Source organism: Neolamprologus brichardi, chromosome 20 (genome assembly GCF_056152115.1).
Source record: "Neolamprologus brichardi isolate AB-2024 chromosome 20, ASM5615211v1, whole genome shotgun sequence".
Taxonomy (NCBI): domain Eukaryota; kingdom Metazoa; phylum Chordata; class Actinopteri; order Cichliformes; family Cichlidae; genus Neolamprologus; species Neolamprologus brichardi.
Window position 1 is genome coordinate 30,802,209 of NC_142123.1, and position 72,089 is coordinate 30,874,297.

Sequence of the window (72,089 nt, forward strand, 5' to 3'; positions counted from 1 at the left end):
GCTAATAGTTTTTAAATAGAATACCACAAACAACATGTATCCCTTTAGAAATAAACTGTGATACTTCTAAAAGCACATATTCACACCTAGCCACACTAGCACTGTATCAACCCCCAATGTTCCTTTAATGCAACAAGCCCTATAATTATCTACTAGTCACAAACACACTGCAACAGTAAGACTTGTTGATTACACATAGATGATTTAACTACTTTAGGGGCATTTTACTTTTTTCTGTAGCGCTCCGAAAAGACACAGAGGCTAATCGTTTTAAATAGAGTACCACAAACAACAACAAGTATTCCTTTAGAAATAAACTTTTCTTGTGATACTTCTAAAACCACATATTCACACCTAGTCACACTCTGTAACAGTTAGACAGAGTGGGTTACAGTTAGACCCCCAACAGTCAGCAAAACAAGTCATAAAACAATAAAAGAGGCTCCCTTATCAAGAGCATCCTAGCACACACATCCCAACTGTAGTTTCCACCATGTTTCTTTACAAACAGTTTCATTATCTAATCTTATCATGTCAGAGGTCAACTGAAACCATGTCCAACTGAACTTCCAAAGGTTTTTCACATTTTCTTACACCCCACACCTTTATCTCTACAGGCAGACAATTACACCTCCTACTGACTAACCGAACCACCATAGTTTTTCCACCTTTCTCTTTACAACCTGCTCTTTATATCTGCATCTCAGAGCCCAACTGAAACCAAGTCCACCTATATAAAAACACCCCATCAGACACACAGTATTTTCCTCAGCACTTCACAACTGCCGCAAGGTATATTGTTTTAACCTTTTATTTTTTCACCTGAATGTGCGTTGGAGCCGACTTTGCTACCCGCACAGAGCGTTTCTGACAGTCGGGCACTGCTTATACAATAGAGAAAAGCAACAATACAGAGTGTTTCTCTGCTCCAAGAAATCCGAGGGCCTTTTACAAGGTAAGCATCTCTGTTATACCCAGGGCATAAATGTCTGTATGTCAGTGCTGATTATTCAAACCCTGTTTAAAATGTGACACATATGTTGTCCGAAAACAATTCCTCTAAATTTGCAAAGTTATTGATTTAAAAAATATATATTTTCGAATTTTTAGTTGCATGACAAACATATGATAGCTAAATTCACAATGGTATAACCGTGCTAAATAAAAGTGAAAAAATAAAAAGTTAAAACATAATAAAATACCTGTAATTATTTGGCTGTTTCATGAGTTCTTGTGTAGTGTTTGTTCAAAAGTAAATTTTATTGTCATTTGTTGTTGAATTTTGGATTTGTGTTTTAATTTTGCCATTCAGTCTTGCATTTTTGGGTGCACAGTGGTGAGGTGTTTACCTCCATGGGTTCTCTCTGGCTTTCTTTAGTTACAAAGATGTTCATATCAGGTTACCTGGAGATTCTAAATTGGCTTTGTTTTAAAGTCTGTGACCACCAGAAAAGAATAGAGGGCTCGAATGCTCACACAAAATAGGCAGAAAATGTCGTTTTTAAAGACTTTAACTCAAAGAGGAAAATACACAGGATTGATTCACTGGAGTTAGGAGTGAGAGCTGCCAGGGTGCAACTCTAAGACCGATTGTCTGCATGATCAACTCGGTCACCTATAACATCTCTAAGTTTCTGGCTTTGATCCTCAACCCGCTGGTAGGCAGCTCTGAACACCACATCCAGAACACCTTGGATTTGTTGAGAAGGTGAGAGATGTCATTATGGAGGCAGATGAAACCATGGTCTCGTACGACGTTACATCTCTCTTCACTTGCATCCCAGTCACCGAAGCTTTGGAGGTAGTTCGTAAGAGATTACAGGATGACCCCAACCTCAGCAACAGGACCACTCTCAGCATCGACCAAGTGTGTTTGCTTTTGGAACTGTGTCTTCATTCCACCTACTTCACATACAGGGGTCAGTTCTACAGGCAGAAACGTGGGTGTGCCATGGGCTCCCCAGTTTCACCCCTCATGGACAATTTGTAAATGGAAGAAGTGGAAAAGAGGGCTTTGCTGTCCTACCCTGGAACACCACCAAGTCATTGGTTCAGGTATGTGGATGACACCTGGGTGAAAATCAAATCTCAGGACATACATTTTATAGATCACATTTAAGGTGGACCAGCATATCAAATTCACCAGGGAAGATACGAAAAGTGGCAGGTTAGCCTTCTTAGACTGTGAGATTTCCATCAGTAATGTGGCACATCTAAAAGTTGATGTGTACCATAAACCTACGCATATGGATCAGTATTTAAGGTTTGACTCTCATCATCCACTGGAGCATAAACTGGGTGTCATCAGGACGCTACAAACCAGAGTGAACACCATCCCCACAGACACAGCGGCCAGGGAGGCAGAAGAACAGCACATGAAGAAGGCCCTGAGTAAATGTTGTTATCCCAGCTGGACTTTTGTCGAGGCCATTTACGTGAAAAGGGAAAGACCATCTCTGAATCGAGGAGGGGGCCTAAGGGTATATCTTTCACCATCTTACAATGCTGTGATTGCAGCCATTCCCCAACTCTCTGTGAATGGTACGCATGGCCATTGATCAGTGGTTGTTGATCAATGGTCATGAGAATTTGCATGAAGAAGGAACTGACCTTTTCAGTCATTATGCAAATGTACTGTTTATAAGATTGGGGGAACCTGCAGTCAGCTGAGACTGAAGAAGTCACTTGGATGAGTGACGAAACGTTTCTCCCACTGAAAACACTACGTCCAGATGAACAGAATCAACTTTTGGAGAAAATTCTAAGAGCAACTCTAAGAGCAAGGAAGGGAATAAAACTTTTGTCAGTGAGGAGGCGTGGCAGCCTCTATTGTTAGTAGTGGTGCAACAATACTCGTATCGATATTGAACCGTTCGATACAGTGCTTTCGGTTATGCATATGTGTCGAACAATACAAATTTTTTTATTTATTTTATCAACTTTTCTTCTGAGGATGCTGTCTGTGTTGAGAGCTCAGTGGTCCGCCTAGGCTTCACTGTCGAGCGCAGATCCACTGAGCGCAGCGCAAGCTAGCAAGACAGAAGCTAAGCTTGTTGTAACATGGCAACTGCCTCAACACTACCCGAAATTGAACCTCCCCCACCCTCATTCAGATCTGGCATTTGGAACTATCTTGGTTTTCATGTGAGCATGACCCTGATGGTAAGCGTGTCATGAACAAAAGTAAAGCAGTATGTCGGATGTGCCACGCAATGCTCAATTGATGGGAACTAGTGCGTTAGCGCAGTTAGCTTGTTAACGTGTTGACGCCGTCCAGCCCCACGCACGGGGCGAGCCGTGGTAGCTCGTTAACGGAGATTTGCCGTGTTGTGGCGTGAACGTCATTTCAGATTAACGCTGACAGCACTAGTGGGAACAAAATGAATATGACTGCACATTTACACCGACATCATCCTGGTGCAAAGACAAGTGGAAGCAGACAAAAACAACAAGCACGCATGCTACAAACTTTACCCGAGTCATTTAGACAGCCGTTAGCACATGATTCTCCTTATGGGGACCTGATATGTTTAATATGCTGCTGAGAATATAGCCCAGAAGAAGCGTATAGTATAGCTTTTATTTTGGAAAGAGTCATTTCTCTGTAATAAACTCTCTTTTCCAAAGATGAGTGATTTCTCGATCAGATAGATTTTTTTTTATTATTACTTTGTTGTTTCAGCAACATTAAATTTAAAAACTACTTTTGAGTTAAAATATATATTTAGAATTTTAATAAATGACAAATTAAAAAGGCATGAACATTTTTTGGTATCGAAAAAATATCGAACCGTGACACCAAAGTATCGAACCGAACCGAACCGAACCGTGAATTTTGTGTATCGTTGCACCCCTAATTGTTAGGTATAACACATTTATTCATCTTGGTTTATCAAAAACACAAACAAAATGACTTGCCTTCATAAAAAAAATAAATTTCTTGAAAGTGAAATTGACAGCCATAATAGAATTTAGTATATTTGGACATGATGTAATATATAATCTCTGAAAACAGAGTTGCATATGCACCTGTCCATTAACACATTGATACTTGTTATAATTTTATTTTTAATTGCTCCTATACTTAGTAATTATCACATACAAGGTTTTAAATAATCAGGCTTCATCGTTTAATGACCTTATAGTACCCTCATACCCCATTAGAGTGCTTTGCTCTCGCACTGCAGGCTTACTTGTTGTCCCTAGATTAGTTTGCATTTGAGTTAATGCAAATTAAATTAATTCACTGAATTTCACCTTTATACCAATTGTCTATACCTATTTATGGTCTTTCTCATAGCAATGTAGGAGAAGACGTCATTACACAGATGGCTCTAGATTTCTGGAACAAAGGACGAAAGCGAGAAGAGATCACAGTCAAGGATTTGGAAACGTCACTTTCTCAGTTCAGCAATGACCAGAGTGAGTATAAAATGCATGAATACTCAGTGTTGATGAAAATCCTTTTTTATTCCTGAAAATCTCTTTACTGATGGAATTATCCACTCAGGTTTGATTGATAACAACATGGTCGACTTTTTTATCCCGTTCCTGCCTCTGGAGTACGGGCACGTTATCCAATGTGTGATGGCTGAGATGAAAGCCATAGGTTTTCAGCCGGACAAAGATGTGGCAGACAGAGTAGTCAGAGATATATCCTATGTTCACCTCTCTGAGAATGTGTTTGTCAAGAGTGGCTGTATGACTGTAGCAAGCAGGTTGTACTTGTACATGTAATGTCAGCATCTAAGGAGGTAAAGTTCACTTGTGATGACTGCTCGCTCTCTCCCTTTGTCTGTTATCCTGGTTTGAGGTTGTTAGAGGTGGGTCCAAAGAGGAGTCATTCCTTAACTAACTTCTCAGATTGCTGTACAAGGGGTCTAGTTGTGCCAACACTGAATTTTCCCCAGTAATCAGGAATATGTTTGGTTTATGGTTTAGATCCATGAAACAAAAATCCATCGTAATCCATACACTTTCTGCACTGTTGAAAGCTGCTCTATTTTCCTTCACAATTAAATATATTTCGGTTATTTCAGATATTTCACTGTTGTCTGTGTGGAGGTCTGTCTCTGTGTCTGAGCTTTATATCAGGAAGCCTTCACCTGTCTCATTTATACTGAATAAAGAGCCTGAGGAGTTTTCTGTTTTTTGAGGTAACAAATGGGTACCTCAAGATTAACGCTGTCATATGTGAATGAGTGTTGGTTTCCTTTTAAACTGTCACTGTTGTGCTTTTTTTTTTTTAATCTGTGTATTGGCTCCTGATTTTACTTTTTTGCATTGGTCTGAAATGGCCCAGCTTTGTTTAGTTAATCTGAGTAGATAAACAATAAAAACTGTCTTTATGTGATTTTTTATGCATATGTTTAACGTACACAGGTCATCATAGCAAATGTGTTACAGAAATGGGCATTTGCACAGATATGAATCAAAAAACTGTACTGCTAATAAATCATATTGAAAGCAACTTTTGCAAGATGTGTTTTAATACAGGTTATAAGGATTTCTTATACATTTGAAAACAAAACAAATCACAAAGAAAACCCCAAAACATTTCACCTCCCATTGGTTTTTCAGTTGGGCTCTAATTTGAAGAAATAGATTTTTGGTTTTTCAAATGGACAAACAACAGGAAAATCTAAAATCTCATGAACTGCCATAAACCAGCGCAAAGGTTTTACTACTTGCAAAGGCACACAGGCTCATTATTAACAAAAGCAGAGGCATGGCAAATCAATTTACATAATTTTATTAAACAAAATAACTGAAAATATGGACCTGTGGCAAAGAAAACAGCAAATTAAGTGGCAGCACTTTCAACCCCCCCCAAAAAAGAGAAATTAATTAAAAAAAAAAGCCACTTTATCACCAGACATTGGTTTAAAAAAAAAAAAAAAAAAATTCACCGCCACCAACAAATAGGAAAACACAGACAGTAGTAAACTTGATGAGAGAAAGACAATAAAGCAAAGACGGTAAAACAAAAGGAACTAATAAACTCCATGAAATTCAACTAATTCCAGTTCAACCAACTCAAAATATTAAGGAAATACAAGATGAAAATGTAAATGATAATAAGATAACAACTTAATTGTGAATATTTAATAATATTTAATAACAAAATCAATAAATTAAGGGACAAATAAAACACCCAAGCTGATATGTCAAAATCACAAACAATGCCCAAGTCTTAATAAAATGACACATAGTCACGCATGTGAATAAAGAACTTAACAAAACATAATTTTATATTTACCAAGAACATTGCAGTTCACACACGTTACAAAGACAATGGCCAACTATGGCCACACGATGGCGCTACATTACAGGGTTAATGAAAACAGGGACTATTCGATACTATAAGTGACACAACACTGTTTGAGAGGACAGACTGCTTTCCTTTTGTATGTTTGAACTGACGTCTATTTTTAGATTTCACGATGAAACGCCCTGAAGTTACATGATGTTACCTCTTAGTCAGTTTGTTCTTTGGGCTGGTATAAGGTGCAATACTTGCAAAATGAAACCAAGTAAGCAACATGTCCTGCTGCTGTGGATTCTACTTTGCTCCACTGTGATCAAGGCAACTGAGCCCTTCAGAAGTTTCAAATTCCCTGATTTCGAAGAGACATGGAATTCTATGTGGGGCGAGAGCTGTAATTCATACTGGATTTCCTTCAACCAGAAAGGTAACACACCCAGCAAACAGCTTGTGAAATCTAAACAGTAAAGGTCTAATTATTAATTTTTAACTTTACTTGAGAAGGTAACCGATTTTCATGATTTAAATTGAGTTTAGAAAAAAGACTGATGACAAGAATATAGTTTATAAATGACACAGATACAGCACCTTTACAGGTTGGGTCTTATTAGTGGGCTGAAGTCCACCCCCTAAATCAACTGTGTCTGCCTTGAAAACAAAAGTCCATATAACAAAATAATACAACACAAATATTTATTGTATTTCCAAATTAGTCCTTGTAGTTTGTGAAAACTACTGTATATTAAATAATCTACATAAAAAAATACAAAATAATATAAAAGATTAATACAGAAGCAAACGTGTATTATTATTATTATTATTAGTAATACATTTGCCATGTAGAAAAGGGAGAACGGTGTAATGTTGAGTCTTTGTGTTTCTACACAGTCTAGATATCAAAGTGTTTGTTCTCTCTTCAAACAAAACCTAAGAAGCAGCCGTGCTGGTTTAACCTGCTTTATTAGGGTGGGACAAAAAAATCCTAGCTTACTTGACTGGTTCTGAAATGCTTGTGATCTGTGCTTTACTAGAACTAGCATTCTAGTATGATTAAAAAAATAGCTCCATAGATATACAGTACAGATACTGATATTATTTCAATTGAGAATTATTATGTTATGTTTTTTAAATGTAAATCTACTGGGCAAAGAGCTTAATGTAAAGCGTCCAGAATCTTCTACAAAGTCATGCTGTTGTAATTCACTAGCTGGGCCCACGTCCTCATTTAGGATTGACAGCGTTTTAGTAGGTAAAGGTGATGCTTGGACATAAATTGAGCTGCGGTGTGGGGAAGGCCTCGAAGGGGACTGGCGACGGCTCCCGGCCCTGGCAGATCCCCATGTATTAAATAGAAGTGAAGAAGTTAAAGAAATGAGAACAAGGAGGGAGGGAGGGGCACGTAAACGAGAATGAACTGTTTGCGGAACTGGGGGGAACCTATATAGATGCAACCGGAAGGAGCGTGTTTGGAGGCTCCTGAAATTCAGATACATAATCTGGTGTGTGTGTGATTTAACACAGTCTTCCTGAAGTATGCAAAGCTTTCCCTGCAGAAAGAGAAATGATAGCATATGTTACTCTAAAAGTCTTTCCAGCTGTCCAAGCTGCCAGTTCCACAGGTACTAATGCACGAACACCCTATCAGCAAATGCAGGCTTTGAACTGAGTGCTGGTAAAAACAACCCCAAAAAAACAAAACCAAACAAAAAAAACCAACAGATTTGATCTAATCTGACCACAGAACAGTTTTGCACTTTGCTTCAGTTTATTTTAAATTAGCTTTGCCCCAGATAAGATTGCTTCTGGATCATCCTTGATGTTTCTATGTTAGTTTAAATGAATCAACACCCCCGAGTCATACTAACTATCAGAATCCTTGAAGCGCAGGCTGAGGAGGGTGTGTGGCAGCAGTCTTCCACTCTCAATTAACCAAAGACCCAGACAGAGTTTTGATTCATTTGAAAGTCTGATGCTTAACCTTGTCCACTCTAACTGGAAAACTCAAAAACCTGTTTTATTTGTTATTATCTATCGTCCACCTGGGCCTTACACAAAGTTTTTGTCTGATTTCTCAGGGATTTTATTTAATCTGATTTAGTGGTCAGACTTTAATATATGTTTAGATGCTAACAATGACAGCCTCAGCATAGCATTTAATCTGTTATTAGACTAAAAAGCAGTATTGATTAGTAGCAGGCTTCTGTTTTGAGTCCATATTGAGATCCTGGCATTTTTGAGATGACAGTTTTGTATATGATACTTAACAAAAGTTAGCACTGTAAACAACTCCACTAAACTACACATGTACACAAGTTTTATGATGGTTTCTCATAGCAACAGTCATTGCTGTAGGAGTGAAGATCTACACATTTTTGTCGGCCTGCAGCCTGCCCACCCCTTTGGAAAGTAGACAGGGCTCTTGTGCAGTCTATGCAATTTCTCCATTCGCTGAACAAACAATTTATTTTGTCTCAATTTTTCCACCGTTGCTCAAATAGCTTTTCTTTTAAACCTCCTCTCACTTCAGTCACATTTTCAGTCACTAATCCTGCTGACTTTCTGCTATGTATTCTCAAGGTCTGAAGGCTGACTTGACATGTCAGGTTACCACAGGAAGTAGAATTTTACTGGATTAGTGTAATTTCAGTCACTTTTTAGCAACTGATCTTGGTGACTTTCTGTACTCTTCCACTCTATAGGTCTGAAGGCTGACCTGAGAAACAAACTCTTTGGACAACACATTGCTTCAGACATCATCTTTAAAGCTGTGAGTGGATTTATGAAAGATAATAACCCGAAGAAGCCTCTGGTGCTCTCTCTGCACGGAACAGCTGGCACAGGGAAGAACTTTGTTAGCCAGCTGATTGCAGACAATGTTTACAAGAAGGGATATCACAGCAAGTTTGTTCACGTGCTCTCAGCTATACTTCACTTCCCCCATCAAAGTGAAATTGTTACCTATAAAGTACGGAGTATCATGTGTTTCATTTTCAAGTGAAACTCAGTTTATTTGTTCTAATTGGTTTGTCTGTTCTGTCTGTATTAATTCTATTTGCTGCTCTCTCCTCAGTCTCAGTTACAGGAGTGGATCAAAAACAGGGTTAAAAACTGTGAACGCTCAATATTCATATTTGATGAGATGGACAGAATTCCTCCTGGTTTGATTGACAGCATAAAGCCATATCTGGACTATGGAAAAGTGGAAGGAGTTTTTTTTCAAAAATCGATCATCATCTTTCTCAGGTAAAAATCTGGAAGCCTTTCCAGAGGGTAAGTTTAATGCTTCCACTTTGTTAGGGACTGGTAAAATAACTTAATTTGTTACAATATATGTCAGGTCGGGTATCAGACACCACCTCTCTAGGGACATCTCAGGCCATCCAAGGTATGGAGGCCTATCTCCCCCCACCACTCCCCCTGCCAGTGGCAGACGCCCTCAGACATCGGTGCATTGGTGGTTCTTTGTGTTCGGGGATGGGCGTCCAGGTACGCACCAGCTCACTCCTGGTGGCTGCTTGTTGGGGCCTGGAGCCTGGGGCTCGCTCGGGCCACTTCGGGGGTGGGGTGCCCTGGGGCTCGGTCACTCTGGCACAGCTGGCTGCTGGCGGAGCTCACGGGCACGTCACTGCAACCCCCCCTGGCTTCTGCTCCGCGGCTGCTGAGTGACCCCTCATCTGGGACTCTCCTCAGCTCTTTCCGGGATAGTGACACGGTTGCCCCTCTGTTGGTCTTCCTTGGTCTCTTGAGCTCTGACGGCCTCTGGATGTCTGGAATCTTGATCTCCTCCATACCTGCTTCATGCCCTGGAGGACGGGGCTGTGGCCCCCCCACACCCTCTAGCAGATCATTACATGAAGCAACCTTTTAAATACAAGCGCGCTCATGCTCACAGGTGTACACACGGGTGCTCACACACACAAACTACACCCTTTTTGGCTGCTACCTCAAAGCACACTGTGCGCTGTCGGTCCTGCATGCTGCACAACAACATTCAGTATTTAGTATTTACTGTTATATTCGCATAGATCATCGCAATGATGTTGTTTATTATATTGCTCTTTTTTTGCTTGTTTTCTCTCCTGTGTTTAGCAAGTGAAAATAAAATAAAATAATCAATTTAAGCAAAGGTGAATCAAATAGACCAATACGGCAAGGCTGGGATGGTCTATTTGGTGAGAAAGAAAAAAAGAAAAAGAAAAGGCGAGAGGGGATAATGTCAGAGTGACACATAGAGGGTTTAAGATGGGAGACTATTTCAGGCAGAGTGCTCACTGAAAAAGGCTCAAAGTGATCAAACACAACTGAGGAAAACAGGGGAACAGAGGGATCATAACCTGGAGGAGAGATATGAGACCTGATAGTATCAACCTTATCGACAGAAAAGCATCTTTCCGCTTTTCTGCACGTCCTTCTGACGGCCTGAGTGACATAGTTTAACCAGGGATCATTTTAGGCCTATTAAACTTGTTTTATTTAAAAGGAGCAACAATATCAAGAACATTTGAACAAGTGATATTGAACAAAGTGAGCAAATGATCAGCATGCGGCTTAAGGGAACAATTGTCCAAGGAAGGGACACCAATATTCTGATAAACAGCAGAGAAATGTCCTTCAGTAGCAGGAGTGATGATGCAGAATTCATGCGCAGCTAAAAGAGGTTTAACTGGAAGACATGGCACCAAAATTTGGATGATAACAGGCATGTGATCAGAAAAGTGATAACTAACAAACTAACTAAGATCTAAAATTGTCAGACAAGACAATAAAACTGAGTTAATCACAGCATCTACTATCTATAAAATATATATAGTTATATATAGTTATATTTGTTATCACCTCACATTATGACACTTCTTATGTTTTTACTATTTCTTTTTTCTTTCTCACAGCAATACAGGAGCAGATCAAATTACAAAAACAGCTGTAGATTTCTGGAAAAATGGAAAAGATCGAGAAGAGATGATGCTCAAAGATTTTGAAAGTATCAATTTTCCTATAGTTTGCAGCTGTTATCAAAGTGAGTGTATCTTTATGTCTTTATCATTCACCACTTACGATGATCATCTTTCTTACTGAAAATCTCTCTTTTTAGGCAGTTTTTCAAAGTCAACTTTTATATACAGTTGTCTGGTTGATGTTTTCATCCCATTCCTGCCTCTGGAGTACAAACATGTTGTACAGTGTGCGATGGCTACGATGAGAGACGAAGGTCTTCGGCCAGATGAGAATGTGGCAGACCGGGTGGCCAGAAGTTTAGTCTATTACCCCAAACTGGAGAAAGTATTTGCCGTGATTGGCTGCAAGACAGTAGTAAATAAGGTGCACTTATACAGATGAAGACTGATTCTACGCTGATTTCTACTGTATGTATGATTTTATTAACTCTAAACTAGATTTTCAAATAAAAATATGATGCAATTTTCTGTCTCATATTACATATATAAAGTTTTCCAAAATGTGTTGCAGGAATTTTTTATGCATACAAGAATGTTTTGATTCCACTTGACAGGATTTTTGGTGTACACGCAAAAGAAAATCATCATGATTATAAGAAACATAGTACATCTTATATTTTTTAAATTGGGCTTTAATTTACTCAAACACAAAACACATATTTGCTTATATAAAAAGAGAAAAAAACAACAGGAATCTAAAATCATTGATTAGAAAGAAGTGAACAGAGTAAAGGCGCTTCAGCCTTTTATAAACGCAGGAGCACACAATCAGCCACTCATTGCCTCTTGGATTACCATGGGATTATTATTATTATTATTATTTTACTTTCTCAAATCTCATTATCTGATCTTGTTCAGCTGTGTGTAATTCTCAATGTCACGGTCCTGGGTGTGACCCAGTGTTTTGTGTTTAATTAATATTTCTTCATTATTTGTTATTCATGGTTTTAGTTGTTTTGATGTAATATTTTGTTGCTCTGTCTCTGTGCTTTTTTCCCATCCCACGGTTCATGCCTCTTTCTCAGTGTTGAGTCCGCTTCTCTGTTTTATACTTCCTCTTTTATTTTGACAGTCTGTTTTTAGTCATTGGAGTCTGCTTTGATTTTTTTTGTCTTATTAAGTCTGATTACTCCCAGCTGTTTTCTCCTCCTGTGTCTCATTCCCTTGTTATCCCACTGTTTATATAAGCCCTGGGTTTTCCCTTATTCTTTGTTGTGTTGTACCCTCATTATGCTTTGTGTTTTCCTCCATGTTTCCAGCCATAGCCAAGTTGACAGATTCTGGTTTGTTTTCTTGTTGAAGTTTCTTGTTTCCTGTTTCTAGTTTAGTTTTGCATTTGATCTTAGTTTTTTCCAGCAATAAAAGCTGCCGTTTTGATTTTAATCCTCTGTCGTGAGTCCTGCTCCTTCGTCCTGCCTGCCACACAGCCTGACCTTAACACTTTAGGTATTGTCAGTCTTTCCTTATTGCCTACTGTGTGTATATAAATGAATTGTCTCCCCTTTCTCCTTAGTCAGATCATCTGTGTCTTTGGCCTGAGTTTCAACCCTGTGTACTGTTCTCCTTATTCTGTAGTTCGCTTATTTTGCCTATTCCTGTGTGCTTCTGGAGCTCAGGAAGATTTTGGAATCTTTTCTGAGTTTTCTTTGTGGATTTTTATGGACTTCAGTTTTTCACCTAAATAAAGACTGGTTTGTTTATTAGGTTATACACCTTGCGAGTTGTGTGTTTAGGTCCTTTTTGGCACAATTATAACATTTATAAGCAAACTGAACAAACACTATATCACATATAAACAGTCTTTTGGAGATTCAAGATGTTTTTCTGATCTTAATGTTCTTTTTCTTTTAGCTGCTCCCTTTAAGAGCATCACTCGAGTCATAAGAGCGTCTCGTTGGCAGAAGAACCACCATTTTTGAAACCCAGAAATGGAGGAAATGGCTACAAAAACCCGCCATGTTTGCTGTGATGAAATGCCACAGCTGGAGCAGCAGGTCCACCTTTGTTGTAGCGTTTGTGTCACATATTAATTATGTGGTGGGACGCGCAGATGCGTTTGACGACAAGCGCACACATACAAGTAGAGTTGTGGCGAGTTAATAGGTACTAATGGAAAAGTGGCTTTAGTGCCAACTGTGCATTGTTTAAGTGCCACAGCCTTCATGAGTATTGTTGCTAAACATGTACAACACTTTATGGCCACACGGCAGGTGCTTCCAGCATGGGACAAGTGGCCCCAACCTGGTAAAAGCAAGCTGTTCCTAATAAATTGTTTGGTGAGTGATTAGATCGTTTTAGTTGCATTAGTTCTGATGGTGAGAAGGTGAAACAAAGGTTCAGAGGTTACAGTAGATTTTATTATGACTGCTGCAGGTTTCATCCACTGAGGGGGTGAAGTCTGCACATCTAGAGACTGGAGAGCACTTCCTGCATGTGGAAAACTGACAATACAGTATAAAGTATTAGTTCTACATTCATATACTCGGTGATCCAGCCTCTGAATTTAGACATAAACAGAGACGATTCACCTCCAGGTTTCTGCTTGTGGTGTTCTTTGTGTCTGACTGCCTCCTGGTGGTCAAACCTGTGGAGCACAAATACAAAAGCTTTTCTTTTCTTTTTCTGTTTAGTTAAAAGATTGTTAATATTGAGCTAGAGGGACACTCACCATCAGCCTCCCTTATTCTGATCCATTTGTAGAAGAGCAACACAACAGCAGCAAACAGCACAGTGACACATGTGACCAGAGGCAGGACATGAGCTGAGCGGGTAAGAAGAGACAGAGGAGTAAAAGAAGACATCAGAAAAATTAAATGAATAATAATTAAATCATTATTTAAGTGAATACTTTACCCACTTAAATACCTTTTGATGTAGACTATATAGACAGTATATAAAGTTTTTTTTATGCTACTTCCAACCACGACTGCCTTCAAAAATGTACTTTTAACAGCTTAAAAGTGAAAAGTTTTCATTTTGTGAATATAGTCATGAATCTGTATATACAAGAGCAGTCAGATAAAAAATATTTTCAAGGACAAGGAAAATACAGGGAGTTCTTTTTGTGGTTTGTTCTCAACATGCTTATTTGTGCTTTCTCGGCTCCCAAGTCCAAGGCATCAACTTTAATTTCACTCAGTACCAGATAATAAAAACACTCCAGAGAGTCACAAGTCAAGCTTTCTGACTGACTCCTAAAATAAGGTTTTAAAAACTTGAAGTAGTCTTTACATTTTGTTATAAATAACAAAATATTCTGTAGATATGAGAGAGGTAGCTGTGCACACTCGTACCTTTGAAACTAAGAGTCTGAGCTGTTTCGTCAGTCTGCTGCTGTTCAAGCTGCCTCAGTGTCTCAGGGAAAGTCTTCAAGGCTGCGAATAACAAAATAAACCAGTTAATTAATGTAGATGCATGATGCATGCAATACTTTATGACCAACAACTAAGTTTATTGATTTAAATGTAATATGACATTTAAAAGATCAGCAGCTGTCTGTAATCTATAAAAATAAAATGAAGGCAAGGCGAGTTTATTTGTATAGCACAATTCAACAACAAGGTGATTCAAAGTGCTTTACAGATATATTAGAAACAAAAACAATGATTTAAAATGGATTAAAACAAGCAAACTAACTAACTAACTAACTAACTAACTAACAAACAAGTATATAAAATCCAAAATCAAAACAGATAAAATCAGTAGTTAAAATGTAAGTTTTGAAATTTAAGCTTAAGTGCGGATTTGGTGCTTTATTTAAATGCAGCTGAGAACAGGTGAGTCTTCAACCTGGATTTAAATAAACTGAGTGTTTCAGCTGATCTGAGGCTTTGTTCCAGATATAAGGAGCATAAAAGCTGAATGCAGCTTCTCCGTGTCTGGTTCTGACTCTGGGGACTGATAAAAGACCGGATCCAGATGACCTGAGGGATCTGGGAGGTTCATACTGGGTCAGGAGGTCACAAGGGTTTTGGCATCATCGACCGACGCCACCAATTATTGTATTTTTGGACCAGAGTATTTTTTATACATGTTACCCGGGAACACAATAAGCTAACATTTGCAGAAATCTTGGTAATAAAAAGTAGAACCATTGATTTCATAACATTCCCATTACTTGGTTTAAGGCATGACTTAAGAATTAAGTGGGACTGTTCAATGTCCATGTGAGGTCATTTTTCTTATTTCTGACCTTCATGTCTGAAACAAAGGCTCACATCAGACTTTAACAGTAAAACATTTTTTTGTTTAGTTTTTTTTAACCTCATGTTAAAATTGTAAAGTTTTAATATTATCAATACTGGCTCAATATCAGTACTAAGTCAGTGCCGGATTGTAAAGTAAAACATGTCTTGACTGTACTTGCAGGTAAATCTGCAGGTGCGGCACTTGTATTACACAAAACAGATGAAACGATATGGTGAAAACTTTATGGCTGATCCATAAAAATGCAATGCATTGTGAGGATTGTGACTGAGGATTTTGATTTGTCCTTGTTTATAAATGACGAAGAAACTCACCATCTATGACTCTGACTTCAAACTCCTGATACGAGTCTGGTAAGAGAGGCCGTTCCAAACCACACGAGTATCGTCCAGAGTCGGACTTTGTGAGCTCTGTGAAGCTCACATACAGAACTGTAGATGATACTGGAAAGGATCCCTCTTCATATTGGATGCTATATCGGCCCCTTTGAGCTGCGTCGCCTTCTGTTTCAATGAGAACGTCTCCTTCTTCGCATTTGTCCTTACAGAGAAACTTTTTTCTTCCAGATAAGGAGAAGGAGCACTCCACTGTGATACTGCCTCCTTCTGTGTGGATGATTGTTTTTGCACTGATGAGCCCACGGCTACACAATTCTGTGGAAAACATACATAATGATAGCGATTACTGTTTTCTGTTAAACGTTAATTGTTGAACAGAATTCAGCATCAGGCTGAGAACGTTCAGCATATCTCTGATTCTGTTTAATTCACCTAGTTTATTACCGACAATCAAGATTTACGTCTGCATTCGTCTCTCTTTCATATAATTAACTCTATATTTGTTAAATCTTACAGTGTGGAAATTTTACTCTGGGTTAAAAGGTCCAGTCAGTTACCTGTTAAGCTAAAATTTTAAAACTTTTTTTCTTTTTAAGCTTATGTCATGCTCATTAAGGGGGCGACCGTGGCTCAGGGGGGCCTCTCTGTCCCGGTCATTGTGTCCTTGGGCAAGACACTTCACCTGCCGCCTACTGGTGTTGGCCAGAAGGGCCGATGGCGCGATATGGCAGCCTCGCTTTTGTCAGTCTGCCCCAGGGCAGCTGTGGCTACAACTGTAGCTGCCTCCACCAGTGTGCGAATGTGAAAATGAATGAATAGTGGCATTGTAAAGCGCTTTGGGTGCCTTGAAAAGCGCTATATAAATGCAATCCATTATTATTATTATTATTATTAAAAATGTTTCCCTTCTTTCTTTGCACAAGGTTTTACTACTTCGTCAAATTTTAATTTTTGGCTGGAAAATTGTCAAAATAATGTTTATAAATAAAAACATAAATTAAATAGCACTATGACAGAAAATAAAAGGAAATAAGTATTAATCATTATTAAGTATTATTAAGTATTTGCGTGGTTTCCTTTCTTTTAGCATGGGGCCAGTTAGGTTTAGATAGGGTTTTTTTTTTTTTACACTCCTTTTAGTTCTTGCTAAATTAGATTACAAAAATATAGTAAAACAGATGCATGTGATTAATACTGGAACACTGAAATGCACAATAAAGTAAAGCGCCTGAGTGAACCTATAGCTGCTTTAAACTGCTTGAATCAATATGATGAGAAGGACAATGAGTTCTCACCTGAGAAGAAGAAGAAGCAGTCGAAGAGGAGACAGTAGATGTTCATTCTGAAGTTAATTCAGTAGGAGAAAAAACTGCAGGAGACCACTTCACTGCTTCTAGTCTCTAAATATCTGAACAGTCGGGAAGCTGAAGCTACACACTTCAGTGTCTCGCTTCCTCATTTTGCTTTGAACTTTTCATCCACACCCACCATTTAATTGTGTTAGGAATCAGTCAGTCCTATCGACCTGCAGCTGGTTCAGAATTCACCAGTAATACTTGCCCAGTAAAGGCCTATCTTCACTGGTTACCAGAGATTAAAAATAGACACCAGGTGCCTCTCTGACAAGTAGTCGCTTCCTTATTGTGGTGGAGACAGATGTAAGAAAAAATAGATCATCTACATCTCCTGTCAGAAGTGATCAGTGTTCTGTGGAGTCAGATTGAGGCTGGGTAGCATATTGTGTTTGTATATATATATTGAGATATAACCTGAGATAACCTGAGTTCCTCCTCAGGGCCGTAAAAATTACAGCAATGCAGATTTCTTATAATAATAGTAATGAAAGTGGAAGTCATCATGAAAAGGAATAGAAATAAACGGAAGTTCTTGACATGTTTATTTGTTTATTTGTTTATTTATAAGGAACCCCATTAGCTTCCACAACAGTGGTTGCTAGTCTTCCTGGGGCCCAAACCATCGAATACCACCAAATAAAATGTTACACAATGAGTTGGATGCAAAATGTCCACATAATTTGGCTCTTACATCCACAATCAGGTTTTACAATTCTGAAAATGTAAACATGTAAATATTAAAAATTATAAAAAAAACAACAACATTCAAACAAAATACACAATTTCCATTACAAGTGACATTACCCTCTTACAATTTTTACAAATAAATTAAAAACTGCTTAAATAGGCTTATAGGTGATTTTTAAAATTATGAATAGAATCCAATTCTCTAATTGCATAAGGCAACTTATTCCACTGAAAAGATGCTCTAAATATAACAGAGTCTTTCAAAAAGTTACTTTTAACTCGAGGAGTTACTAAATTGTGGTTAGTTGAGAATCGTGTAGCATGATTATGTATTTCATCTGGATATTGCAACTGAGCATAAAAAAAGTGTGGTGTGTTTACCAGTATTGCTTTCTTTAAAAATACAAGTAAGCCATAGTATAATTTAGCTTGTACAGAAAGCCAAGAAAGTTTATCGTGCAGGACATGTATCTAGCAGACAAAAGAATAATTATGATTTATGTAACATTATCAATAAATGACATTCACAGGGCCGCATTTAAGGGGATCAGATATCATTTAAACATTGAAATTTAACTTCACGCTCATTGACTTGAGACATTCCTTGCCTAGCAATAAACCAGTGAAGGCTAATGTTGATGTTTTTTCTCTTTATTTCATTATGTAGACACGAAAGAAATTAAAACTCTCCTAATTGTTCGTACTGTTAAGCTTTATTGTCACATGCAGCAAAAATACCACAAGAAACTACTACATCTTTACTGAATACTCCATAACTAACCAGGTAACACTTACTTTTAACTGAATAAAAGATTTACCAAAGTAAATCCACACCTTTTGCCTTTCTTCTTCTTTTCTAACTAAATTTACAAACAATGTGAGGAAAAGGAAAAGACACATTCCACTCGAAAGAAACCCCCCGAACATAATCTGTTGATTATCAGTGCAGATTTGCATTGCATGGAGGCTCAAATAAAGAGTACAGAGGCTCTTCCCTGCTGCTGAGCTCCTGGTATGTTCCATCAGTGGCACTTTGGTAGACTTCAGCAACATCATCATAGACAGCAACCTAAAACAAACAAACAATCGATCAAGCAAACAGACAGACCTACAAACAAATTATTGGGGTGACAAGGAGTGATAGCTGAAATAACTGATTTCAGAGAGAAATACCTCCATATTTCTTCCATTACCTCTCGTGTTCACATCTGTAAAATATAGCAGAAACTTGTTTTTTTCTTTCCTTTTAATAGAAACTTAATAAACAATAAAAGTAACTTACACTGAACACGCTTACGCTTTATCTTCAGTTTGTAGAAGAGCAGAACAAAAACAGCGAGTAGCACCACAACCACAGTCACGCATACAGCCAGCAGCAGGATGTTACCTGATTGAGAGGTGGGGGAGAGTGGGAACAATTGAACAAATCAAACCATTTGCACATGAGAATTGCAGATGATCTCGGGCAAATTAGCTTGTAATTTTCTCTCATATAGTACACCTTAAAGATCTGTACGATGAAGCAGGATTGGATTCTGCTTAATAAGATCCAAAGTAGTAGTTGTATAAACACTAACTCTTACAAACTTCATTCCTGCTGTTTTTAATTCTTGTTTTTATACTTGTTCATTGCATGATCTCAGTTTTAACACTCCTGGGACTGCAGCTGAAAGAAGAGGACTAAACGACTGAGGATAAAACATTTTTTTGCACATTAAAATAATTTAACAAACTGCCTGAAACCCTGGATCGACTTATTGAGGTGGTAACCATCTTTGTGTGATATTGAAGTAAACTTAATCAGATAAGGAAAGGATTTTCTGGGTATACTGAACTTTATTTGTGATAAGGGGCGATCGTGGCTCAAGAGTTGGGAGTTCGCCTTGTAATCGGAAGGTTGCCGGTTCGAGCTCCAGCTTGGACAGTCTCGGTTGTTGTGTCCTTGGGTGAGACACTTCACCCGTTGCCTACTGGTGGTGGTCAGAGGGCCCGGTGGCGCCAGTGTCCGGAAGCCTTGCCTCTGTCAGTGCGCCCCAGGGTGGCTGTGGCTACGATGTAGCTTACCATTACCAGTGTGTGAATGGGTGGAAGACTGGTTGTGTAAAGCGCTTTGGGGTCCTTAGGGACTAGAAAAGCGCTACACAAATACAGGCCATTTAAGGGCTCTAAAAGATGGCTCACATATTCTCCCATTTTAAAATGAGATATAAACTTGATTATAACCTGCTACTCTTTGATTAAGGGATGGAAGTTGACACAGGGTTTCTGCAGACTGCATCAAGTTGGACTGGAAAAGTTCATTCTTCATCTTGAAAACACAATGAAAGCAAATGGAAGGACTACTATGGACCATTACATGTATCAGTAAAGTCGTTCATCAGACCCGGAGACATGCAGGTAGATTTTCCAGTAGAAACTCACCATCTGTTACTGAGATCTCAAATTCCAGGCATGTATTTTTCGCATCTTTTTTTCGCACGCCACACTTGTACCGCCCAGAGTCCGACTTGATTAGGTTTGTGATGGTCACATTAAAGGCCGTGTTACTCCAATACTCAATTTCATATCTGCCATTCATAATTGTGAGATTATTTGTGTTGATGATCGTTGTTTTACATTCGTCTTTACAGAGGAACTTTATGTTTAGTGAATGTAAAGGCAAGAGGCATCTGATTGTAACCTCCCCTCCCACAGTAGCACTGTAGACTTTGGGTTTACCATTGGTGATATCTTCTTCACAGAGTTCTGTTGAGATATAAAAATATAGATTGACATAGAGAACTACCTGAAGCATCAATATAAAATCCTTGACTTTGGAAGAAACTCACCTCTAACTTTGAGCTCTACTTCCTGAAATAAATTCTGGGACGAAGAATTGCTCACGCCAATTTTGTACCGTCCAGAGTCAGACTGGGTCAGCTCTTTGATGACTGCGTGCACTTTCTTGTCACTTATGTTGTATCGTATTATGTATCTGCCACTCTCAGCTCTGTTTTCAGTAGTTTCAATGAGGATGTCTTCCTTTTCAGTGTCATTCCTGCAGATATATTTTCTGCTTCCTGCAGGCACTTCATGGTCAAGTTTAATTCTGAAGTCTTCGCCTTCCACCTTTGTATAAAGGTTTGTTTGTGCGTTGATGAGATGAGTATTTTTGTCAAATAATCCTGCTGTGATATAAAGAACAATACCCTCAATATAAAACTCTTGTTTGTGACTCAACTCAAGCGTTGTGAGTATTTAGCGAATTTAATACCTTCTTGTATTTTGATTATTTTCTCTAATGTCTCTAATTTATGAAATTTTTTTTTCGTTTTGCTTTTGTCATCCAAATTTGACATTTCTGGGTTTTGGATTTAAACCCTGGACAGTAAGAAATATTTTGGACAATTTTATTGACGAACAATTATATCAATATCAATAAAAAAACATTCAAAATTTGCAAATTCATAGTCTCAGAGATAAATTAGTATGTATTTAACTTTTTTTGCCCAGAAACTGGTAATAATGATAATGAAAACTTCACAAAATGTGAGCTGCTGTATTTAAGAGTCATTCTGGTGACGGATACTCACCTGATAAGACGCAGAAGAACAGAACATGGTGGATTTTCATTCTGAATCTCGAGCTTGTTGGTTTGACAGTCAGACAATCAACAAATGGCTGGAGGACTGCCTCTGTCTGGTGTTTAAAGAAATCCTTGCAACTTCTCAGTTTAACCTTTACCAACTTCCTGAGTTAAGTTACTCCACTAAACTGTTATTTCACCCCCCTGCCGCCTTCTCCAAAACTGAGCTCTTACTCAATTTCCCGCTCAGTCTTCCTTATTTTTGTTTTGACTGTGACCTCATTTGGAAATAATAACCTGAGATAAATGTTGAACATTTTTAGATGATGCCTGTCACCCCTTCCCTCCAGTTAAACCACTTCACTCTTCCTCACTGGTATCTATTTGGCATTTACGTCTCAGGTGTTGTCAGATGTTTCTCCCGGTTGAATACAACTGACAAGGATGATTCTCTACAAACGGACTAAACAAACACCTTAGATATTTAAACATATTCTTTTCTTGAAAAGGTCAAACTGGCAGATGTGTCAAAAAAAAAACCTGCAGCATCATTTTTAAGTGCTGAGACTGACAAAAATCACACCTAACAGGGTTCAGGTCACGGGGGTAACAGTCTGAGCAGAGAAACACAGTCTTCCCTCACCCCAGCATCCTCTTCCAGCTCATCCAGGGGGACACTGAGACAGCCAGCCGGGAGACATAATCTCCAAGGCAACTCCTGGGTCTGCTCCGGGGCAACTCCCAATACAACATGCCTGGACTTCCTCACCGTGAAGGCGCCCGGGAAGAAACCTTGTCAGGTGCCCAAACCACCTCAGCTGGCTTCTTTCGATGTGGAGGAGCAGTGGCTTTATTTTGAGTCCCTCTTGAATGACCCAGCTCCTTGCCCTATCTCCAAGAGACAGCCCAGCCACTCTTCCTTAGAGGAAACTAATTTCTGCTGCTTGTATCCACGACTTCATTCTTTCGGGTACTACTCAGAGCTTGTGACCATAGGTGAGGGTAGGAAGATAGACTGACTGATAAATCGTCAGCTTCACTTTTATGCTCAGCTCTCTCTCTCTAACACAACATATTAGTAAAGCTTCCACATCACTGCGGACATCACCTCAATCTGTCTGTCAATATGAAATCCTGAGGCCACCAAAGTGGACACACTCCACCACCTGGTTACGCCTAGATCTTACGTCCACAGAAACACTCCAGGTTTTATAAATTAAGGATTTATATTAATAACCATGATGATGATTGTGTGGATGATGATGAAGAGCATGTTCAGGAAGACTATGGTGATAATAATTAGAGTTGTCAGAACTTTCCATACGAGCACAACTAAAGAACAAATGTTACACAAAGAAAAGCATTTAAGATAAATTAAGGTGACAAGTCCCCACCCAGCATTCAGCACATGAGACAGATTGGACATTTCTTTTAAGTATAATGGAAAAAAAACACTTACTGTGTGACACATACTTTCTTTTTCTAGTTCCCTTTTCTTAAAGGTTTTCATTACAACATATTTTCCTGCACCCACTCACTCTTGCATCCTCAGTATTTTTGCACACTTGTTTTTATGATTATCGTTCTTTTACCAAAGTCTATTTTAAACTTCCACCTCCAGAACTTAATTCAAACTGAAGTCTGTTTATTAAATAATTTTGAAATAATTTGTATATTGGTGGTTTAAACTGAGCTATATAAATTTGACTTGTTTAGTCAATGCAATGATAAAGTTATGAGTCTCTAAAGCCCCTGGTCCCTCTAAATTGTGTTTACAGGGATTATATATGACAAAGAAAAATAAAAAAATGTATTTCAAGTTTCACTTTAGATTCTAAACGGAGAAAAATGTGAAATTTCTCTTTTTGTATAAACACGTCTCAGTTTAACCTCCAAACATACAATTTCTATTTTTTAGGACATCTGACAAATTTCAGTTGAATTCGATTGGCTGTTACTCATAGAAGGTATGCAGCATAATTTAAACATAATACAAATAGATGCCAGGTGCCACAATAAGGAAGTAGTCACTTCCTTATTGTGGTGGAGACAGATGTGAGAAAGACCGATTAGATTTTCTGTAAAAAATAAAAATGATCAGAATTGATCAGTATTTTGTGGAGTCACATTGAGTCTAGATAACATATTGTGTCTATTTCCGTACATAACAGGTTGTGATATTTAGAGATATCTGCATCTCAAGAGTCCCTTTCTCCTCAGGCGTCCGAAAGCCTGCGGTAATGCAGATTTCTTAAATTGATATAAATGAAAGTGGAAGTGATCATCAAAAAAAGAATAGAATTAAACAGAAATTTCTTAACATTTCTTTCTTAACAGACCGGGGGTCCGAAAACGATGAAGCCGGGAGTCCGCTGCTCTCGCCGGCTGGAGTGACCATTGAACCCCCCGGCTTGCTATCGAGCTGGTGGGTAACAGATGTCTCCGAAAACGTCGGCACACTTTTGCAAACATGCGATGTCTTGATAAACCAAGCAGATATTTGTAATTTACACAGCTATACTTTCTCGCCTTAAAATATGTTAAAAGTTTATTTTGTGGCCCAGAAAGATTAATAAGAGTAATTTTAAAACTTAGTAACAGCCGCCATTGTTGGCAGCTGAAATTTGGCTGGGAATTCTGGGATATGGTGTGCCACGAAGGACACACCCAACCCATCCTTCAAATTCGGGGAAATGAAGGACGCATTTGTCGGCCGCGTTTGAAGGAGTCGACGAATTGGGACAGCCTTCGTCGCCTGGCTGTGACGTAATCGTCCTTCAAATGCGGCCTCCGGAGGATGCAGCCGATGTTTTGGGACACAGCTAATGTTTTGAATCCCTCACCTGAATCTGCTATGCTAATCTCGTTTCGCTAACCTCAGTTAGCAAGGTAATCCTCCTTTATCTTATACTGGTTCTTGGTGCAGCCCTGTAGTTAATCTTCTTTTTGAAATCAGCCTCTGTAGCATTAAAGCTAACCTCTTTTAAGCTATTTTTCCCTAATTGGCTATCTCTTGTAAACAGATGTTTGGAACAGTTGGTTCGTGGGAAGACCATATTAAGGATCTCTAGTTCCTTTGACCCCTTAAGGAGCCTCGTAGAGAGAACTGTTTAAACCAGAGAGAGAGGAGTTTGAAACCTCTGATTTTAGCTAACAGGGATTATCTTCTTTTAATGATGCTAGTTAAAATACAGAATTTCTGTTGTTTTTCTTTAAGTGTCTTAAAGGAAAAAAACTTCTGTAAACATTTGTCTAGTTTTATCAGATACAGAATTGTTCTTACTTGTTTTCAGTAAATATGCTACTGGCCTATTTGTTCATAAAGTACAAACAAATTCAGGTGCAAAAATGTTTCATACACAAACTTAATAAATGAGGCCTGTTGATCTCTTTGCAGTGGTACTGGTTAACAGGTGAGATGCATTGGACATTCAGTTTATCTGATTATTTTTCACATATGGCATTGTTAGTCCATGCTGATTTATTAAAAACAGACCAATCAAGTGGTTGGAAATCTGGCTGTAGCTTATTTTGTACTACTTCTATACATTTTGGCCGGGCACTTTTCAGAGGACAAGTAACTAGATCAATTAGTAACTAGATTAATTAGTAACTAGATTAATTAGGTGATTCAGATGAGTAGTAAGAATAATAATCACATTTTGCCACATAGAATTGTTTTTTATTTGTGTGTGTAATTTAACTTATGAAGCTGTGACAGCATATTTCACATTTATTGCTGTATTTTTTTTCTTATTAGCGTCAGATGGCTGCTTCATTTAGATTGAAGAATGTGTTCATTAAAATAAAAACAATTTTAGGATGTGGTTTTTATTTTTAATCAGTTTATATTTTTTCCCAAGTGAGCAAATTCCAGCCAAATGAGATCAAAACGTTTGTTTATTGAACAGAAAATTGGTGTAAAAGGTGTAAAAATGTGAAAAAACATCTGTTCACTTGTTTTATTGTATAAATGCTTTTTATGACATCAAAAATTGTAAATGATAACGTGGTGAGCATTATGCAATGAGGTTAAACGTGCAGACTTTAGACTGAACCCTTATATCGAGCTCTAACTCCTGAAATAAACATAGGGAGGAAGAATTACTCACAGGAAATTTGTACTGTCTTGGGTCAGACTGTGTCATGACTGCATGCAGGTTCTTGTTATTTGCGTCATATCTGACTATGTATCTGCCTCTCTCAGCTTTGTGTTTAAGAGCTTTGATTAGGTTGTCTTCTTTTTGCACTCATTCCTGCAGGAATATTTTCTGCTTTCTGTGGGTATTTAAAATTTTACCTCAAATGTAAAATCTTTGTATCCAGGTGAGGGTTTGGTCAAATAGTGCTGCTGCCAAAGATAATGTCACTCTTCTAACCTCTGACTTTCATCTACCATTTGCCACATTTACTGTCCACAAAAGGAAAAACCATGGAGTTATTTGCACGGTCAAAAATGAGTTAGGTAGGCCTCCATGCAGCCAAAACAAACAGCACCAAAAAGAATAGAGGTTACTGCGCTTCATCAGGCTCCATAAAGCTTAATTCTTCCAAGATTAACTCCAAAAAACCAATTACACTGTGCACACTTTTAAAAATTCAACAACTGCACATCCTAATTGGGCACAAGTGTAGAATACAGTTGGTTATGATCCCTGCTGACTGGATTGAGACTTTGGTAGGTGTCTTCACGTCTGAAGACCGAGGCTTGATTTTTGTAGGTGAAAAGCTGTTGAAAGAAATGGAGAAAATAATTTGAGCAATTATTAAGCATACAGTAAAGTGGAGCCATGATTAAAGATGATAAACACAACTGATGCTTAATTGTTGAACCCACCGCACAGAATAACAGGTCTAGTGATAAATCTGCTCATATACTGTTTTAGAAAGGGACTCTTTAGTTGTCGAACTAGAATTATATATTTTTTTAACACAAAAAGAAACAAATCAATAACTTTTTCCTATTCAGTAGGACTGTTTTAGCACAGTGGCAATAAGATGTTCCTGCTGCTTGACTGTGAATATGGCACAACTTTTAATTATGGGGGGCTCGTGGTGCTGGGCTATTTCCCCAAAGAGAGCTGCTTTCAATGTTTGGCATGTTTAAAAAGTTGTATAAATATATAAATTAATCATTTATAAATTAATCATTTATATTTCTAATATAAAATTTTAAGAGGAATTATACAAAAAAGTATTTTTTTAATATAAAGATTAACTTTATGGTTTATTATTACTGATAGCTGCTAACTGCTACCCTAATGATAGATTAACAGACAGCGAATGTGACTAGTGTATAAAGCGACTTTCAGCCATTCCTGTTTCCACACTGCAGAATCTCCAGTGTTAAATTGACGCTAGAAAATGTTGATATGTGTCCACTCTTTTGAGTGTTAAATGAACACTTTTGACAGTTTTATATTTTTGAGACTAACCTAGTCAGTTTTAAAGACAATGAACTAACACTGAGCAGTGTTGATTTTCTAACATTGGAAAATAACAAAAAATGCTAGTGTCAATATGGACATATATTGACACTTTCTAGTGCCAATTTAAAACTGGAGATTTTGCAGTGCACAGAGTTTGCCACAGTGGGTGGATCCACATGTTTGATTTTAGATTGATTCTATATGGGATGTGCTTCCTGACACAGCTAGTTATCCACGCTCGGGGCAGGAGTAGTTTGTAACAGCCCCCAATCAGGATACTATTATTATTGTTCTTGTTGTAGTTTAGTGGTTAATGGGGCACAAAGATTTACATTCACCTTTATGTCTGTGGTGTTTGTGATCTGCCTCGTGTTCAAACCTGTTGAAAAGAGTAGAGGATAACCAAGCGATACTTTAAGACAGGCCTCAGTTAAGATTTTTTAACTTCAGAAATGGTCAAGAGTGAAAGAATTTCCCAAATCTGAGATATATAAAGTGTATCGTATCTTATTTAGCACTGGATGCCATTATAGTCTGAGTGTGTATTAGGGATGGGAATTGAGAACCAGTCCTTGTACAGAACGAGTTCCCTGTAGTTCAATTCCTTGGAATTGTTAGACTGCCTGCCTAAAGATCCCACTTATTGGTTATGGACACTCGGTACGATCAGCTGGTTTCAGTTTGTGGGCGCATTTACAGCATGGATGTGGACTAGGGTTGCCAACTTTCAGCCTTCTATCAAAGGACAATCTGGTGTGCCAGAAGCACAATGCACAGCCAACTAGGCATACTGTAAATATGCACTGTTCATATTCTTACAGTGAAAATGCAGTAAAATGTTGGTATTCAGTGTAATTGATACCTCATCTAAAAACAATAAAGTAAATACAGGCTTTAATGACCCATGTTATTATGCTACGCAGACCAAACCTCGCCATATTTTTACGAATCACGTATAACACCTTACATCTGGTGTGCGTGATGGGCCATCCCTGACTGGACACAAGCGCTTACCTGATATAATCACAATCAAATCAGATTTGGTATTTATCACAGTGCCATCTGTTGGTCAGAAAGGGACATTGCAGGTACCGGTCAATATGCGGGACATTTTATAAGGGACTAAGCCGGATGTTGGCAACCCTACTATGGACATTACGTTTATTTTTGTTGCACAAATGGTAAAGTGGACAATGCTCCAAGACAGAAACAACTGCATTATACTGTTAACGCAACTTCGGCTCTTAGCAAGCACCTGCACAGACAGCATGCTAACAATAAGCTAGTCAAGAACCCAGAGTGATGTTAAAGCATAGTAAAGGCTGACCCAAGCTCCATGATACATGATACAGTGAGCCGTCATTTCCGGTGAAGCCACTTTAACAGGTAACAAACTGATGAGCAGTTATGCTGTTGCCTCCATTTCTACCTGTTTATGTTTCTGCAGTAGAATCACCGTGACGATCGCTTTAAAGTCTCTTTGTGCTGGTGTGTGTTGGTGTGTGGGGCTGTAGCCTGTAGGGTTGTATTGTTGACATGAAAGTAATGTAACAAGTAGTATAATAAATGTCTTTCTCCTGGGCGTAATTATATAAAGTACTCCATTACTTTTAAGAAAAGTGTTGTGTGCAATATGTGTAATAACTTTTTTTAATTCCTAAAGCTACTTTTAGCTTAACTTTTGATCAGAAATCATTTCACAGTTATTTTGGTAGCTAGAAGAGCACAGAAACACTAGATTAGTTGGAAAGTCATTCATGAAAATAACAGTACAGAAGAACAGAGATGAATCCACTGTGGCTGCCTGACTAAAACCTGATGAAAACACTGCCGCCTTGTGGTAATAATTTTCATTAAATACTGTAGAGAGTTTCAAAGCAGCTGTGCTGTTCAAGCACAATGCAATGCTTTCTCTCTCAATTCAATTAAAGTATCCAAGTTGCTACTGATTGTTGAACTATGAACTTAAATCACATAGTATTAGCTTAAACTACTGACAGAGCAGCTAACAGTACCATAGCAGCTTATTATAGCTTAGTAGCTAATATTAATTAAAGTAGTAGAGAGCAGTAGAGGGAAGGCAACACAGCCCTGAATAACCCTGAATTGAATCGTTGCCCTCCTGGTGCAACAACAAAGGAATTATTAAAATTACTTGCTGTTTGATTGTGAATTAATGAGTGAAATGACAAGCCAAGAAGGTGGATTATTACCTGTAGTTGATTTCTCAGTCAGCTCCCGTTCATACAGTTTGGTGGTTGTAGGGAACGTGGTTGAAGCTGTGAACAACACGTTCTCACTCCCAAAGCGTAACATTTTACGCTAGGTGACAAATCGTCAACATACGTTTTCGCCTACCCACCACGTTCCTACCTCGGCAAAATGAGGAAATATGAGAACCGTATGGACTCAATCTACAAATGTTCGCTCTTTTTCTTCAAATCGCTTAGAAACATGCTATTTAACATAATTAAAGTCCTGGATAAGCTCAGGAAAAAGGTTATGGTTAGGGCTAGGGATAAGGTTAGGTTTAGGGCTGGAATACAGGGCTGGAACGTCTATTCCCGGGGAGCGTCATTGCACTGGATTTCAGCCATAACCCGCCGCGTACCATAAGAACGCCGAAGGTCTCCTTTTGCGTTCCTCAGGAACACCCCGGGACGTGACAAAACGTCGGCATGTTACGCCTCGGGAGTGAGAACGGGCTGCTGTGAACAGAGAAAATTACACACTGTAATTTTCCGCAGTCACTTTAATTTTTTCTTAACTTTGTTTTGTTAAACACAGGAGATGAAACTGTGTGAAATAGTCATAGAAAGTCGAACTGAACTGACTCAGTGTTGCCTTAACATGTTCACACTTACACTCCCTGAATCTCACACAGGGAAACTCCCATAGAAGTGGGAGACTTACTTTGTAAGGTGTGTTTTACCTGAAATTGGATCGCTTGTGTCTTCAGGTGTTGACACCTCAGGCAGCTCTGTGCTTTTCTCTGGATACTGAGCTGTAAAGACGAAATAAAATACAGTGAAAATGAGATGCAGTCAGTAATATTATAAAGGATATACTTTGCATTTAAACAGCTGTGGTACAATTACATGTCTTAAAAATGTCTGAAACCCAAAACAATGTAGATAAATATTAGGGGTGCAACAATACTCATATCGATATTGAACCGTTCGATACAGTGCTTTCGGTTCGGTACGCATATGTATCGAACAATACAACATTTTTTATTTATTGCTGAAAAAGAAGCTGCAGCTGCTCAGTTGGACACTGATATGTGATGCGTCTGCTATTTTTAATCTGTGTGCAGCTACACCCACTACTTGTTCATTCAATGTGTGTATCCTTGCGAGTGTGTTGGTCACGAACATCATGCCCAGCTGATCCTAGTGTTCAACAGGGTTGAGGTCGGGACTGCAGACAGGCCATCCAATCCTCTCCATTTCCAGATTTTAGAGGTAGTCTCTGATAAACCTCGCTCTGTGGGAGCAAGCCTTGTCATCTTGAAGGATAGAGTTTGGTCCCAGACTGTTGGAGAATCTCGTCTTGATATCTCTCTGCATTAAGATTGACTTCAATGATGACAAGGGAGATGCCACCCACACTATCACACTGCTTTTACCCACACTTTGACCCTACTGTCTGATTGCCATGACCATTTATGTTCTTTCTCAGTGAGTATTGTAGTCTGTTTAGGCTTTTTAGTACATCTTTCCATCCATCCATCTTCTTCTGCTTATCCGGGGCCGGGTTGCAGGGGCAGCAGTCTAAGCGGAGAAGCTCAGACCTCCACCTCCCCAGCTTGTCCGGGGGAACACCAAGGCTTTCCCAGGCCAGCCAGGGTGTCCTGGGTCTGCCCTGGGGCCTCCCGGATGGCTGAACTCCTCACCCTATCACCCTGTCTCACCCTGTCTATCTATATAAGGGAGAGGCTAGCCACCCTTCGGTGGAAGCTCATTTCTGCCACTTGTATCCGCGATCTTGATCTTTTGGTCACTACCCACAGCTCGTGACCATAGATGAGGGCAGGCACATCTTTATTGATTAGAGTTTGTTACAGTTTTCAATCCTGCTTTTGCCTCAGCATGGTCATTATGCTTCTGATAAAATTAAACTATTCAGACACTTTTCTTTTTACCCCATAGTCTCAAAGTCATTTACACATTAAAAAAAGTGACAGTGTGACAGTTTTCTCAAAGAGAAAGTGGAGGAAAAACGTTTAAGGAAACTTCCACCGGTCTGTTTATGCTTATTTTGTTTCACAGAGTGTAAACATCAGTGTCATAATAAATATCATTATCACTCTATTTTAACACACACAGACACAATAACACAAATGAGCCTGTCTACAGTTGAATTTGGATTTCATTACATCAGTGCTATGTGTTGCAACTACAGAAGGTGATATATAATATATGATTTTAAATACCAATTAATTTTGTATTTGTGTGGTAAAAAGCCCTCAGAAATGTCTTATATGAGCAATTTTTCTCTGAAACTAAAAGGCTGTTATAAGGAAACTTCCTGTTTCCACAGACCAGTTTATATGTAGATCAACAGAATACGCCCTCATATTGTTACTCAGTCAATATCACACGTCAGTCGGATTTTGGATTTCATAATAATAGCCTTGTGAAATCGCTACCATGATCTTGTTTGTGTGTGAATTCAGAATCTATTGCAATTTTTGTTTCCACAGACCAGTGAAAGAGTAGATGACAGGGTACACACTCAGTGTTACTTTATGGAATTTTGGATTTCGAAATAAAAGCCTTCAGATGCGTTTATATCAGCTACTTTTCCCATCTAGTTTCAGAATGCACATTTTTAAATTTAGGTATTCATTTCTATTTCAAAACAAACAAATGAAAAAACAACCAGCTCCCGGAAGAGAAAAATATGACCTTTTCCCCTCTTTTTTTGAAAAAGAAAAATGCAGTTCTGCCACCAGCATGTTTATGTTCTTGCATTTTTAGAAATTTCAAAATGATATACTCATTGAGCGTGCTTCCTCAGCTGTTTTCCTGCAATTTCTCTTGTGAAATCTTAAAATAATTACAACACCTTAAAGGTCAGTGAGGGTTCATGAAAGAGCATACAGTTAATCTTATACTTAGAAAAAAACTAAACAAAAAAAAAAAAAGTTCTTATTTCATATCTTTATAAGAAAAAATACCAATAACAGCTTTCTTTCAAAGTCATCTGACCGTGACTTATTTAAATCAAGTGTCCTGCTGTGACCGTGTTAAGAGAAATGATGCAAAAATCTGGGTGGAGAGTAGGGCTGAGTGTTTATTTAGCAGAACAACTTCTTCATTTAGAAATAAGGAGTTTCTGATATGACAGTGAAATTCGAGGATTCGAGTGATAAAGTCTCAACATGAAAGTCTGTCACATTGTTATCTGCTTCATCTTCCTCAGTAAGTACATTTACCTGTATTATTTCTAATGTTTTTTGTTATTTGAGTTAATTTTTAAGATTCATTAGTCACTATGTAGAATTTACCTTCATCATTCTGACAGCACTTGTCTCTTTCTTGCATTTCATGTATTTCTCAGAATAGTTTATACATAAATGTTGTGCCTTCTATGAATGTTAGTCTGAAATCATTTTTTACTTCCTATGTGTTTCATCACGTAAAAAATATTCTCCTATACATGGTTCTTTTTCGTAGGAGATCATAACATCAATTAACCAAAGAGCCCTTTCCAACTATATTAGCATTTTCTAAACCAAACTTTTGTTTTTGTTAACTTGCATTCAGAGCCTCAGGAATAGTCGTGAGGTTGAGTTACATAATCAACATATTACAACATAATCACCCTTTCGCAGCAGTGGTGAACTACTGCTTAATGTTAAACGGGTCTTGTGCTGCTCATAATTAGCCAAAGACTTACCTTGATTTGGGTGCACAGTTATGATATTGTGACTTATAATGTGACTTGGTGATAAATGTCTTCATGAGGGGCACTGCTGTGTTCAAAATGTCTGTGAAGACATTAATAAAACAACAGTGCGTGAGTCACTTTTGCATTATGGTGGTCTGTCAATAATGCTCACTTGGATGAGGCCACTGACCTGGGTAAACACAGCAGCAACTGCAAGCTCGTTACCACAGCTGTGGTAATTATCAGATACCAGCACATTTGAACCAGCCGGAAATCATGCAAAATGATCTGTCAGCTCATTTTGCATGATTTCTTGTTAATGGTGATAAAGAGGCTACGTCAGGGGTGGGCAATTCCAGGCCCCGAGGGCCGGTGTCCTGCAGGTTTTAGATCTCACCTTGGGTCAACACACCTGAATCACATGATTAGTTCGTTATCAGGCCTCTGGAGAACTGCAGGAGCCAATTTAGCCATTTAAATCAGCTGTGTTGGTTCAAGGACACATCTAAAACCTGCAGGGCCCTCGAGGCCTGGAGTTGCCCACCCCTGGGCTACGTGTAAAATCATATGACCATATGTTTGAAAAATCCTTACTGATTTATTTATCACAACTGTCCAACTCATGTATTTCTTAGATAAATAATATTTTAAGTGTTTTAACACCTTTGTTTATTTTATTAAATTATTACATTGTGCATTTATTTATTTATTTATTTTTGCACTTGACTGGGAATGCAGTGATCTTAGCTTTACACAGGGGGTGCTGTGGCACCCTCAACACTCCCACAGTGCCACTTGAATTTTGCCAATGCACTTTATAAAGTTCATAAATGCAGAATGAGTCTCTTGGTGGAGCTGAGGCTTAAATACTTGTGAAAACAAAGCAGACTTTCACAAGTAACTACTTCTTCAGCTTCAGTATCCACTGAAAGAACATCAGAATTTAGTTGATGGTTAAAGGATAAAATTAAGCAAGAAAATCAACCTAGGTGAACATAGAGAGATTCTAAATATTAATTACAGCTGATTAAACGTTAATATAGTATTTCAGGTGTTAGGAAATGTGGATATTTGTACAGAGAATTATTGTTGAATCAATTTGTTGATCTTCAAATTATCATCAGACCCGAATATCTATTTGGGTGATAGTAATGATTTACTAATCTTTTCCATAGCACTGCAGGATGGAAACACTGTTCCTTACAATGCAAAGATTCCCATGCATACAGGAGAGGAAGGAGGAAACATCACAGTTAAATGTTCATTTTATATCTTTGGAAAGTGGAAGCTCTTATGTAAGGACCGATGTGAAAGGGGAAACATTCTCATTGAAACAGCCGACCTTGTAGCTCAAAGCGGCAGATACTTTATTAAATACAAAGAAGAAGAGTTTCCAACACGTCATGCAGTTTTTTATGTCAGCATCACACAGCTGGAAAAATCTGACTCGGGGCTGTACCGGTGCTATTTGGACAGAGACTTGGATCCATATTTGTTTGATAGCTTTCAGCTCACGGTGACAGAAGGTGAGTTTTTACTAGTCATCATTAACATGCAATATTTTCATTGCTCACTGATAACTTCTTTACATCAGTAATGTTTCTGATTGTGTCCCTGTTTGCAGCATCAACAGCTTCAACGCCAACATTGGGCCCGCAATCTTTTTCAACTTCTGCAACAATCACTAAACAGCCTGAAATAACATTTGTAAATTCAGGTGCAGTGAAATATATTTCACAAGTTATTTCTCTCAATCCAGAAACACGAAGGGATAGTTTTTCTATACATAAATACATGCGTACATACATATATAAGAACAGTAGTTTTTATACAAAGATTATATTCTCCCCTATTTTGGTCTTCTCTTTTCTCTCTGCAGGTTTTCTCTGGCCTGTGGTTATAGCTGTAGTCATGGTGGTTTTGGCGTCGTTTGTTGTTGTGCAGCTCATCTGCAAAAAGAAGACTATGGACTCTTGTGAGTTATGTTTCACCTCTTTGGCACCTTCATGATAAGCTGATTAGTGATTCTAATGTGTGGATTTTTAACCCTGTGACTGACTGCTGACCTTTGTGGAGCGCACAGAGTGTATAGTCTCCAACCAGCCTTACATCTAAGAATATTTCATGATTGTCTAATACTTTTCTGTGTTTTACCGTTTTCAGGTTTGAACAAACAGAAAATTCTGAATTATAAAAAGAGCGAGGTAATTTGAACAGAATCTATTGTTTATGATGTCAACATGACGAATACCAATGAAGGGGGAGGAATCTTGTTTTGCATCTTTTATAAACAACATAGAGCAGCACTTATAGTACACTGACTTGGCCCAAAAGTTTTATACTCAGCCAGAACAATGACAATGATGGCACTATTCCTACTGCCTCATTCTATGCACTACATTACCCAGAATGCCTGGAGCCATTCTGGATATTGTAGTCCTTATTATCACTATATATCAGGGATGGGCAACTCCAGGCCTCATAAGCTGATTAGTGATTCTAATCCTGCAGGTTTTAGATATCACCCTGAGTTAACACACCTGAATCGAATAATTAGTTCATTACCACTGCCTCTGGAGAACTTCAAGACACGTTGAGGAGATAGGACACCTGCAGGACATCAGCCCTTGAGGCCTGGAGTTCCCCCACCTAAAGATGCTTACCTCAAACCTCAAGAGCTTCTGATTTAACAGGGTTACTTTCATCATTTTGTCTTTTCCAGATTGTTCTCTATGACAATCCTCTGACGTTGCCACCTGAAGAGTCAGTATACCAGAGCCTGGATCCAGCCAGCAGGGATGAAGACCAAGTGTACCTTACACTTAAACAGACATGAAAGCACAAATAATCCAACATTCAGGCCTGAATTTATGTGTCACAACAGACACAGATTGATACAACAGACAACATCTTTAAACGCTTCTTTATTCTTCACTTTACTAGAAGATAAAGATTTTACAGATTAAGCATTATGATCATTATAATATTTTGGTTTAAAATAACTTCTCTTCTCATTCTGGTGCAAAATTAGAGCTCATCTTATATTCAAAGGCACCACCTGGGGGTGCTGCAGGAGTAGTGACAAATATCAGGACTAAATAACAGCTGATCTGATCTGTAAAGTTGCAAAGCAATAATAAACATTGGTATATTGGTATGTCTTCTTTCCAAACAGGTCTTCCAAACTCCGAGAACATCTGAGAACCAGAGGGGAAAACAAACCCTCTCCCCCAAAAAACCACAAAGCACTCTGAGAGTGCAAACATCCACCAAAGGTTTATTAGAATTCACACAAACCTTTTTGAGTTATTGTGTTTACACACAGAAATAATGACACATATGCATGTTAAAACTACCAAAAACATAACCTACTTGGAGATGGTTACAACAGAAAAAGAAAAAATAATTGCAATTTCATTTATTTATTTGGGGGGATTTTTTTTTCATCCACCCATTTTTTTTCCGGTCCAACCTGGCCACCAAGACCTCTCCCTTGCAGGCACGTGCAGAGGGGGGGGCTAGAGGGGCTTGAGCACCCGCCCCTTTCCTGATGGGTGCCCAAAGTGCCCTTTTGTTGAGGCAACTTTTTAATTATTTTTTTTTTTTTTTTAATGTGTGTGTGCGTGCGGAGTCCTGTCTATGCCCCTCAACAATAATATTTAACTATTAATCACAGTTTTGCTAAATAAAAGGATCTGGCTTGCATCAGTCACATGATCACATTTAACCAATGATCGCCCTTGAAGGGAGAACGCGCTGGTTACAAGCCGGGAACGAGCTCACAAACAGCACGCGCATTTTTTGTGGTCCAGAGCTGTAGGAGAAACACAAATTAACTCAGAGACACAGACTGATGCGACAAAACCAGTAAGTAGGTGTACAGCGTACACTGTAGTGTATAGCACACAGGAGTATTGGCTTATTACGTACACGTTGGTAAGCTGTCTTGTTGCAACTGACGAACTGAAACAAACGAGCGTGCTGTGTGTGCAGCAGTGCGACAAACATTACCTGTCCTTTTATTAACTGCACAAGTAGTGCTGGTCATAGCTGCTGGCTACCTGTGTAAGGCTGTCATGGGTCTGTAGCTCTGTCACCGTTTTAGGGAACATATTTAGGTTTAAAGTAAGTTTCCGGGCTTTTCCTGCCTTTCTGGAGGGATTAAATTTTCACTAAAAAACTAATATGCATGTCCACATAATTATGCATTATTATAATTATAATATATTAAAAAGCACATGCTGTATTTTAAAGAACATACATTAAGAAGCAGATTATATTAGATTTATATTTTAAATAAGACAAAATTTGGATTTTACAGCAGTAAAATGATTGTATCTCTACAGTTTAAAAATGTAATAAGCTTTGCCCCTGCACAGAGTGGATCGTGAAACAAATGGAATCATCATAATGACATTATTTCATATTTATTACTTCCCCCTCCTCATTGCTTTATTATTGTAGCTCTAATAATAAATAATAATGTAAGGATTCTGGATCAGCACCGTGATGCCCATAGTATATACAGTATTCTGAAGAAGGTCTAAAATGTCACTGTGTGTTCGTGCATGTGTGTGTTTTATTTAGATGGATTTAAAAAAAAAAAAATTACTCATGATATAACATTGTCCAGACATGGCTGGTAAGGACATGAGGAGGAAACAGTAGGAGCTGTGTGAGGCTACTAAAGGCAGTGCTATAACATTTTTCTGTCATCATTTTATTATAGATTAAGTGCAAGAGTTGTTAGGTGTGGATAATTAGATTATAGTTTATTGCAATAGCAAGTTGTGCCTTGTTCTCAGATAGACAGCAAGTGGAGAGTGATATATGAAATGATGGGATGGAAGGAAGAAGAGAAGCAAAGAGTGATTCACAGGCAGAGCCTAGATTATTTCTCACAGTTTTTTGTTGCCTTATGGTTCCAAGCACTGTCACCAATCTTTGCATTTTGTTATTATCTCATGACACTTGTTTAATCAGCTACCATCTCTCCTATGGACTTTTTACTGTCTACAGTCTCAGATCAACACAGCCTTGCCCTTCCCATATTAGATTCTTGATGAATGTGTGTTGTTGTTATTCAGCCTGGCTCAATGTGCCCCTTTTTAACTTTGAGCACCCCCCCTTTAAACCTCTCTGCACGGCCCTGCTCCCTTGGGCCCCCCCTTCCAGGCCTGGCTCCTGGGCAGGGCCCTGGTAACCCTATCCCAGGCAGGGTGAACTGTTCCCTTGAGCCTTTGTCGGGTCCTTTACCCAGACCAATTTGCTATGGGAGACCCTACCAGAGAACAAAAGCTAACTGACAACACACACCCCGGAATCCGTGGGAGACACAAACCCCGATTCATGGAGGGGGGATTTTTATTTATGTTTATTTATTTATTTTTGATCTGTGATAATGGGTCGAAAAGGGAAGTATAAAACTGCCCCAAAATCGGGTCTGACTTTTTAATAAAGTAAATGTGTCTGATGTTGCTGTGGAATGACTCCCAGCAGAAGACAAAACTCCATAAAAAGATTTAGACAGAATCATGACTTGACATCTGTTTTTGAAGCACCGCTATATTCTGTATCATGTGCTAACACATAGGCTCCCTGACAAAAACTGTATTTAAACACTATTTTCTTTTTCTTTATGTTTAACTTCTTCTTTAGTTAATTGGTTGTTGTTAATGGTTTTAAGTAGGGATGCAACGATACCAATTTTTTCAAACCGATACGATACCGATACTTGGATCTGAGTACTTGCCGATACAGAGTACAAAAACCGATACTTCTACCACACACACACACACACACACACACACAAATGCAATGAATTGGAAGACAGGTTTTATTTTATTCTCTGCTGATAAAAAATAAAATCTTAATAAAAATGACCACAAAAAAATTTCAAGTGAAAAATAAGCACTTCTGTTAAATTATTGGAGAGTCTCCACATTGTAATTTAACAAAATATCACTGAACTATTGGCACTGTCTCGAGCTTCTGTTTATTTATTATATTTCATATCGCAGCTCAAGTATGCTGAGAAGACGGTGCAATCCTATGTTTTCCACGACCGGCATTGGCTGGTCATCCAGAGCGATAAAATGAGTCAGAGCCTCTGTTATTTTGACATTTTTCTTCGCTTTTCCAAAACCTGAGTTAAAGTTGGCTGTTCCACACTGCTGACATTTTGTTTAGCCTAGCTACAGCAGCCTCCTGTTTCTCTTTTTTATCTGGAGCCGCCAGTCTCACTCGCCTAACCCTGTGCCTGTTTAGCGCGAGATGTCCCCCTAGTGGCCAATCTAAAAAACTACAACAGAAATGACAAGCCACCCTCTGATTAATGAAATAAGTTGGTATCGGTTCATGGTATCAGTTAACTTTTACGAGTATGAGTACACACACATTTTACAGTATCGGCCCGATACCCGATACCAGTATCGGTATCGGTGCATCCACGCCATACCCTGCATTTACGGACTTCCAAAAATCCACAAGGAAGCTGTCCCACTCAGACCCATAGTCAGTAGCATAAACTCAGCCACTTATAACATTGCAAAACACCTTGCTACTATCCTTGCTCCTCTCGTGGGGAACACCCCACACCACATCAAGAACTCCACCGACTTCACTGACAAGGTCCAGAAACTTACCCTGGATCCAGATGAAACCATGGTGTCCTTTGATGTAGTCTCTCTCTTCACTTGCATACCCACCACGGAGGCAGTGGAGACTGTCAGAAAACGACTACAAGAAGACAACTCCTTGGAAGACAGGACCAACTTCACACCCGATCAGATTTGCACACTGTTAGACCTCTGCCTCACCACCACATATTTCAAATACAACGAAGGCTATTACAGACAAAAACATGGCTGTGCCATGGGCTCCCCCGTGTCACCTATTGTAGCCAACCTTTACATGGAGGAAGTGGAAAAGAAGGCTCTTGGCTCTTTCAAAGGAAGAGTACCCAGCCACTGGTACAGATATGTAGACGACACCTGGGTCAAAATCAAGACACAAGAAGTGGAATCCTTCACTGCGCACATTAACTCTGTGGATAAAAACATCAAGTTCACCAGGGAAGACACGAAGGATGACTGTTTGCCTTTCCAGCACTGCGCTGTGCACATTGAAGAGAATGGCAACCTCAACATCGAAGTTTACCGGAAGCCCACACACACGGACCAGTACCTCCTGTTTGACTCCCATCACCCTCTGGAACACAAACTTGGAGTAATTAGGACCCTACACCACCGGGCAGAACATGTTCCCTCTAAGCCTGAAGGGAAAAAGAAGGAACACACACATGTAAAGGAAGCACTCAAAACGTGCAGCTATCCTAAATGGGCATTCTTAAAGTCAGCAAAGAGGCACAGAAAAGAAGATCAGACACCAGCGAGGGAGGATAAGAAGGACAGACGCAACAACATTGTCATCCCCTATGTAGCCGGTGTATCAGAGAAACTCAGGAGGGTTTTCTCCAAGCATGACATCCCGGTGTACTTCAGACCCAGCAACACACTCAGACAAAAACTGGTTCACCCGAAAGACAAAACGCCAAAACACAGACTTAACAATGTGGTGTATGCTGTACAGTGCAGCGAGGAATGCCCAGACCTCTACATTGGAGAGACCAAACAGCCACTTCACAAGCGCATGGCACAACACAGAAGAGCCACCTCCACAGGACAAGACTCAGCTGTCCATCTGCATCTTAAGGATAAAGGACACTCTTTCGAGGATGCCAATGTTCACATTTTGGACAGAGAGGACAGATGGTTTGAAAGAGGAGTGAAAGAAGCCATCTATGTCCACTGTGAGCGACCATCTTTGAACAGAGGCGGTGGTTTACGACACCAACTCTCTGCCATCTATAATCCAGTTTTGAGATCCCTTCCCAGACGCCTTAAGGCCCACTCACATCCTGGGCCATCTGACCTCAGGAATTCGCATGATAAGGTGGGGCCAGGTTTCACAATGAACTCACCCGAAACTCTGGCTGATTGGGACCCACACCCAGTTCCACACCTTGGCTCAGGCGATTAGAGGATCATCAGGGGGTCCTTTTGTCCCTCTGTGGGGGGACACTCCCACCAGGTTTATATCTGGGACTCTCCACCATTTGACCTTAGAACTGAAGAAGCCTCTCGGATGAGAGGTGAAACGTCTTCAAGTAACTTAAAGAAGTCCAGACGCTTTTCTTTGCAAGCTCCTTTGACTACGGTGCATCCCTAGTTTTAAGCTCTTGTAAGTCTTTTATTACTACTAAAAAAAACCTGATTTTACTAAGTAGAAGATCCAAATTTACACCAAAAACTCCAGTTCTGAAATTTGTGAAGAAATTGCTCCAGGAATTATACTGGATCATTTGTCACCACATGAATTCTACATATTTGAACATTTAGATGGGGCTTTAATTTTTTATCCTTTCATTGTATTATATCACTTAATATGATCAAATGCAGGGAGTAAAGAGAGATGGGGAGGAGAGTAGGGCTGAGTGTGTCCTGTGTTTAGAAGAAGAACCCAAACATAAAAAGAACGAGACGCTTCGGGTTTGCCAGTGAAGAAGGACGAGGAGGTAGCGACAAACGATCAAAGCATCAAAATGAAAGTCTGCCACACTTTTATCGCCTTTATCTTCCTCAGTAAGTACATCCACCTCTTTGTTTCCTGTTGGTTTATTCATTTATTTATAGGTGATCTGTGGGTTATTCAACTATAATCAACAAATAGCCTGAAACATCCCCACCCACTCACAGAGTGTACCTTTCATTCTACATAAAGTGTGTTGTAAATAGTTTTACATGCCTTGTAGAGCTGGTGACGAAAAACATGTTTGTTTGTTTTTTAGACTAACGTTAAAGAGGAACAGCAGTGTGGCAGTAAACTGCTTATTGAGCAACACATCAAAAATCTAATTTCATGCTCAAAGACATGAACAGTGGGCAGCTTGTCTGATACTGATGCAGTTTCACAGGCTCCAGGCTTCTCTTCAATGTCTCCTTTTATTGTTGTGAATAAGTTAGAACAATCTTTTTTAAGCATCTTCTACACAGGAACTGAAATGACATCAGTGGATCAGATGCTTCACTTTATGATTAGGACAAAACTAATCAGCCAACATAACCTGAGATTGATATGCACACATTTAAGTACAGCTAATAAAATGTATATTCTGAAATGTGAGGTTAAATAACCCTTTGTCTGTCTCATCATCCTCTTTAGCATCCGCTTTAAGTATTACCTTATCCCCCCTATCAACCGCTGTGATGAGCTGATGGTCACGCAACAACACTACGATTTCAAGAACACAACCTAAATCACAACAGAAGCCTAAAAATAAGACTCCCCCAAAACGGTGTGACCTTGACCTTGACCCGATTTTCACCAAAATTAAATCCGCTTGAGTTGTTGTTGTTGTCTGCCATCACACAAAACATGATATCTTAAGAATCAGAATCTTAAGAATATGATAAGAATTTGAAGGATAGATTTCTAACTAGCACTCGCAGCCAAGAGTGAAGCAGTAGGGATGAGAATCAGCCACTCCAACTCTGAGGCCGTGGTCCACAGCAAGAAAAGGGTGGAGTGCCCACTGCAGGTCAGGAATGAATTCATGCCCAAAGTGGAGGAGTTCAAGTATCTCGGGGTCTTGGTGACGGGAGAAGGGAGCCGGAGATCGACAGACAGATTGGTGCTGTTGCTGCAGTGATGCGGACACTCTATCAGTCCACTGTGGTGAAGACAGATCTGAGTGTAAAAGCGAAGCTTACCGCTCGATCTACGTGCCAACCCTCACCTATGGTCATGAGCTGTGGGTAGTGACCGAAAGAAAGACACAAGGATCGCAGATACAAGTGGCAGAAGTGGGCTTCCTCCAAATGGTGGCTGGCCTCTTCCTTAGAGATACGGTGAGGAGTTCAATGGAGCTGCTACTCCTCCACATCGAAAGGAGCCAGTTGAGGTGGTTTGGGCATCTGATAAGGATGCCTCCTTGGTGCCTCCTGGGTGAAGTGTTACAAGCATGTCCCACTGGGAGGAGGCCACGGGGCAGACGAAGGACACGCTGGAGAAATTATATCTCCTGACTGGCCTGGGAACACCTTAGTGTCCCCCCGGACAAGCTGGAGGAGGTGGCTGGGGAGAGGGAGGTCGGGGTTCTCTGTTTGGGCTGCTGCCCCCGCGACCCGGCCACGATAAGCGGAAGAAGATGAATGGATGGATGGATTTCTAAAAAACAGACAAACAAATGGAACCAATTTGATACTGCCTCCCTTCGAGGGAGAATATAAGAATAAAGATATTGCAATGGCCCTGTTAAAGTCCAAACCTCAACCTGATTAAAATGCTTTGGTGGGACTTAAGAGAGCAGTGCACAAATGAATACCTGCAAGCCTCAACTGAACTGAGCCTACACTGTAAATAAGAGTGGGCCATATCTTTGTATCCACAAAGATATGAAAGACTAATAAAGCAACCCCCCCCCCAAAACAAACACTTTTTATGTTAGAAGCAATGACTTCAGGGAACCACTGCTATGGTGGTTCAGCAAGCTACTGAATCACAGAAGTACACAGGGTCATGTGAAAATGTTCTTTTTCATATGTGTAAGTTGTAGTAATTCTCTAAGACAACTGCAACACAGTATAGAGTTTTACTTTGGGCTACTGGTAAATTTTAAATTCAGAACTAATGTATCAAAAATCACGGTGGCACGGTGGTTAGCACTGTTGCCGCACAGCAAGAAGGTCCTGAGTTCAATTCCATCATCAGGCCGCGGACTTTCTGTGTGGAGTTTGCATGTTCTCCCCGTGTTTGCGTGGGTTCCCTCCGGGTACTCCGGCTTCCTCCCACCGTCCAAAGACATGCAGCTTGTGGGGATAGGTTAATTGGATAATCCAAATTGCCACTAGGTGTGAATGTGCGAATGAATGGTTGTCTGTCCCTGTGTGTTGGCCCTGCGACAGACTGGCGACCTGTCCAAGGTGTACCCTGCCTCTTGCCCTATGACAGCTGGGATAGGCTCCAGCGCCCCCCGCGACCCTGAAAAGGATAAGCGGAAGCAAATGGATGGATGGATGTATCAAAAATCGTTGTATGACTTTTCGTGTCGTTTTTTTAAAACAATTCTCAGCAATCTTGATCTTTGCGATCATGATTCACGTTTTTACGTAGAGTATCTGTAAACAGAATTGATCAGAATGTTTTAAATAGTTTAAAATCAAAGCAACATGTGTATCTTTAAATATAAAGCAGTCTTGTCTTACATGAAGACAGTAAATAATGATTTTTCGTGTTTCCAGCGGCTCCGCAGGATGGAAACACGGGTGTTGTCGGTGCAGTCATTCCCATCCGCACTGGAATGGAAGGAGGAACCATCACAGTTGGATGCTCATTTACTCTGTCTGGAAGCAGGAAGCTCTTCTGTAAAGAAAAATGTGAAAAAGGAAATATTCTCATCGAAACAACAGATGATTCAGCCCAGAGTGGCAGATATCATATTAAATATATAGAAGGATTTTTTCTCATTCATACAGTTGTCTATGTGAGCATCACTGAGCTGGAAAAGTCTGACTCAGGGCGGTACAGGTGCTCTTTGGACAGAACACCTTCAGATCACTTATCTTTAAACTGGGATTTTGAAGTTGTTGTCACAGAAGGTGAGTTTCTACAGAAAGTCATGAAAACCTTCATGTCTCTGATTATAAGTGTAGTTAGTTTATCGTAGATTGAGAACAACTGTGTTGTTAGAATATTAGTGAACTTTCTTTGGTTACAGGCAGCTTTGAGCAGTAAGTGTTGTTCTGATTGTTTCTTTGTTCTCAGCTTCAGCTTTCAAGACTAAATCCCACGTGAAACCTATTTCATCGTCAGCACATCTCCCTTCATCACCACGACCACTAACATGGAGTTTTACTTCAGGAAGCACCTTACCTTCATCAGCCTTCAGTGAAAGCACCAAACAGCCTAAAACATCACCTGAAAGTTCAGGTTCATTATGCTACATTTTATAAGATTTTCTCTCAGCCGACGGACATGAACAGAATTCCTTTATTACCTACTCTGCAGTGTATATAGTGGATGTTATTCTGGCTTCTTTAATTGCATCTTCTTTCCTACAGGTATCCTCTTGCCGGTGGTTATAATAGTGGTATTGGTTGTGTTTGTTCTGCCTGTTGTTCTGCTGTACATCTATAAAAAATGGGCAGTTCATTGTAATGGTGAGTCCAAGCAATTCTTTCTGCACCTTTAAGAGCAATTTATTCAAATTAAATTTATTAAAAGGTGGGACAGTAGTTCAGTGGTTCAAAAGTCCCATGACTGATTAGACAATGGTAATGTGTTTTTCTACAGATTTAAACAGGAGAAGCTCAGACCACAACCAGACTGAGGTAACTTATCTTTGTTTATTCTCTCTGTAAGTTTAAGCACTTTAGTATTAAGTACTACTTAATAAAAAGAAGGAAACAAGGAGTGATTTCACAAGACTATAAAGACTATAATTCTTTTATTCTTTTGAATAAAAGAATTAACCTGTTAAAAAGCTGAATGCTCTTCTGAAGTTGTTTTATAATATAATGTTTTAGAATATCTGTCTACAGTGTTGTCACTGGCAACCACAGTTATGTATAACTAAAACAAATTTTTATTCACACTTGAACTGAGTCACCCTGGAAATTAAGACTAAATTGAATTTCAAATAGAAATGCAAACTAAATTAAAAAAAAAAACATAAAAATGACAATAATGAAGAACCTTCTTTTGTAAATCAAATATTTCTACTTAAATCTGTGGCAGTTTAAATATCGGCCCTGCAAAGAGCATACCAGCTATGATATGGACTCTCAACAATACCCACACAACTTACATAAACTTTGAAAGCTTTCACAGAAAAAAGAATTAATATATATATACAATATAAAACTATATATAGATATAGATAGATAAAAAAAAATATGAACAAAACAACTTGAAGTGAAACTCTGCTAACTTATTTATTTTCCCCCTCAGATGATTCTTTATGAGGACACTTCTCCAGACTCCAAATGTGAAGGCTGACCTTACCTTACTCTTGGTGCAACCTCAAGGACAAGGACTGAACCTTTTCAACACTCATGGAGGCACAATGACACACACGATCCTGTCTGCAGATGGACCCTGACTTTTAATGAGGTGTTTAATGTTGACACACAAGCCAACGGTGATGGATCACTGAGCCTGTTCTGTTCTTATGATTTATTCTTTGCAAATATTATGAGATACTTCTACTTCTAGAGATATTTCTAGGTCTTGATTCTTGTTTAATTATGTTAGTTCCCTTTTCCAACCCAATCTTGTCTCTTGTCTTGTCATCAGCGACCCTGTGGAAGTCAGTCTTGTCTCTGTGTTTTGTTATTTCTTCTGTCTCCCCGGTCATACCCCTGTGTCTGTCTGGTCTATCTCCTGGTCCCTGTGTTTATCCCTTTATCATCTCTCTGTGTTCCGTCCTTTTGTGCCCCCAGTAAGTCATGTCTCCATGTCTGTTTATTTCTGGTTCCTGTGTTAGGCTCAGTTTTGCTGTACACTCTGCCCTAATCTGCTCCTGTACATACAGTGGCTTGCAAAAGTATTCGGCCCCCTTGAACTTTTCCACATTTTGTCACATTACAGCCACAAACATGAATCATTTTTATTGGAATTCCACATGAAAGACCAACACAAAGTGGTGTACACTTGAGGTTCACCGTCCTGCTGGAAGGTGAACCTCCGCCCCAGTCTCAAGTCTTTTGCAGACTCCAAGAGGTTTTCTTCCAAGATTGCCCTGTATTTGGCTCCATCCATCTTCCCATCAACTCTGACCAGCTTCCCTGTCCCTGCTGAAGAGAAGCACCCCCAGAGCATGATGCTGCCACCACCATATTTGACAGTGGGGATGGTGTGTTCAGAGTCATGTGCAGTGTTAGTTTCCGCCACACATAGCGTTTTGCTTTGTGACCAAAAAGTTCCATTTTCGCCTCATCTGACCCGAGCACCTTCTTCCACATGTTTGCTGTGTCCCCCACATGGCTTGTGGCAAACTGCAAACTGGACTTCTTATGGTTTTCTGTTAACAATGGCTTTCTTCTTGCCACTCTTCCATATAACCCAACTTTGTGCAGTGCACGACTAATAGTTGTCCTATGGACAGATTCCCCCACCTGAGCTGTAGATCTCTGCAGCTCGTCCAGAGTCACCATGGGCCTCTTGGCTGCATTTCTGATCAGCGCTCTCCTTGTTCGGCCTGTGAGTTTAGGTGGACGGCCTTGTCTTGGTAGGTTTACAGCCATACTCCTTCCATTTCTGAATGATGGCTTGAACAGTGCTCCGTGGGATGTTCAAGGCTTGGGAAATCTTTTTGTAGCCTAAGCCTGCTTTAAATTCTCAATAACTTTATCCCTGACCTGTCTGGTGTGTTCTTTGGACTTCATGGTGTTGTTGCTCCCAATATTCTCTTAGACAACCTCTGAGGCCGTCACAGAGCAGCTGTATTTGTACTGACATTAGATTACACACAGGTGCACTCTATTCAGTCATTAGCACTCATCAGGCAATGTCTATGGGCAACTGACTGCACTCAGACCAAAGGGGGCTGAATAATTACACACACCCCACTTTGCAGTTATTTATTTGTAAAAAAACGTTTGGAATCATGTATGATTTTCGTTCCACTTCTCACGTGTTCACCACTTTGTGTTGGTCTTTCACGTGGAATTCCAATAAAATTGATTCATGTTTGTGGCTGTAATGTGACAAAATGTGGAAAAGTTCAAGGGGGCCGAATACTTTTGCAAGCCCCTGTATGTTGTCTGCCTCTCCTGCTGTTGATGCATGACAAAACTAGATGAGAAGCTGTGAGGTTGTTTTGCTTCTTTCTTATTTGCTAGTAGTGATGTGCAAATAAAGCAATCAATCAGTATTGAACCACTTCATCAGTTGTTTTGAAAGTGGGTTCATTCATTCAAAGCTTTGTTTAAGTGACAGTGGTGAAACAGGAGACACCAAAACAATGTCTTAGTAATCATGTGCTGAGTGTAACTAAGGTTTGTGTGAATGATGTAAATACAATTTTGTAAAGATGGACTGACTAGCCAATTGATTCTGTAAACTTATGTAACTTAGTAGCTGGAAGACGATGTGCTTGGAGAAACAGGGGATGCGATGGTAAGCTGTGCTTGTATAACTAGGACAGGGTGTAGTTATGTACATGGTATGGGAATTCAAAGACTGTAACTGAGAAACAACATCTTTTCTGCAGTTTTTCCTTCTCCAGCACTGATGAGCTGTTACGAAGCATTTTGCAGTGCTTACCAGTTCCATTAATTTGGACCAGTCATGCGATTCAAACAGAGGGCCGAAGCAGTTACTGCTTCAGGCATCATTGGTAGCATGTGTTTCTACAAAGCAAGCTTTGATGGAGCGGTGCAAGGAAAATGCAACTTCGAATTTGAAGCTTAATTAGAACGTAAAGCAACTTTTGTTTTGGAATCAGAGTCGCATTGTTGATGTTAAGCCAACAAATCTGCAGCAGTGTGTGATGCTATCACGTCAATATGGACTGAAATTATTGCAGTTAAGGTAAAATGGGGCCCAGCCTAGCAATGTGGACATAATAACGTGATTATTTAGTGTATATTTATTGTTAATAAATTCAATTGAAATTCATTTATAAAGCCCCAAATCACAACAGCAGTCACCTGAAAACACTTTATATTTTAAGGTGGTACAGAGAAAACCCCAACCGTCAAACGTTCCCCCGTGACCAAACACTTCCTTAAATGACCTCTCGCTTTCACGAGCATTACATTCATGATCCTCCTGTGGGACATGGCCTACATTTTGGGAATCACTGATCTAAGAAACTCATTAAAGTTCATTATAATGCAATTGTTTTGACTTAGAACGTTTAACTTGTTATATGTGGTTTAGGCTTAGTTAATGTTATTATTGATCATTTTCAGTGGTGATTTTGTGATTAACTTTCCTTTTACTAACAATAAAGAACTTCAGAAGTGACTTTTGGTTTGTTTGTTTTTAGAATATGACTCACCAACAACATGTTTATTTACTATTGCCTTTTTCACTTCCTCTAATCATATTTGTAAAAGTTTGAAGGTATTTAAAATTAATCTGCGCTTGATATAAGAACAATTGCATACAGAGGTTTGAAAAAAGGAAGTGACACTATTTAAGGGAGTTTTAAGAAAATTGTTCTTAGAAAAGTTAAAATTGTCTCAAACATTAAATGACACCACTATGATGTTTTTCCTGTGGAGTTATTTCTATAACAATGACTCGAATCATTAAAGTAGCCTTCTCATGAATCTACAAGTTGAGCCTTCTGTTTTCTGCAGAGGTGATTAAGATTTGACCAATGCATCAGCTCCTGAAATACATGAAGACATTTCTTAAGGGATTAAACTGGATTTTTTCTTATCATATGAATTCTACAGAGTTATTTTGGTGAATGATCTTTCGCTCTCTCAGCATGTTATAGCTCATTATTATGTGAAGTCTGGTTTGCTGAGAAATCAAACAAAAGCTGTCTTTCAAAGAAAAATACAGTTTCATTACTAATCGAAGTAAGGAGTTCCTGGTTCGCAAGCGAAAAACGAGACGTCAGATGAAACCAGATTCTCAACATGACTGTATACCAAACTTTGATCTTCCTCGTCTTCATCTGTGAGTACATCTTTGTAATATGTTATTCTTTATTTACATACTAACATATTTAGAGTTGACCAGTAAGTTTGTGCACATTATCAATTATCATTCTTAATTTAGGCTCAAATTTTAATAACAATAATATAATAATAACAATACTACTAATAATAACAGTAACAGCAATAATAATAATAACTTATATAATAAGTGCACTTTTTAAAGCACAGTTTGACAGCAATTTATACTCAGGATAAGAACAGACACACACGAAGCACTGTGAGAGCAAACCTCCGCCAAGGGAGCTCACTTTCTGGGCTGAATCATGATATAATATATTTTGTATATATATTCATTTTGTTTCCTTTCGTCTTTTTAAATGTACTTTAAGGAGTTTGTAGTGCCGTAAAAATCTGATATATTCATATGACAGCTGTTTACTTTGACTACACAAACATTGTGTGGCACTAGGGTAATCGATAATGGGTATTGATTTGTAAATAACTGGACACAAATAACTTGAGCTTATTATATATATATATATATACTACAGTATATTTCTAACTATGGTAAATGGTAAATGGCCTGTATTTGTGTAGCGCTTTACTAGTCCCTAAGGACCCCAAAGCGTTTTACACATCCAGTCATCCACCCATTCACACACACATTCACACACTGGTGATGGCAGCTACATTGTAGCCACAGCCACCCTGGGGCGCACTGACAGAGGCGAGGCTGCCGGCGCCACCGGGCCCTCTGACCACCACCAGTAGGCAACGGGTGAAGTGTCTTGCCCAAGGACACAACGACTGAGACTGTCCAAGCCGTAAAAAATATATATTTTTAAAGATTTAACACATTTTTAGGTTTTATTCATGTTGCTTTAGCCTAGCTCTAGCTAAGATACTAAAACAGATAAAACAGGAAGCTCACTCAACCAAAACAAGAGTGGGTGGATTTTGCTTTTATTAGACTGCAGCTAGGAAAACCCCTTTAGAAATGACAAGTTCACTAAATTTAGAGGCTTCCTTATGTTCTAAAACAGCGGTCCCCAAACCTTTTTTGCCCACAGACCGTTTTAATGTCAAACAATATTTTCACTGACCTGCCTTTAAGGTATCGACAACATTGAGAGTAAAATCCTCCTCTCTGTGCCCCTTAATGCTTTCTGGTCGCAATAGTGACACGTAAATATTTCTTTCAAAATCAGACACACAACTACAATACGGGAAAAGAGTCAGGGAAACCGAGTTAAAACCCCCATAAATTTCACACCCCAGCCGGTGCCAAACGACTCACAGTCATCATGTGATTTCCTGAGGTCAAACGCCCAGGATGTGAGTGGGCATTAAGGCGTCTTGGAAAGGATCTCAAAACTGGATTATACATGGAAGACAGTTGGTGTTGTAAACCACCGCCTCTGTTCAAAGATGGTCATTCATAGTGGACATAGATGAGATCTTTCAAACCATCTGTCTTCTCTGTCCAAAATGTGAACATAGGTGTCCTCGAAGGAGTGACCTTCTCCTTCCCTCCATTCTCTGTGCAGCATGGCTGCCCATGAAGCTACAGTCTTTAGGGCTATGCCTGTACAAACACTCTGCCTATTGCCTTCATGTTAAATTAATTTTTGAATAATAATTTTTTAAGATATTTCTTCACTTCATCATGCGGGCCGCAACTAGGGGTGACATGGGCCGCAAGATTGAGACACAGGCATTAGAGCCTCTTAACCTCCTAGGACCTGGCGTCCACATATGTGGACATCACATTTTGGGTTATTTAGACCAAAATACTCAGTTATGGTCTACATGGGCCTGATATCCACTTACGAGAACATTATACTGCTACTGTTCTATCAAAATTTTAAACGAATATCCTCATATGTGGCTCTCATTTTTCTTAAAAACAAAAATAAGGTTAAATAAAATCTGGTAATTGTTTGTTTTTACATTCATCAGGCCCCAATGTGACCAAATATCAAAGAGAAATTAAAAATGCATGCCATGGAAGAGTTCGGGTCTTAGGAGGTTAATGTGTGTTTTTTGGGGGGTTCCCACTGCTGTGGAATTACCAGAAATAAAGAGAGCATAGCCTAACATATGAAACAGGGAAAGACCACTGTGTAATCCATTTATTTCTACAAAGTATCTGTATTCTGAATACCACCTTTTTGAATGGTAACTGTAACGGAATACAGTTACTCATATTTTGTATTTTAAATACATAACGCCGGTACATGTATTCCGTTACTCCCCAATAGTGGCTTCACTGTACAGCATATACTACGTTGTTAAGTTTGTGTTTAGGAGTTCTGTTCTTGGGATGAACCAGTTTTTGTCTGAGTCTGTTGCTCGATCTGAAGTACACTGGGATGTAATGTTTGTAGAAGACTCTCCTGAGTTTTTCTGATAAACCTGCTACATACAGGATAATAAGATTGCGTTTCTCTTTCTGATCCTCTCTTCCCCAGTTGTCTGATCTTTTTTTCAGTCTCTTTGTTGACTTGATGAAGGCCCAATTAGGGTAACCACATGTTTTAAGAGCCTCCTTCACATGTGTGTGTTCCTTCTTTTTCCCATCAGGCTCAGAGGGAACATTTCCTGGATAGTGTTGTAGGGTCTTGATTACTCCAAGTTTGTGTTCCAGAGGGTGGTGTCCATCTATGTCCACTGGGGCTATCTATTTCCACTGTGAACGACTGTCTTTGAACATAGGCGGTGGTTTACAACACCAACTGTCTGCCATCTATAATCCAGTTTTGAGATCCTTTCCCAGACACCTAACGCCCACTCACATGATAGGGCACGGCTAGGTTTCAAAATGAGTTCACCCGAAACCTTGGCTGATTGTGACCTACACCTGTTTTCACACCTTGGCTTGTGTGACTAATTAGAGGATCATAAGGGGGTCCATTATCCCTGTTGGGGGGACACTCCCATAGGGCTTAAATCTGGGACCCTCCACCATTTAATCCTAGAACTGCAAAAGCTTCTCGGATGAGAGATGAAACGTCTTCAAGCAACCTAAATAAGTCCGGACACTTTTCTTTCCAAGCTCCTTGGACTACGATGACCTAGATCAGCAGTCCCCAACCTTTTTTGCACCACGAACTGGTTTATGCCCGACAATATTTTCACGGACCGGCCTTTAAGGTGTCGCAGATAAATACAACAAAATAAAACTAGTACCGGTACCGAAAAAAAGAAGATTTATTCATAACACACGTGAAAAGACCCAGGAAAACTGAGTTAACGATAAAAACAATAACAAAATAACACAGAAAACTGATAAAAACCCTGAAAACCATACATTTCAGACCTGAGCCTCAACTCTCGCGGCCCGGTACCAAACAACTGACGGACCGGTACCGGTCCAAGGCCCAGGGGTTGGGGACCGCTGACCTAGATGACTGAGAACCTTCACAGAGTTTTTAGAACAGCATTTCACCACTAAACAACTTGTTGGTAAAAACATTTATAGATGCACTCTTCCACATCCATGACCTTTTCTTACACAAAATGCAATCCACAGATGAAGTGCAATAAACTTTGGTCACATCAATATTTTTTCTATAGGCTGCTGGTATTTTTTTTTTACAAGTCTTATACATTTATTAGTAGAAGATAATGAATAATCAAATCAAATTGTAAACTTGTAAATATGAAGAAGGAATTAGCTTTGCGCTGCTTTAACCTGTAGGAAAATCTTAACTAATGATTTTTCAACAGCGCTGCAGGATGGAAACACTGGTTTTCCCATTCATATGGCAACAGAAGGAGGGTCCATCACAATCAGATGCAAATGTTCTTCTCCTGGACAAAAGAAACTGTTCTGCAAGAAAAATGGTGACACAATTATTCTCTTTCAAACAACTAATGACATGGCTCAGAGGGAGAGATACAGCATCCACAACGAAGATTTTCTGTATCTGAGCATCACACAGCTGAAAAACTCAGACTCAGGCATGTACAACTGCACTTTGAACAAATCGGGGAATCTGGAGTCGTGCTGTAATTTTCATATTGTCGTCACAGGTGAGTTCTGTCTAAAAAATGTAGCTTGATTTCTCTGATCCTTTAAAGAAAGTTTAATTCACCTTCATTATTCTACATGGTAGTCTGAGCTTCAAGGGTCTCTTTCCTTCCTATAATGTTATTCTGGCCTTTTAAAGTTCTGTCTCGCTTTCTCATTGTCTTCCATTAGATTTGCCTGAGTTTAAAAAGGAGGCGTTGTGGGTTTTGGTGTTGCCCGTATTTCTGTTTCTCGTTTGCAAAAAGAAGACAGACATCTCTGATCGTAAGTTACCTTCCAACCTTATCTGTGTGATTAAGAATACAGTATCTCACAAAAGTGAGTACACCTCTTATATTTTTGTAAATATTTTATTGTATCTTTTCATGTGACAACATTGAAGACATGAATGACACTTTGATACAATGTTAAGTAGTCAGTGTAGAGCTTGTGTAACAGTGTAAATTTGATATCACCTTAAAATACCTCAACATACAGCCGTTAATTTCTAAACTGCTGGCAACAAAAGTGAGTACAGCCCCAAGGGAAAATGTGCCCAAAGTTTCAATATTTTGTGTGGCCACCACTATTTGCCAACACTGTCTTAACTCTGTTGGGTATGGAGTTCACTAGAGCTCTTCCACTCCTCCATGATGACATCATGGGGCAGGTGGATGTTAGAGACCTTGCGCTCCACCACCTTCCATTTGAGGATGCCCCACAGATGCTCAATAGTCTGGAGACATGCTTTGCCAGTCAAGTACCTTTACCCTCAGTTTATTTAGCAAAGCACTGGTCTTTTTAAAGGTGTGTTTGGGGTCGTTATCATGTTTGAATACTGTCCTGTGGCCCAGTTTCTGAAGGGAGGGGATCATGCTCTGCTTCAGTATGTCAGAGTACATGTTGACATTCATGGTTCCCTCAATTAACTGTAGCGCCCCAGTGTCAGCAGCACTCATGCAGCAATGACATCCCACCACCATGCTTGACTGGAGGCAAGACACATCTGGCTTTGTACTCCTCACCTGGTTACCACCACACATCCTATACACCATCTGAACCAAGTAGGTTTATCTTGGTCTCATCAGACCATATTCGACCATGGTGAGGTTTGTTCTAAGTGGAACCTGTCCTGTTAAACGGCTGTATGGTCTTGGCCTCTGTGCTGCAGCTCAGTTTTAGGGTGTTGGGTATATTTTTATAGCATTGGACATATAGCATGGACCGGTACTGGGCTGCATAAGTTGAGGCTAGGGTATGAAATTTATGGTTTTCAGGGCTTTTACTGGTTAACTCGGTTTCCCTGGGTCTTTTCCCGTTGTTGTAGTTGTGTGTCTAATTTTGAAAGAAACATTTACGTGTTACCATAGTGACCAGAGAGCTTTAAGGGGCAGAGAGGAGGATGCTACTCTCCATGTGGATGGCTTCCTTAACTTCAATGAGAACAAAACCGAAGTGATAATTTTTGGACCAAGCGGCAATCCCTGCACCTCTACTTTTAACCTGCACAGTCTTGAGCCTTTTGTCAAATCGCATGCCAAAAATTTAGGGGTTATATTTGCAGCAATTTCACCTTTGAAAAACAGATTAGCTCAGTCGTACAGCGGTCTTTCTTCAAACTGAGGCTTTTATCTAAGGTGAGATCATTTTTATCTTTTAAAAATTTTGAATGGGCGATTCATGCTTTTATTATATCCCAGCTGGACTTTTGTAACTCCTTATATGCTGGAGTTAGCCAGACCTGCCTGGCAAGGCTGCAGTTATTCCAGAAGGCTGCAGCTCGTCTTCTGACACGTACTAAAAGATGTGAACACATTTCCCCGGTGCTTGCCTCTCTTCATTGGCTCCCTGTCCACTTCAGAGTTAATTTTAAAATTTCATTGTTGACTTAGAAAGCCCTGAATGGACAGGCTCCCGGGTATTTGTCCGAACTCCTGCAGACTTATACCTCCCTTAGATCTCTTAGATCAAGTGATCTTTTGCTTTTACCAAGGTCGAGGCTGGTTCATAGAGGCGATCGAGCATTTGCAGTCGTAGCGCCTAAGCTGTGGAATAATTTACCCCTACACATCAGACAGGCTCCCACTGTCAATCTTTTTAAATCTTATCTTAAAACACATTTTTATTTACTGGCCTTTAATACAGCATGAGAGTTATTTGTTAATTCATATTTGGTGTTTTGCCATCAATACACTAAGTTATTTTATTATTTATTAATGTATTCTTGTACAGCACTTTGGTCAACGCTCCTGTTGTAATTAAATGTGCTATATAAATAAATCAACTATAACTATAACTAAGTTGTTGGCGCATTTCAGGAGGACGCTGCTAATAAAGTTACACAATTACACAGTAAATTTGTGTTTATTATATATATTTACAAAGTACCACAGTTATTGTCTTGGTCTTATCATTTTATTTTGTTGTATTTATCAAAAAAGGTCAGGGACCGCTGGCCTAGGCCATCTTTATGTAGAGTAGCAATTCTCTTTTTAGAGAATACTTTGCCATGATGATATCAGAAAGTGTGAGAGCAATAACACCAAATTCAACACACCTGTTCCCCATTTAAACCTGAGACCTTGTAACGCTAATGAGTCACATGACATCAGGGAAGGAAAAGGGCTATTTGGGCACAATTTGGACATTTTCCCTTGGGCTGTACTCACTTCTGTTGCCAGGGTTTTAAGCAATAATGGCCATATGTTGAGTTATTTTGAGGTGACATCAAATCTACACTGTTATACAAGCTTTACACTGACTACTTTACATTGTATCAAAGTGTCATATCTTCAGTGTTGTCCCATGAAAAGATATACAAAAATGTATGGGCTGTACTCACTTTTGTGAGATACTGTAACTCATTCAAATAGTCAGGTGGCCCAGTAGTGCAGGAAGTGATGCTCTTTCTACTGTCCTCATGACTGTGAAGTTATATTTAACTGATGTTTTTTCTATAGGTCTGAACAGACGGAGAAACCCCGACCATAACCAGACTGAGGCGAGCCATCTTCATTTCTTCTTCTTCTTCTTTTGTTTTTAGAAGAGCTTTATTTCTGATTTGGTATCAAATCCCTACTTCACCTTTAATTAAAGTTGCAGTAATCTGATTTTTTTTAATTAATGGTGTATCAGATAGCTTAGTGTTGTGTTGACAATTATGAATCTTTTAGTACAATTTCATTTTTCTTTTTGTTTGTTTGCTGATGTGCCTTTTGAAACATGCTGGGAGTAGCTGTAAGGTGAAACTTGTGCTTTGAATGTGAAGATCTCAGTTTCCAGTGTGCATCACACATATTTCAGGTTTCACTACTTGTTACAGACAAATCCGGGTCTTCTTTGCAAACTACAACAGCGGCAATATGTTATCGATGAAAGGAATCACAAATCACATTTCTTTTTAAATCAAGATTGATTGTGTTGTCTCTGTGACTCAGTGACTGTTACTGCATACAAGAGTTTATGATTTTGGAACTGAGAATAAAATATCTCTGAGTCTGGATGCGGATTTTTTAGCAGTCCTGATGTGCCTGCCTGATGCCAGCAGCTAGGACTGATTATGGCTAGGGTGTGAGGGATTCTTTATGATGTTCCTGGCTCTACTGAGGGAGTGGGATGTGGTAATGTCATCTTTTGTGGGTAGTGAGAAACCAATGATCTTTGCAGCAGATCGGATGTCACCATGTAGGTTGTTTTTTGCCTGTGTGAAAAAAGCATGGGTCAATACCACCAGAGGTTTGGGGTGAAACCACTGTGTGATGTTGCCTCAGCTTATCATGGGATTTATTGAGGTGATGTGAGATGTGAATAGAGGTTGAGGTGCCTGGGAAGGGATCTCAAGACTGACAATTGATGTCGTAAGCCACCCCCTCTGTTTAATAATGGTTCCTCTGTTATCAGTGATGATGGACATAAATGGTCTCTTTCACTGCTCTTTCAAACCATCTGTCTTCTTGGACCAAAATGTGAACACTGGCATCCTTGAAAATCTGACCGTTTGTCTTTAGATGCAGATGTACAGCTGAGTCTTGTCCTGTCGAGGTGGCTTGTCTTTGTTGTGCCGTGCATTTATGGGCTGGCTGTTTGGTTTCTACAGGAAGTAAGGCAGTGGGCTCGGTTTCGAGGAGCAGTGGTGCAGAGTGACATGGAAAAAAATCGGGGATTGAGTCTAACACTCTATGTCTAGTTAAGTATTTTACCAACATGCAGATGATGGTGGTGAGGTCCAGATGCATCGTGCTGGTGAAAATGTCTGGGAGGATGGTGGTGAAGTCTGCAATTTTCCTCAATTACTATTACTGAAGCTAAGGCATCAGTTTCTGTTTGAATGTGTCACAGTTTTATCAAATCTGTATATTTTCCCCCTAGGTTACAATTTATGAGAATTGTTCTCCAGTCCCGACACCAGACGATCCGATCTATCAGAGCCTTGATCCAGCCAGCAGGGACCTGGATCAAATCTACTCTTCACTCACACATATACAACAACACAAATGATACTGTCCACATCTGAATATGGATTTTATGCCATAAAGGTTGATTTTGCAACCAGAGAGATAAAAACTCATACTATGGATTGTGACTTCAAACTCATCCTTTTTCTTTCCTTTAATGAAAAAATATATATAAAGATTTGAATGTGCCAGTGAGTTTCTTTTGTTTTTTTCTTGCGATGTACAAAAATCCTCAGTTAACCTAAAAGCACCACCTGGTGGTGATGAAACAGTACTCACAAATATTGTATTGTATCCTTTCAAACTGAACTCTTATGTTTCAAAGTATTGATGAACAGCAATTTGTTTGTCTTCAGCAGTGATGGGAATAATGGCGTTACAAGTAACGGCGTTACTTTTTTCAGTAACGAGTAATCTAACTAATTACTATTCCTATCGTTACAACGCTGTTACAGTTAGTAACAAAAAAATGCGGTCCGTTACTATTTTTCAACAAACAGACGGTTGAAGCTGTGTTCAGCTTACCATGCTAGACCCCCCATGCTAACCAAGCCTAACTTGGATATGAGCAAGAGACAGAAAACTGAAGCCATTCCAACTCAGACGTTGCTCAGATTAACAAGGTCCAGGTCAGGTGTTGAGGAATTGGGACACACCGATAAGAAATGGGCTACTGGAACAAGATGGCACAAGTCGCCAATAGAAGAGAACAGGGCGCTGTTGGAGTGCTACCATCAAGTAACCCCAGCAGAAGGGGTTAAATGAAGAGGAAGTGGGACCTATGGAATCTTTAATACCTAGCATCCAGTCCGATGGTTCACCTAGTAGCATTTTCACTTGGGGGTGTACTGCACTGTTTAGACATTAATGGCTGTATGTTGAGGTATTTTGAGGTGACATCAAATTTACACTGTTACACACTGTTACTACACTGACTACTTAACATTGTATCAAAGTGTCATTTCTTCAATGTTGTCCCATGAAAGGATATAATAAAATATTTACAAAAATGTATGGGGTGTACTCACTTTTGTGAGATACTGTATTCTTAATCACACAGATAAGGTAACTTACGTTCTTTTTTTTTTACAAACGAAAAACAGAAATACGGGCAACACCAAAACCCACAACGCCTCCTTTTTAAACTCAGGCAAGTTTAATGGAAGACAATGAGAAAGCGAGACAACTTTAAAAGGCCAGAATAACATTATAGGAAGGAAAGAGACCCTTGAAGCTAATAATGAAGGTGAATTGAACTTTCTTTAAAGGTTCAGAGAGATCAAGCTACATTTTTTAGAACAGTCAGTGAGCACTTAAAAAAGTGCACGTGTGACTGAGTGTGAATGGGTGAATGTGGCATGTTGCATAACGAGCTTTGAGTGCTCCAGAAGAGTAAAAAGGCGCTATATATGAATCAGTCCATTAACAATATAACCACCCCCACCCAAAATCGGGTAACAAGCCCCAAGTGTGATGGAAGAAGGAGCTTTGAGTGTGAGAGGAACTGACCTGCAAGATGGGATCACGGTGAAGCTTGAAACCAAGCTACTGCAAGGTTACCAAGATTACTTGAAGTACTCTCTGAAGATCTACTAGATGTAGATCTTCAGAGAGTTTCATTGAAACAACAGAGGACACAGCTCAATGAGGCAGATACAGCATTGAATATAAAGAAGGACAATTTCTAGGAACTAAGACAATTATGTATGCGAGCATCACAAAGCTGGAAGTGTCTGTCTCGGGAGTGTACAGGTGCTCTTTGGGCAGAATGGGTGTAGATTTTTTTGATTCAAACTATGAATTTCAGATCTCTGTCAAAGAAGGTGAGTTTCTACTGAATGTCATGAAAATGTTTGTTCATACCTGTCCAAATACTTACTGACACCTTATTCAAATAACCTTTGTATATTATATCAACTGTAAAAATGCAGTGTTATCAGTTCTGCTGTGAAGCCCACACTATTACTTTCTTGTACTTGTTTCACTAAAAGAATATTAATGAACCTCCAGTTAACTAGCTGCATTATTCATTATTGATAGCTTCAAGTGTTTCAACGCTAAATTTAATTCTGAAACCTTTTTCAACATAAACATTTGTGCCATCAGCCTCCACACCAACAATGAAGATGACACCAGAGAGTTCAAACTCCACTGCTACATCATCCTCCACAGAAGCTTTCCCACCCAACCTGCAAGTTCAGGTACATTTATATTTGCATGTATGTAGATGGGTCTATTTAAATTATGCATGAGTTTATTAGAATGTGTCACATACCCACAAAGGAATAACTGTGTTAGAAGTAAAAATACATTAAATTGAAATAACATACAAGTAGAAAAAGTGCAGTACTTCTAATCTTCTAATCTTTCTTTCTAATTAAAATGAGGAAGCACAGCAGTAGATAATCATGCCTAAAACCAAAAATCTTATCTTTATAGTTTTCATCTTAAGGTGGACATGTATGAGCAACTATGCTTTAAGTAATATTAAGTGAACACTTCTCTCTACCTAATGAGCTGTTGTATGTGTTGGTGCTGAATGAATAAGGAAAATACCTGCATACTGTGAACATGCAAGCACATGAATTCACATAACACTGTGGCTAAATGAACTGGCCCACGGCCACATGCTGTATTTAAACTGAATAAACTAAGTCTGTTCTGTTCAACTCCTGTAGATCTGCTGCTAAACATGGGTCTTGTTGTGATTATCCTGATTGCCTTCTTATCAGCAGCTTTGCTGATTTTCTGCAAGAGGAGAGCCACTAAACCCATAAGTGAGCGTACAAAAAATGAATTTTAAAGCATTTTGTAATATTTTTAAAGGACTTTATTGATGCATTATCCTGTTTTGGAGACTATCCCCAACCTAGTTTTTGCAGTAAGATCTAGAAATATACTTTATGGAGACTGTTTACAAAAATAACTTTCAGTGGGACAGATTTGTATGTACCAAGTGTTTAGTGTAAGACTTTAAAAAACACTTTTTAAAAAGATACTATTCATCTATGAAGCTATAAGTTTCTTTTAAATTGTGTACACAGAAGTCAAACTTGTCACCAATATACAACTGCACAGATGTTACATAGACTGTTTTGCATCAATTAAATCAGGTGGGGCTTATCAGTCACACCAAATGTACCTTTATAGTTCAATGTATTCTTCCCTGTATGTAACCAAAGCACCAGATGTTCATTTATAACTAAGAGCAGTGACTGGTTACAGCAGTAATTACTTGTAGTTACTATTTAGTTAATAGTTACTTTTTTTTTTTTTTTTTTTTTGCCTGTCCCGTTTGGCTCTTTTGCCATCAGAATTATTGTCTAAAGGCAAAGAAAGATGCCCAACGGATTTTCTTTACCAAATTGACCATCCCAGCTTTGCCGTAATGGTCCATTTGATTCACCTTTTATTCTTTATTTTATTTTCACTTGCTGAATACGGGACAGACTTGACTGGGGGAAAGAAAAGGGAGAAAGAAAGAGGGAAAGAAAAACAGTTGAGAAGAGGGACGGGGGAGAAGGGCAAAAAACAAAAACCAACAGAATAAGCAAAAAAAAAAAAAAAAAAAATTAAAAAATACATGTATCGATCACCTGGATCACCTGTTGAGAAAGAAAAAAGAAAACAAGCAGAAGAAAACGAGAGTAATACAATAAACAACATCACAATGATATATGGGAATATGACAGTAAATACTAAATATTAAACATTATTGTGCAGCACGTAAGATCGACAGCACAGTGTGCATTGAGGTAGGAGCCAAAAAGGGTGTAGTTTGTGTGTGTGATCACCCGTGTGTACACCTGTGAGCATGGACGCGCTTGTTTTCTTAAAAGGTTCCCTCATGTAATGATCTGCTAGAGGGTGTTAATAGTTACTAGTCATTTAGATATTTATGTCACTGACCTGACCTTATTTCAGTTCTGCACATTTAGTTCCTCATATTTTACAGAGTTTGCTTCCTCAGGTTCTACGTATTGCAAGGTTTCCTCATGCAAGATGTTTATTTTCTGAACTTTATGTTTTCATGACCTCCAGTGGAAAATGTGTACTCCAGCATCATAGATGTAAGTTTTAGGAAGTATGAGACATGACTTTCATTATTGCTAAGTTTGTATCAGTCAGGTGGTTTCTTTTCCTCCTTCAGGACAACCAGCTGTATGAAGAGATCAAAGAGGAGACATTTCACCTCCTGTGGAAATGTCTTCAGTTTACACCACTGCCACATGTCCCCAGACAGATGGAGTTGAAAGCTCAGATGACTAAAGCATCGCCACTTAGAACTTAAAACAGTGTAAGTGGCGTGATCTTTCAGTTCAGTTCTTTATAGTGAATCAGGTAAAAATGGGAATAGTCATTTTTCAGTTCTCAGACACAAAGATGAAAGTTGTGAAATAATTTTTCCCAATAAACTGTTGACGGTTAAAGATATAAAAGTTTCTTCTTTAACTGTAAACAGGGTGCACCAAGGTGACCACCACCTCAAAATTTGCTGGCCTCCCTGCCAAAACTGTCCTGTGATGGTAATAAGTTAAATAAACAGACAAAAATACCCTACAATGAGTTGAAACATTAAATTGTTATTTAAAGCAAATTATTATAGATTTCAAAATCTTATTTGGTTTTCATATTTACCCATTTTCAGTGATATCGACTTTAATAGCAGGAAATTAAGTTGACAGTGATTGTGGCTCAAGAGTTGGCAGTTCGTCTTGTAATCAGAAGGTTGCCGGTTTCAGCCCCGGCTCAGACAGTCTCGGTCGTTGTGTCCTTGGGCAAGACACTTCACCAGTTGCCTACTGGTGATGGTCAGAGGGGCCGATGGCGCGATATGCCAGCCTCGCCTCTGTCAGTCTGCCCCAGGGCAGCTGTGGCTACAACTGTAGCTGCCTCCACCAGTGTGTGAATGAATAGTGGAATTGTAAAGTGCTTTGAGGGGTCCCGAAAAGCGCTATATAAATGCAATCCATTATTATTATATAATTATTTTCTTTCTCTCATTTTTGCCATATTTTTCAAGTAACCTGTATTTGACAACAGCATAATACAACTGGAAATTCTGTATTTGGTGGCCCCCATATGGCCAACCCTATGAAAGAATTGTGGAGCTGCCTGTAGAGGAGAAAAGTGTATTGGAGAAGGAAAAGTCTTTCAAAATTGTATTTTACTATAAATTTGGATTCAAATTTATATTAAAAAAACTATTTTTAATTTATGGGATTAAGGATTTCAAAGATTGTTCAGATTTTATGTCAATAATATGTTGGACGGTTCTGGACTAAGCATATATGTTGATACATGTTGATACATGTTGATACTGATATATATATATATAAAGAATCAAGCTATTCAAACCTTTCTATATAAACACAGTAGAGTGATACAAAGTTAACTTTCCCTTTTCTGTTAGTTGCTATGCTTTTCTGATGGATCTCTGTCACCCAGGTAATTATGATACTCAGATTTGCTGGTAATGTACACACACTCTGGATCCAGTTTATTAGGTACAGCTAATCATAACAATTTTTTTTCATAAATGCTGTCTTCTGATCAGAGCAGTAATTGGACTGTTTTTGCAATTGTTGAAGAGCCAGTGGAATGAAATGAATCCAGTTGTGTAATGACTGATCTGATCATTATCTTTTGCTTTACCTTATCATTACCGATCTGCATTTCATTTATTCTGCCATTTCTTCTTAAATATGTATTCTTTTCTTAGGTGCTCTCTAAGCGAAGTGCTCTGCCGTGTTCACAAATGAAGATTTGACGTACCACAGCATCAATCCAGGGACCGGAACGAAACCTACGCTACACTCACAGAGATATCAAATCTAAATGACATATTGTCTGTGTGTGCCAGCTCATGCATGCTTTAAAACTGTCAGGGGTTGCTGAGTGGAGGCGAGGAAGTGACCCAAACGCAGGACTCGTGGATAGTTAGGTGAAGGTTGGTGTTTATTGCGATGGAGTGAACAAACAGAACAGAGGTAGGAAATGGCTGGCTGGACGACTGAATGAATGGCTGGCTGGCTGGCTGACTGAACAAACGACAACGTAACATCAATGACACGACAGTGAACGAGTGGAAACAGAAGACTTAAATACACAGACTGATGAGGATGATAATGAGAGACCGGTGAGTACACAGCTGAACATAATCTGGCTAATGACACGAGACGAGCTGACACAGGAAAAGCAGGAAGTGAGAACATGGAAGTGGCAAAATAAACTGAACATGAACAAAACTGAAAGCACTGGGTCAACGACCCAGGAACCCTGACAAAAACAACTCTAATGACATGATGAATGAGATGGATAGGAAAGATATACTAAGGAATAAAGCTAAAAGGAAACATATGAGTTAAAATTGTTAAGTTGTTGTGATAACTGCTCACGAATGAACCAGCTAATGTAAAATATAGTAATATAATTATTATTTGGGACTATGATATTCAAAAAATTGAATAAAATCAAAGGAAAGGAAATGAACTTATAAACTTGTATTATAAACTTATAATTTATCTATGGACTTATAGGAAGGACCAAATAAAAGATATGTAACTAAATCAAGTCAACAACAAAGGAAATAAAATGGAAATAAAATTTGTTTTATTCTAAAAGTAACTAAAGACACATTTGTCTGCATCTTAGTGCTCTATGTAACATTCACACTCCACTGACTGCATCAGGAGCAACTTAAGGCTCAGTAACTTGCCCAAAGATACTTCAGCATGTAGTCAGCATGACTGAAGAAGCTGGGAATTGAACCACCAAACTCCCAGTTATTAGATATTTGATTATTGCTCTACATCCTGAGCTGCAGGCACCCAGATGCTTCCAGGCAGAATAAACTTAGTAAGAAACAAATGTCATCATGATTTATTTGTGTGCATGGCACGACAAGAGGGTGCTCACTAACTTTTTTTGATATGCCAGGTGATTTCAAATGGATTGTTCTGAATTAATTTAGATTCTTTTCAACTTGACCACACATGCTTTATATTAAGGTTTCTTTCAAACTGAGAAATGTCTTTGAAAACAAATTAAAAGATAATAATGTCATGATATTCAGAGTTTATTGTGCAATATGTGCTAGTTGGGCTGGTTTGCAGAGGCGGGCTATGTTGTACTGGTGAATGACAGACTGTGATATCCACAATCACTGCCATGTTTGGTCCTGATAGCAGAAAGAGACATTATAAAAGGAAGACATGGCACTGAAAGAATTCTGAATTGGAATTTGTGGTAGATTTTTGTAACCATATAAATGGTTGTAGATACAATACAATGCAATACAATTTATACAGCATGTTTAAAACCAGGGGGTACACCAAAGTGCTTCACAGTAAGGAATGATGGTAAATGATTACACTGAACAGTAAGTCATTAAAACAATTTCAGTGAAAGCCTCAGGTACATATAGGGCCTGAAAATGTACCAATTGGTTGAGCAGAACTCTAAAGGGTTAAGAATTGTATTCATGTCTATAAATCAGTGAAGAAATCTTTGCTTCTCACTGACAATCTTTTAAGTAGACTACATGTTAGGTTTAGACAAAAAAAACTTTCATTCTTAGGAAAACACCACAAAACCTCAAATTGTTTGTCACATGCAGATTTGAATAGTATTGTTATGACTATTAGTAGTAGTGTTATGACTCTGACATTCTTCACAGCGTCAGTGAGTTCAAAACTGAAATCCACCGTGCGACCTTTGCCAGCTTTTACATTTTTCTCATCGGCCTCCACAACAAAAATGACCATGACAACACCACCAGCAACACCACCAACAATATAAACAACACCAACATCACTACCACCAACACCTTCACCAACAACTGTTAGGTTTTGTAATGTTGATTGTCATTTATGCTTAGAAATATCTACTTATATATGCTTAGAGTTTTATAATTAGTTTTAGATTGGTAGAGGTGTAATAATCGATTGTGTAGTGATAGGATGTGTGTGAGTCTGCAAAGGCTTTGTGCGCATTCCAGAGTGTTCTGGCATCCACACCCACACTCTGGGAGCAAGAGAGAGGTCGTACCTTCTCTTATTGTTTTATGGTAGGATAAACGTGGCTATATCTGTTTTAGGCTAAGTGCCTTTTGTTTAGATGGACTGCTGGACTTTCCAGACCAGCAGGTTTAGGGAAGTCATTTATGGGGTCACACTCTTTTTTTTATTTTTTAGAGAAGAATTAGGGGAAAGAAAGGTCTAGAACTACATATATGAATATGTCTTTTTAAGTAAAATCCATAATAGGTCAAATTATAGTAAGTAATAGATAGAAGTACTGAATTATCAGGGACCAATCAGAAAAACATACATTATATTCTAGGACTTTAACATGATTTAATCTAGTAAATATGTGATTTAAATGATTGTAACTTATGATTATCATTTTGTATTTAATTGTATTTTTTAGAATGATTTTTATTGATATTTTATTGACAGTTGCAGCAGCTTTTCAGCTGCCTGCCTCATCAGATCAGGGTCAGCCTCCCCTGACACCAAACCCGGAACCCACTGCTCCACCTCTGTCCTGCAGCTGAACTGCAAACCACAACCTGCAAAAGTAGCATTTTCTTTTCCAGTCATAATTCTTTCAATTCCTGAAATCTAGTTTCTTTACTGGAACATACACACACCAGAGGTCAACGGGGGAAAAAAATGATGAACATCTGTACTGTTGTGGATTGGGTAATAGGAATAAAATGTTGCCACACCATTTCATGGAAATGAAACTCAGAAATAAAAAGCAAAAAAATAAGTAAAAAATTTGGCAGGTTATTCCATTCTGCTGAAATTTCATTGCAGCATTACAAATTGTAGCAGTTTTTATGGCCCCATCGGCTCCTACGCATAACTGCATGTCAGGGCATGCTTTTAATGAGACAATGAATGATGTCCTATAGAATGTCCTCCCAGATGTGGACCAAAGCATCCTGATACCTAATGGCAGACAGGGTGGTGTTATGTGCTTTCCTCCATGGATAGGCCTCCTCAGACCATCACTGACCCACCACCAAACAGGTCATTTCGAATGATGTTACAGGTACATGTCCATTCCTTCTTCAGATCCTTTTACATTTGTCACATGTGACCAGGGTGAACCTGCTCTCATAGTTAGAAAGCACAGGAGGTTACTAATGGACGTTCCAAGCACTGTAAATGCAAATCAGGTTCCACAGAACACAGGGCCCACAAGAGGACCTTGAACCCTCAGGCCACCCTTGTGAAGTCCATTTCTGATTGTTTAATTAGAGACATTCACACCAGTGGCTGCTGGAGTTTTTTAAGGCTCTGACATTGTTCCTCCATCAGCAGGATGGGTTAAGGAACTTCTATGGCTCTGTCGAGTCAGAGAATTGTATTAGTCAAACAGCTAACAGATCAGATTAATAAGAGTGATATTAAAACTTGGCAGCGGCCGACGTTCTTGGAAACTGGAATTGGCTGGGCCGCGCTATAAATTCTGGGATATGGTGTGCCACGAAGGACACACCTGACCCATCCTTCAAATTCGGGGAAATGAAGAATGCATTTGTCGGCCGCATTTTAAGGAGTCGACAAATTGGGACAGCCTTCGTCGCGTGGCTGTGACGTAATTGGCCTTCAAATGCGGCCTCCGGAGGATGCAGCCTACGTTTTGGGACGCAGCTTACACCTTTCTTGGCTGCTACCTCAAAGCACATTGTGCACTGTTGGTCCTGCGTGCTGCACAACAACATTCAATATTTAGTATTTACTGTCATTTACTGTTAGCTACATTAATGTGATGGTGCTGTGTTTATTATGTTGCTCTCCTTTTTTGCTTGTTCTTACTTTGTTGTTCTTTTTTTTTCTCAACAGGTGATCCGGGAGATTTCTTTTTATGTGTCCTTTCTCACTGTCCCCTTTCCCCTCTGTTTTTCTGTTACTTCATCTTTCTTTCTCCCTTTCCTATCCCCCAGCCATGTCTGTCCCGTCTGTAACAACTGAATATAAAGTAAAATAAATAATAACAACAAAGGTCAATCAAATGGAACAAAACGGCAAGGCCGTTTGCCACTTGGCAAAGTAAATCCGTAGAGTATCTTTGTTGGCTTTCAGACATCAATTCTGACGGCTAAAAAACCAAATGGGACAGGAAGAAAAAGAGATGGTAATGTTATATTTGAACTGAAAAAACTGCAGTACTGCCAGTCAATATATTAGGAATTTTGTTTTAATAAACCTTAAATGTCCAGCTTTGACAACCAAAATGTACGTTATTAGACAAAATTTAAACAAAAAGCCTGACAATAAAAATTACAGTACAGTATGTTAGTGGAAACAAAGCTTAATGCAGAGGGGAGCCATGTAAACGTGTAATGAAGGGAGGACCTCATCATTAAGAGAAGTGAGAAGTTTCTGGCTTGCAAGGGAAGAAGAGCAAAAGCATTATCCCATCAGAGCCTCGCTTTGAAAATCTGTCACACCTTGTGCTTCATCATCTTCTTCAGTGAATAAATAATTGTTTAATTCTGTCAATTTCTCAGTTCTCAGTGTTATTGAATTTTTTTTTACTATACTAATCATTACCCTTTGGTACTTGTTTAATGGATTTGATGTTTTGTGCTTGCGTTCAGTTTGAAATATTCCCTCAAACATGCAGTTTGATAACAACATTGTTAATAAACATTAAGAATGCAAATTAACTCTGAAATTATAAACCTGCGAGCAATTAATTTAAGTTTGTAAATGCAGATTTTAGCACATCTAATGGAATAAAATAAAACGATATTTCACTTCAGTATTAAACACTGAAATTTGACCCATGGCATATACCAACCCCACACCGCTGCAAACACCCAATGCCTGTTCTCTTAAATCTGCACTAATCTGTTTTATATTAGTAAAGAATGCTTTTTATGTACTTTTGTTTAGTCCACTTAGCCTTTAATGTCTTTCAGCTCACTGCATTAATGTTTGGATTAGTGTCTGAACGTTCATCAACTTGCTTCAAAAAAGAAAGACAGCACAGACAGACGAAGAAATCTGTGGCCTAGACTCGACCCTGTTGTTGTTGGAGAACATGAGAGAGGATATTGAGTGCTTTGTGAATTTTGTGAACCATCTTTTTTGTGAGGTTAAACATCTGTAATCGTACTTATCCCATTGGTGGTGAGTTCACTTCGAACAACCAAGGACATTTTTGATAATGGTGTTGTATCCTGTAACTAAACAATGTGTCATGGTCTGGGTGAGCAGCTGGGATTTTCCATCAGTGCCAGAGCACCCTTGGCTCCGCCCGTGGGCAGGACTTCCTCAGCTTCACGCATCTGAAGCTAATCGGGGCAATCAGGCCAAAGAGGGATTTAAGCTCTGTGCTGTCATCTCCTCCCTGCCAGTTCGTCAACTACCTGATGTTGGTAACCGGCTCCCACGGTCGTGCTGCTAATCTCAAGTTGTTTGACTCACGCTGTTTCTTGTGCTTCAGGACCTATTCTCCAGTGTCGACTGCTGCTCACCACTTGGATCTCAGCTCCTTTCCACCTCACTGGGAAATATCTCCAAACCTCACCTGCCTGCCCTCCTGCTCACTCACCACTTTGGATCCAACGAACCCCAGGTCAGCCGTTTCACCTCCCCCTCGATACTACACCTCCACCCCCTGCAATGTGACCAATACTTACCTGCCTAGATCCAGTTGTCCTCACGTTCATGCCACGCTAATAGTTACACGGCTATGTTTCCACACCGCAGTTTGCCACGTTATTGTGTTTTCACCCATATTATATATTCACCATTAAATTGTGTTAAAACACCCTCTTGCCTCCGCTCTGTGTGTCTGCGCTTGGGTTTTGTTCAAGTTGCTGCCCTCCGTCCAGCGTGACACAATGAGCTAACTAGTTCACCGTTAATGCTAATGCTCTGCTTCCATTTTGTGCATGCTGTGTTTCAAGTATTCACTTCCCAAGAGCACAATATTAAAGCCAACATGTCAAGAATATCTGGAGAACTAAGCTATTACTGGTTAAGTTTTTTGTGGGTGTTTTTGCAGTTTCATGTAAAGTGTGTACTTATGTTGTGTGTGTCTTTTTGTTCTAAAATCCTTTTCCACGTGTGAGGTGTATTCATCCATCTCTATTAGAATGGATCCCCCAAGCTTCCCTTTTTTCCCCTAAAAGTGATTGTTACGACCCTCCTAGGCTACAGGAGGGGAGTAACATACAGGGGGCAGGGATAGCTCAGTAGGTAGAGTGGTGGCCCCATGATCGGAAGGTCGGGGGTTCGACTCCACTGAATGGCTACCCTGAGGTACCCCTGAGCAAGGTACCGTCCCTACACACTGCTCCCCGGGCGCTGCATTGGTGGCTGCCCACTGCTTCACTGGGTGAATGGGTTAAATGCAGAGGAGCAATTTCCCTATGGGGACTAACACACACACACAAGCCCCCACACAGGAACTGAGTAAAATAAAAGGTTTTATTGCAAACTTTAAACAGAAAACCAACAGGGCTGTTCAACAGACCACTGGGCAACCAACTAATACATAAAAAAAAACAGTCAAGAGTAAAAGCTAAGGGGTAACTACGGCAAAACTCTAATAAAACTAAGTTCAGCTGTATACCAGGTTTAGCAAACAAAGTTCAAAAGCGAGGCAGACTAGGAGGACACTGCACATTCACTTCTGAGCAGCAATCCCCATAGTGTGCAGGATCTTCAGCCTTTTATACCCACAGGTGCACACAGTCAGCCAGTCATTTCCTCTTGGAGTGTCATGGGGCCTCCAGGCAACCAATCGTCCGTGTGGTCTGGCACACTTCAATCTGCATAAAAGAGGGCTGGCACGGGTCTCCCAGTAACCAATCACTCACGAGTCATAGCACACTTGGATTTGCATAAACAAAAAAAAGGCAGTCTCACTCCCTCCAAGGCCCAGGGCCGGTGACTTTAGTAGTGGTGGAACAATAGGTGGGAGCAACAACATCTCACCACTGCGAGGCTCAGTTGAATGCCTGGACCAACGCAACGTAACACAGTAAATCCATTTTTACTTCTTGATGGTGTAGATAAATGTTGGTCCTCCACTGAAAGCATGTCAGATCAGTTCATTTGCAGGTGTTTTGCCCCCAGATTGCTGTCTGTGAGGACTATATTCCAGTAACCACATGTGAAGACTTGACCTACCAGACTTACCAGAGTTTTTGTTCTTTGCCCTTTATCCCCGTCCCTCTTCTCTGCTGTTTTTTTCCCTCTTTCTTTCTCCCTTTTCTTTTCCTCATTCAAGTCTCTCCCGTATCTAACAAGTGAAAATAAAAAATAAAATAAACAATAAAAGGTGAATCAAATAGATCATTATGGCAAGGCTGGGATGGTCCATTTGGTAAAGTAAATCCGTTGGGCATCTTTCTTCACCTTTAGACAATAATTCTAATGGCAAAAGAACCAAACGGGACAGGCAAAAAAAAAAAGAAAAAAAAAAAGGTTAGAAATTAATATATCAGAGTGACAGCTCAGGTTCAGCAGTTTGGAGACAACATTAGAGAGATTGTTTGGACATGTGCAGAGGAGGGATAGTGGATATTTTGGACAAAGGATGTTGAACATGGAGCTGACGAGGAAAAAGAAAGAAGATTATGGAGAAGCAAGAGATGGAGGCAGACAATCCACTGCAGTGACCCTTAAATGAAGTATCTAGAAGAAGAAGAAGAAGTAGAAGAAAACAGATGAAGTTTCTTTATGAAACAAAATCACAATTTTTTCCATTTAGACTTAAATAAAAAAAATTAAATTACATGGCTGCACAAAGAACCATGTTTGTATCATCCTGATAATAAGAATGATCTATCCTGTTTTATTAAGCATGACAAAAACCAAATGAAAATATGTCAAAATCAGAAAAAAAAGGAAATGAAAGAAAAAAATGCAAACAAAAACAAGCTTTTCACTCCAGGTTGCAAGGGACCTGCCTGCAACTGGGCACAGTCAGCCAGACTCCAGGTATTGTAGAGGGCCTTGAGTGCCAAAATGAATTAATTACAAAAATAATTAATCAAATGTGTCATTAATTAATTGGAAACTTGGAAATAAATAAATATGTAAATAATTATTTAAATGTCAGTTCATTTCATTAAAAAATATATGTCATTATTTATATGTAATTATTTTCAAGTTTAATTAATTAATGACACATTTAATTAATTATTTCATTAATTTAATTCATTCATATTGGCATCCTTACTTGCTACTGACCATTTTTTAAAAATCTTTTTTTAGCTG

The 72,089-nt window shown here is 39.2% G+C and overlaps 4 protein-coding genes across 4 annotated transcripts; 2 read left to right on the plus strand and 2 right to left on the minus strand.

The window, feature by feature from the left end:
• The first annotated feature begins 6,523 nt into the window (after positions 1-6,523).
• LOC102794627 (torsin-1A-like) lies at positions 6,524-11,655 on the plus strand. Its single transcript, XM_006793968.3, has 5 exons — positions 6,524-6,692; positions 8,965-9,230; positions 9,336-9,508; positions 11,155-11,282; positions 11,358-11,655. Exons 1-5 carry the CDS (start codon positions 6,524-6,526, stop codon positions 11,600-11,602), a joined length of 981 nt encoding a protein of 326 aa, XP_006794031.3. The 3' UTR covers positions 11,603-11,655.
• A 1,828-nt stretch (positions 11,656-13,483) lies between these two features.
• On the minus strand, positions 13,484-17,105 carry LOC102794441 (uncharacterized). The gene is made up of 6 exons (XM_087833641.1): positions 17,060-17,105; positions 15,741-16,079; positions 14,514-14,594; positions 13,889-13,981; positions 13,749-13,804; positions 13,484-13,661 (listed from the first exon to the last, which is right to left on the minus strand). The coding sequence occupies exons 1-6, from the start codon at positions 17,103-17,105 to the stop codon at positions 13,557-13,559; spliced, it is 720 nt and encodes a 239-aa protein (XP_087689767.1). The 3' UTR covers positions 13,484-13,556.
• A 1,641-nt stretch (positions 17,106-18,746) lies between these two features.
• Positions 18,747-21,450, minus strand: LOC118454433 (polymeric immunoglobulin receptor-like). The gene is made up of 6 exons (XM_035909238.2): positions 21,379-21,450; positions 20,635-20,973; positions 20,228-20,551; positions 19,089-19,193; positions 18,980-19,014; positions 18,747-18,875 (listed from the first exon to the last, which is right to left on the minus strand). Exons 1-6 carry the CDS (start codon positions 21,416-21,418, stop codon positions 18,747-18,749), a joined length of 972 nt encoding a protein of 323 aa, XP_035765131.2. The 5' UTR covers positions 21,419-21,450.
• A 10,699-nt stretch (positions 21,451-32,149) lies between these two features.
• LOC118454434 (uncharacterized) lies at positions 32,150-35,531 on the plus strand. The gene is made up of 6 exons (XM_035909239.1): positions 32,150-32,226; positions 33,871-34,221; positions 34,320-34,412; positions 34,575-34,670; positions 34,859-34,899; positions 35,418-35,531. The coding sequence occupies exons 1-6, from the start codon at positions 32,187-32,189 to the stop codon at positions 35,529-35,531; spliced, it is 735 nt and encodes a 244-aa protein (XP_035765132.1). The 5' UTR covers positions 32,150-32,186.
• Positions 35,532-72,089: the final 36,558 nt, after the last annotated feature.

What these genes read in the sequence shown, in the direction of transcription:
- LOC102794627 (XM_006793968.3), top strand. Translation starts at nt 6,524, where the DNA reads ATGAAACCAAGTAAGCAACATGTCCTGCTGCTGTGGATTCTACTTTGC. An exon ending in GATTTCCTTCAACCAGAAAG is followed by an intron (nt 6,693 to 8,964) that starts GTAACACACCCA and finishes TCCACTCTATAG; the next exon opens with GTCTGAAGGCTGACCTGAGA. An exon ending in GTGAAATTGTTACCTATAAA is followed by an intron (nt 9,231 to 9,335) that starts GTACGGAGTATC and finishes CTCTCTCCTCAG; the next exon opens with TCTCAGTTACAGGAGTGGAT.
- LOC102794441 (XM_087833641.1), bottom strand. Translation starts at nt 17,105, where the DNA reads ATGAACATCTACTGTCTCCTCTTCGACTGCTTCTTCTTCTTCTCAG. An exon ending in TGAAGTCAGAGTCATAGATG is followed by an intron (nt 14,595 to 15,740) that starts GTGAGTTTCTTC and finishes TGTTATTCGCAG; the next exon opens with CCTTGAAGACTTTCCCTGAG. An exon ending in CCACAAGCAGAAACCTGGAG is followed by an intron (nt 13,662 to 13,748) that starts GTGAATCGTCTC and finishes CTGTATTGTCAG; the next exon opens with TTTTCCACATGCAGGAAGTG.
- LOC118454433 (XM_035909238.2), bottom strand. Translation starts at nt 21,418, where the DNA reads ATGAAAATCCACCATGTTCTGTTCTTCTGCGTCTTATCAG. An exon ending in AAAGCGTAAGCGTGTTCAGT is followed by an intron (nt 19,015 to 19,088) that starts GTAAGTTACTTT and finishes TATATTTTACAG; the next exon opens with ATGTGAACACGAGAGGTAAT. An exon ending in GTAATGGAAGAAATATGGAG is followed by an intron (nt 18,876 to 18,979) that starts GTATTTCTCTCT and finishes TGTTTGTTTTAG; the next exon opens with GTTGCTGTCTATGATGATGT.
- LOC118454434 (XM_035909239.1), top strand. Translation starts at nt 32,187, where the DNA reads ATGAAAGTCTGTCACATTGTTATCTGCTTCATCTTCCTCA. An exon ending in TCAGCTCACGGTGACAGAAG is followed by an intron (nt 34,222 to 34,319) that starts GTGAGTTTTTAC and finishes CCCTGTTTGCAG; the next exon opens with CATCAACAGCTTCAACGCCA. An exon ending in AATAACATTTGTAAATTCAG is followed by an intron (nt 34,413 to 34,574) that starts GTGCAGTGAAAT and finishes TTCTCTCTGCAG; the next exon opens with GTTTTCTCTGGCCTGTGGTT.